The 72089-nt window shown below is 33.4% G+C and overlaps 1 protein-coding gene across 1 annotated transcript; it reads left to right on the top strand.

The window, feature by feature from the left end:
• The first annotated feature begins 43566 nt into the window (after positions 1-43566).
• LOC143922979 (uncharacterized protein CG1161) lies at positions 43567-49413 on the top strand. The gene is made up of 5 exons (XM_077446441.1): positions 43567-43735; positions 44538-44662; positions 44808-44922; positions 47507-47632; positions 47707-49413. The coding sequence occupies exons 1-5, from the start codon at positions 43676-43678 to the stop codon at positions 47857-47859; spliced, it is 579 nt and encodes a 192-aa protein (XP_077302567.1). The 5' UTR covers positions 43567-43675; the 3' UTR covers positions 47860-49413.
• Positions 49414-72089: the final 22676 nt, after the last annotated feature.

Raw genomic sequence — 72089 nt, 5'->3', positions numbered from 1 at the left:
TCAAAAAGTAGTGATTTTGTGTAAGTCAGCTATAGAAACAATGCTTCAAAGAAAACCATTCTTTATTAATGTAGTAATTGTTGTGATGAAATTTGTAAGATGCTCTTTCAAATTTCATCACATTCATCTTAGCTGTTCTAAGAAGACAATCGTATGAAGACTTTAAACTTTAGCTTCTTGAAAAAATACCCGATATATAGAATCCATAGTGAAGACTAAGAAATCATTAAAATTTACAAAATCGAAATCGAACAAACATACAACGAATCAGACTCAAACCAACAGCTAACTGATTGTGTCAATCATAGTACGTCATTAATACACTCTCGTATGACGTTGTCACATCAAATACGTGATCGACTATCAGTCGGAGGCTCGAGTCCGATTTAACATACATTTTCCCAACTGACAGCCAGGTTCGGGCTTTAGCTGTCAATGTCATTCTGTCGCAACTTATTATATGTGCTGGATTTGCTTAGCATACTCGATATATTATTCATGTGTAGTATATGCATGTACATATGTACGTCATTGAGTATCATTTTCGGAGATCTGTATACTATAGGTATATAGCGAAACAATGACGTTAATCAGTGTATATGAATGTAGTAATACACAGTTCAACCGAAAATCTTACCGAAGATAAAAATCTCTACCTCTTCGGTGCGAAACGAGAGAAAAATGTATCTCGTTTGTGTTCTATTGTTAACATAATTGTTGGTGTTTTATTCGTTCTTTTATTATCGCGCCAAACATTGACAAATGGAACGCCATAGGAAATTTATCGTTCGCGATTGCACGTCTGTGTAAAAGGGTTAAATTTCATTTATTTGTTAATATTGAAAAATAAATTACAAATAAAATACACCCATACGTGCTAACGTGTATTTAAAATTATATACTTATAATTTTCGAGAACATTATGGACCATTCAAATCTCGATGCGATATGTTTCATTGAGCATTGTGCATACGGATTTTTACTGTGCCTGTATTTTATATCGATAACTTTTGATCTATTCAATCAAAACTAATGTAAATTCTAAATCTATATAGGATAAAGCCTATATTGTTCATATATACATACATACATTTATGTAAAAAAATATCATCTGAATTGAAATTCAGTCTATAATATCTGACATTTGATTTTTCTAATAGAAAAAGTAATGAAAGTTAGTATTTATGAACATTGAAAAAAAATTTTAGTGGTCATAGTGTATATGTATGTATATCTACGTGTATATATGTATTTACATAAAAATGTAATAGTAGGATCTTATGTTTTGTAATTTAAATTAATTAATCACACTGAACATCATAAAAAATTCACGGTGCGGAGACTAGTTAATCTTTACTAAATTTAATTCGAATATGACAATGATTTTTGTTGCTTTCTTCTCGTTTATGCAATATGAGCGTTTAAAAAAATGCACAAAAATTATCGAAATAAGCTTATAATATTACGGAAAAAATGTACACTTTTGACTCTTAACATTCCGTTGATAATTAATTTTAAAGTATTTAAAAGCAATAAAATATTACAATCAATAGAAAAAATATCCGACTATGAATGTCAATATCTACATATAATATATATAATATTATATGTAGATATTGACTATAATATTCTAGATTTTGAGTTACTCACAGCAAATGCCCAAAATCGGATCTCCGCTCCGGTAAGTAAAAAACGTGGTTTTTGTTGCTCAGTGTCATTAATGGTTTAAAAATGTGTTATAAATTGATTAAAATTCACATATACATATATAAAAATGGATTACCTTTATTTTATGCTTATTTTTGTATCCACGGTGTGAGATTACATACATCAATCTTGTAACGATCGTTAGTATCAAATGAGAAGATTTTTACCTGAAAGAAATATAAAATCATTATAATTTATTAAATCTCATTTAATTTCAATTTCTAAACCTAATTTCAATGTTATAAATTTGTTACTATAACATACATACATACATACATATGCAGCATGCTTTATATTTTATGATATTCGTTTTTGAAGACCAATTTTTCAATCGATTGAAATTTTTGACAGACTATATACATATATGTATGTACATACACATATAAAAGTAATACAACAAAATCCTCTAGTTTTTTCAATGTAAAAATAACATAAAATACAATGGTATCATCTATCGTTGATTTAAATAAAACATTATATAATCAGGATCGTTAAAATTTTATATTATTATATTATGATATGTAAAATTCGTACTTAACATTGCATTAAAAATCATTTTAACGTATAACGCAATGTCTACGCACACTTACAATGAAGTTGCATTGAAAAAATCTAATCTACACACTCCAAATCTAAAGTAACAATCTAACGCTGTGTAGATTGCAACACATTAACGCCCAGCTTCGATTTATAATAATAATGCGATTTTACTGAATGAATGAGCGTCGAATGAAAGTCGTGTTTGGCACTAAACCACGATCGAGCGAACCGAACCGTACATAATAACAATTACACCGGCAAATGCTTTTATTTTCAATTGCCTAAGAATCGCTAGTAAAGAAAAAAAAACACTATATATTCATATAAAAGCGAAGGACCGTAGTAAGCCGTAGATATTTAGATACAAATCTAGCACTGGCATATTGCTAAATGGTGGCCATTGTTTTTGTTTAGAGAGCCGCTATAAAAGTGGAATCCTTGAAAGGATTCAAGCGAGAACCTATGTACGACTAATAAAAATAGCGATTATCGAAACTAGGATAACTTTTCGTATTTAAATGATAACAAATAAACAAACCTTCTATATATCCATGTATGTATGTATGTATTATTTTGGATAACATTCGTATGTGTATGTCTCTAATAGGAATTGTAAGTAATAAATCTCCTGATTACATTAGATTTTTTACTGCAAATCATCTTACAAAACTTTTTATTTATTTTAAAAAAGTTGAAAAGTGATTTTCAGTCTTTTATTAGCAGTTGTTAAATACTACAGTGGACGCTTGAACGTGTCGTTGTTTTACATAAAACTCATTGACTCTTTTATGAAATTTACCATTTCTATTTTGGCATTTAATACAAATTACATCAAAAGTAATTTTGTAATTTTGCGTACTTACATATATCTATACTGGTTTAAAATATATAGTTGAAGATATGTTACGCAAACTATGTATATATAATAATATTTTTATTATCAAAATGTGGTTAATGGACTTTCATTGTATGCTGACGATATGTCGTATCGTCCATTACTAGATTAAGGTATATCTATTAATTCCTGCTCCGAAATGTACACATATTCATTCATCTTCATATTTTTAGGTGCATTTTTATCCTACATTGCTTCTTTTTAAGTGTGTATATGTACGATATTGTCTTTGGTACCATTCGAATATATGTACATATGTCTAGTCAAAATTACGAGTAATAAATCTTCCATTACATTAGATTTGCCTTTACTCATCCCATTCATGTTTTGGTCACGTCTTCTTCTTATACATATTATTTACTATTTTCATTGGTTATTTTTAAAACGAATCAATGAATAAAAAATTATATATATATAGTAGTGATATATACATATATAATAGTAGTATAGTGGAAAAATCTTAGAATTCCAAAAATTGTGACTCATATTAGATGAGTTAGTGAGAACAAATTTCCAATGCTACTTTTGTCATTTTTTTGCCAAACTGCGTTTCTTCGGTCAATGATAATAATTTACCATCGTATTTGGAAGTGGACACGTTCGACCTCCCACGAAATTAATTTTGATTAGCAAAGAGATCTCTCGACGAAACAATTACCCTTGGCAATTGCCACATTTGCCGATTGAATAAAATTTCGAGTATTATTCATATTGAATGCATCCGGTGAGGTTTTTCAGGCGCAATTTCCGTTTAGTGGAAAAAAAACTCTTAGTTCCGGCGATGCCACGGCGGATGTTAGACCCAGTTATTATTCAGAGAGACAAATTAAAAGTAATGAGAGAGTATCTAGTGGGTTTCGTAATTGACTAAAAAAATTAACTGAAACGATATGGATCACTGTCACGATAATATTAAATGGCACGCTATGTATTTTCAATGGTAAGTGTATGTCAAGCGTACCGTACTTCGTATGAATAATGAGAAATATTGTTATTGACCGTAAAAATTTCACCATTCGACTTGAACTCTCAAAACAATTGCGAAATTACATGTCGTTCGGGTCACTGACGCGATCTTTTTCTATTTATTTATATATATGTATGTATATTTTTTATTCTTTAACAATGAGCAATAAACACAGTCGGAATCAGACAATTCGAAAAGTCAAAGTATGATATTTATTACTTGATCTCCGCCGCCGCAGATAGTTCAGTTCCATTGTTGATACAAATTCATTGTTGGAATTGTTCATGATAGTTGTTAGCGGTGGATTATTTCACATTTTTGTTTTTAGGAATTTTTTTCTCAGTTTCTAACTGAACTTTTGTGATGCAACCAATGTACGCGTTGTTTTTCGACAATTAAAAAGAATGGGACAATCGCACGATCAGCCATTAAAATCGGCCCGTTATCTACATAAATACGCAATAGGACATTTTTGAAACAATTTCCTAATATCTATTTATTTTTATTCTATAGCAGAAAAATCCAAGGCTTAATTTTTTGTCTATTGTACATAAATGATTTGATTATATGCAAATTATAATTACAATATTTTCATAATATTATAATTTAACTTGGCTTTTCCTAGCATTACATCAATGAAATTACTTTATTATATAATATTTAATTCAGTCTCAGAAAAGTCTTTTGTAACTAATAAAATATTTTTCATACATATATATATATCGTAATATCGACGAGTGGATAGGCTACAAACCCAACGGTCGATTTGATATCAAATCTAAATTCATATTTATATTTATGGAAACACTTCGATTTGAGTTTCGGTTATGACATAAAACATTATTAAACACGTAATTAAATATTAGAATACAGAAATTTTAAAAATATACAAATAAATATCTACGCGCATGTTTATGAAAAGAACTCTTTTGCAATTATCAAAAAATACAAATCAAACTAATACATGTATTTATTATATTGATTCAAAATATTACGTATAAAATGGATCGGTTCGGTTTTAATTTCCATTTCAATTTTGTTATTAACATAAATACACACAAACATATTATATTTGAGTATAATAAATATAATGTTAAATTTGATAGCAAGAAATCAAAAACCTTGAACTCTTAAGTAGTTTAATTTATTCCATTTTATGTGTTTTATATATTTAACCGTCTGAATATTTTGATTTATTTTTTATTTAAACCCCGATTTAGTTCATTTCAATATTAAATGCAATAATTGAATGCATAAATAGTATGCACATAAATACTGAAAATTTAAAACATATCAACATTACGTTTGTACATATGTATATGAGAAACAATTATATATTTTCCGACTTTTAATTGCCAATTAATTAAAATATTTCACTACGATAAAAGCTCCAGTATATGACACTAATGCTTATTTGCATATAAATTAATTTCGCTCGCCGGAAAAAAATTGATTTGCAACCAATCTTTTTTTCTCATCTGACTAACGTTATTCAACCGCAGAGAAAAAAAATCACTGTTTACAAATCTTATTCAACAAGTTCCCAAAACTTTTCTATGCATCAAAAGACGAAACTAAGGTCGCGATTCATTCAACGAGACGACAGTCGTTTAGTTATTACATTTAGAACTATTTTTTTTTTATTATTATATTTTACTTCAGACCTCGCAGGTGCCAAAGTAGTACAATACAACTGTTGTTATGATATAATAAGTCGTTGTGTAACAGCTTTTAACAAACGTACTCTAAATATTTTATGTACCTACCTAATATATAATATGTATGTAAGCTAGCGCACGTGCGATTAAGACATGTTTTTTACGTCTTTTGAAAACTGGATGATGGACCCGGAGCTGATGAATCATCCGGCCTACGCGATTATTATTTTCACTACATTGAGATTAACTATTTCGGTTTTTGGAGCGATAATTAAAACTAGAATCGACTATTTTTCACGTGCCTATCGGAACTACAGTTGGTATCAAAATTATACATACGAGTTTGAATGATTTAATGACTTATAATCCTTTTAAAAATGCTATTAATAAAAAGTATATTAATCTCTGTGTATGTACATACATACATATGTATATTCTATCAACAATATATGAAATTTCAAGTTTGGAAGTTTATATTATATTATCTTGCCAGTGATGACGAGAGAATGTAAAAGAATGAATGAAAATTGGCAAAGAAGATAGGTAGACGAAATTAGGAAAATTATGAAGTGAGATGAGTGAGAGTTACTCAAAACAGAGACGAATAGAATCATGTTGGAGAGGGTTTCATCCAGCATACGATAGCGCATGACCATGAATAATGATGATAATATAAGAAATAGCTCTAAACTAAACACGAATCTAACCCAACATAACTTGTTCTTAAATTAACATTACATAAATCCAAAACCAACCAGCAATAATAACCTTGTGTTTGTGTTTCTTTTTTTTTAATTTTCACAGAAGTTTTTCGGTAAATATTAGGAATTGCGAGCTAAACCTAATATTTGTCAATGGATTTGTCTCAAATATATACGCACTTCGGTTTCAAGACATATTTTTTCACATTTAAGTGTAATACTTTCATAATTAATAGTAAAGACTAGGTACACAGTTTATATCTAAATCATTTTCAATAATTTAAAATGTCCTCGCATACTTTTTAAATGTGAGTATACATTTTTGAGCCACTCTTTTCGCATAGATTTGCCAGCCTCCCACTCTTTTGAGCCCACAGTTCGCTAACCATAATCTGTCGAATCCAGGACTATTATTTGCGTGAAACAGTCCATTGACTGCAATTCAAATCGGCTAAGAGATCATTAGCGTGCTAAAAAAACACATCATTATCCCCAACATGCTTAAGACTCACTGATTTACAGATAATATATTTTTTTTAAATAAATAAAAAACAATATGCCGTGTTTTATGATAAATGTTAAAAACGTACATATATTCGATGTATTAAATCTTTTATTTCTTACATACATACAATTGGATCTTCTTCTCAAATCCATGATTATACATACATATATGTAAATACTTATATATAATATTAAAAAATTCCCATAATAAAATTGCATTATGAGCAATAATCTTTCTCGTTCCCCGACCATGAAAATGCCTAAAAAAAAGTTCTCAGCGGCAATTATTATCAAGACGATCAAATAGAATTTGACACTCGCACGAGAGTTGATAATGACCATACTTTCAATATCGCACGCTAATTGCATCAACAATGAAACGTTCGAGACTCGAACGTTGGCCTCAACCTCGTATATATAATTTGCAATCGCATTTCACTTACGCGTTTATTAAATATATATGTATATAATATAATATTATATATATGTAGGATGGGCTACGAATATCGGAGGAATTTGTTTCACCGGGAAATTTCACTGATGCAACCGACAAAATGTTCATCCGCTAAGCGCACCCCAGCCATCTCAAATGATGGATACGGGAAGATAATTTAACAGCTTTTTTTTGGACATCCTAAGACAGGGCTGTTGAACCATCAATAATTTATATAATATACAAATGTAAAGCGCAAAGTTGAAAGCTGAAGAATTTGGTTGAATTGAGTAATTAATACAACACCTAAATAAGTGTACTCGTTGACAAATTTGATCTTACAGTCTCCGAGTTTGATATTAGGGGCTCTAACAAGAGAACCCTTTAATAGTAAGCACTTGGACTTAGAGGGCGAGAAAGAAAGAGGAAAATAATATAGCATACATATACATATGTACATACATATATAGCCTACAGTCTGCAGTACAGCTCGATGTTAGCGTTAATGCTATCCGCCGATAGGTTCCCGGGTTCAGACCTGGTTGGATCTCGATTTTACAGAATTTATTTTGAGTATTTAATTTAATTGTAGCGCTGCTGGTCAAATTTTCATATGTGGGACACCAAATCGATCGTTTCCTATCAGAAATTGCTAATTTATCTGATTTCATTGTTGAAATGGTTTTTCATCAAATTGGCAAAACCATCCTACCCACTATGTTACCACTATTTGAATATAATTGAAAATTAATAATTTATAGATACGTGAAAGTAATACCATAGGTGTCGCTCAGGAGCATCAGAGTTGACCAATTTATCTGATTTCATTTTTGAAATGATTCCTTATAAAATTGGCAAGAACCGTCCTACTCAACATGTCACCATTATTCTAATATGATTTCAAAATTTTATGAACTATAAATTTATATATGGACATGTTTAATACCATAGACTTCGCTCAGAGACAACCCGTGATAGCAACTAAAAATATTATCAAAAAAAAAATCGAAACATAACACCGAAGATTTTTTATTTTACTATATGAATATATAATATTAAAAAATAAAATATTTAAGAACCATCCCAAAACCAAAACATATTTTTAAATAAAAATTGAATTCAAGTTTCATTGATTACGACCAAACTGATCCATTACTTACGGCCCAACTTAACCCTTTTAGATTATATAGGTATAATAATAACATCAGTTCTGGAGTGCTTTTTGACTAGTTGTTGACACTTTTGGGACGGTCTAAAGTGTCCAAAAAAGTCACTTATTTTAAAACCACTTAACTGTGTATTTTCGAAAAATAACCTTGATCGTTTTTAAAGGACATCGCGTTGTTTTTGTTTGTTGTCGATGTTGTGAAATGCAATAAAGATGCCTTTGAATTCTGTGGAACCAAAGTCGAGTAAATACTTAAACATTATATTCGTGCAATTCTTCAATTTAGTATTACGATCTCAAGTGATAATATGTACATACATGTGTACGGCGACCCTCGTTACAGTCCTCTTGGCACACGCAGCATACTTGGCTCTAATTAGTGTGCTTTAATTCTGCAAAATGTCTCTGAGATATCTCAACCTTGAATTTCGCGTCATAGATTTTTTTTTCTTTAATGGACGAATTAGATCAGGGGCGTGTAAATTGCGGCCTGACGAATAAATTTTGCGACCCACCTTGTACATATGTACGTTTAACAAGAGGTTTTAATTTAATTTCGTCTACTACTGATAAGTTAGACCAAAATTTAAGTCATTAAATAAAAACTTAAAACATAAAACGTTTTAAATTCATGCTTCATGCTTTCAATTCATGCTTGAAAAATTCCTTCATTTGCAAGCGTTCATCTCATCCAAACATTCTCCTCACTTAATCCACTCATTTCAATTGTGACATTCCTTTCGTCCTTTTACACTCTCTTGGGTAGCATTCTTCATTATCCAATCTCTTCACACCATTGTGCATCGGACTTTATGCGACATTTTGACATTAAATGCAAGCTTCACAGCTATTACTGGCAAATATATTGATCGAAAACTTTCTTCTTTCTCCGTTGCAAGTTCATTCTGCTCTGTTTATTGAATGAAATTTGAATGGATACAGAACATACATATTATATGTAGATAGTTAGCATCAGAAGATCTTTATATATAAATCCTGAAGATTTATAACCCTTAATTATGTATATATGTATGTGATGACCAACTTATGTTGTATGCGAATCATTTTTTTTCATTGCATATCCTATTTATAACAGAACTATATACGAGTAGATAAGATATTATGTAAATGTGATCCAATTAAAATTAATTGGTCCAGTTTTATCTAGAAGAAAAAAATGGTAATCAAAGTATCTTTAAAATTAAAATTATCAATATTGATTTTATATAAATCGATAAGATTTTATTGGCTTTATCTATTAAGTGAAAAATTGCTCCAATTCAGTTATATGTATATGAAAAATGTACAGTTACAACCAGCAACATTTTTTTAAAATTTCATTACGGGTTGCCCCCGAGTGATATTTGTATATGGTATTAAACTTGTACATATATATATATACATTTATAGATATTAAATCATATTCAAATAATGGTCACATAATGGGTAGGATGGTTTTAATCAATTTGTTGGAGGATCCGTTTCAACAATGAAATCGGATAAAAGGGAACGATCGACTTGAAGTTACAAATATCTAAATCTGACCAGCAATTCTACAGATTACACTCGGAATTAATTATTTTCAATCAATGTCACAGGATCGAACCCAGCAACTGTTGTGCTACTACCTCAATGGTCAGTGTATAGTACTTTCAACTGGGGGATCATGGGTTCATTTCCAGGCCAGGTGTAGCTGACCAGACCTTGGATATATGTATGTATGAAGATTTTGCCGATTTATCTGATTCCATTGTTGAAACTGTTCCCGTTTGAATTTTTTGATTATATACTATGCTACCCAACTACATATGTATGTACATTATAAAATATATGTATCTCTGGCAAAAATTTACTGTTTATCGAATTGTCTATATGTACATAGACGTCTCTATGATATTATACAAATATGTATAATTGTATCTGTAATGTCTATAATGTCAAAATGTAATAATAAAATAAGATAAAAAAAGTATTAACCATCATCAAAAATACACAGCCATCAGCTTGTTGGTTGCGTTAATGCTAACCACCGAGGGGTTGTCGGGATAGCGATCCCGTGGGTTGATCTTGAAAAAAAATTATTCCGAGTATTTATGTAGTGTTGCTGGTCTGGCTTGGTTATTTGCGAATCCAAGTCGATCGTTTCCCATCATAATTTGCCAATTTATCTGATTGCATTGGTGAAACGGTTCCTCTTCAAAATTGGCATATATCATTGTACCCACTATTTGAATAGGATTTCAAAAATTTATAATCTATAGATGTATATAAATGCATGTGCAAGTTTAATACAAATGATTTCGTCCAGGGTAAAGAACCGTTTTAACATCACGGGAAATAGTATATTTTGTTATTTAAATCTTAAAATTTATTCAAACTAAGCAAAAGAAATTGTACATACATATATAAAGATAATTCCAAAATAAATATAATCCAATGTATTTCTTACGGGCCTTTCTACATACATACATGCATATGTGTTATTAATATTTATTACATTCACATTATGCGTATGTGGCAAAGTGTGAAATGAAATGCTTTGCACAAATGTCGACTTCGTGACACGCGCTCGTCAATTGCTTCAAACGGGACCATTTCCTCGTTCTCGTTGTCTCAAAAGAGTATCCACATTTACCATAATAACATCAACGCCACTACTACATATGTATATCATAAACAGCCATTCTCCGAATTTCCAAAATGGGACCAACTTTGAAAATTTCATCATGAACGTATCTAAAAAGGGAGACGCAAAAAAATTTACAAACATATATATATATGTATGTGTCATCGTAGTTTTACGATTTGTGACGTTTTTGATACAATAACATTTTTATTTTACGCAATCGACTATTATTGTTGCGACGCTACCGGAATAGTAACACGATCGTGGAAGCAGATTAATGGAAGAAGATCGTGGCAGCAGATTCGGACGGGTTACGACATTGGCGTGTTGGATTTTTGCAAATCAAAATTGTGTCACGCACGCGAACGCTTACAATCGGGTAGTTTTGTTAAAATTCAAATTATATATATGTACATATATTAAACTTGCGTTTTATTATTAGACACTAAAAGTAATATAACATTAGAACAAAATCCCAATTGAAAATGCGTAGTTTTATCACAGCTTTTTTTTTATTTCTGATATACATATGTACATAAACTGTATTGAAGATGCTTACCCAACCGATGATAAACCCATAAAAGTTTTGTAGAATTCTGAAGTGTCTTGAGAGAAACCTATACTCATAATGTATATAGAAATCTATACTCATAGTTAGCTATGTATGTATATGAGTTTTGTACATAATACCATATATTTGAAATGAAATACCACGTCCACGTGTATGCTTCATCAAATACCACACCACAGGTAAATGTACGTATTCAAGATAAACAACAACAGACTTCATATTGACATAAAATATTACTATATTTCAATATGCATAACTGGTTTTCTTTGTAATTTTATCTTAAGCATTTTTTTATTTTGTTTAGGGGTTTGTCAATGGGGTGTCCACAGAGCAAGAAAGCTCCAGAATTAATTTTTCACTTATTTATTTAAAATTTGGACCATTGTGGCATTACAGGAATTCCTAATACGCCCCTAATAATGGTCGAAAATATAATAAAAAATATATGTAATTATGCAGAAAAAAAATATTTATCACAATATACATATATGTACATAAAAAAACAATAGAAACAAAAATTCAAATAATAATTAAAGTGTTCACAAAACATATAATAAGTGTTAAATATAATGAGAAATATCTTGCATCAACAGTCGGCACCAATACATGTACATATGTATGTATAAGAAATAGCCGTGAATAAAAAACATCCCCATGAGGCCCGAATGGAAAAGAGAAGATCAAAATTCACTCATAAATCACATATAATTATGAAAATAATGATGAGCGTAGGCTACCAGACATTATAGGTTAAAGTAATCAATAATAACAGCAAATAATCTCTGATAACCTTTACTTACTGAGATGGAAAATATAACAATCAGGCAACGTAATCAGTAACGATTTAATTAAGAAGTCGGATAGCTCTTGGAATATAAGCCATCTCATAAAGTAGTGTGCGGGGAGGAGGTACAACCATCAAATGATGAATAGACTTGTTTAAGCTGAACTAAACTATGTACTCCCAAATTTTATAGAAGACTCAAGGCAATGCAGAGAACGACGAAAAATTGAATTTTCCAGTTGTTTATTTATATCCATTCAATGGTTAGAAATTTTATTTGTTTTTATTTATTTTATAATAGTGTAACGTGGGAACATGGGATAGAGTATCCACTGTCTAACTGGATTTTAGAGTGAACAATGTTAACCCCAGATTAGGCTAACGGGACTCAATAAGTTCCCGAACAAAGGATGCGCTGAGGTTCTCACAGAACGGGGCGAGTGTGGGTAGACCTACGTGCCTATACAATAGATAATCCAACGGATCGGGGATGCTATGCTGGGCAACTTGTTCTTTATAAGTATACACACACGGTAGATCAAGTATTCTGGAGTGAGCAGTGATCTCCAATGGACCTCCTGAAGAGTTGAATTAAATCGCTGTGAAGCGATTTTGACCTTTCATTTGGATATTGAACCCACCCCTACGCAACAATAGTATATCACATACATACTTCTGTATTACGTAGAACATAAAGTACTTTTAGAATTTATATATATATACGTATATATATATATATATATATATATATATATATATATATATATATATATATATATATATATATATATATATATATATATATATTAAGATCGAATTGCTTTCATAGAATTATGCAGTTGAATATTTTCATTGCGAATCCAATGCAACCTGTTTGAATATGCAAATGTACCTTGAAAAAAAAGAGATCTGCACAATGAGCTCGTCTCGTGGCGAAATCCACATTAAAATTTAAATGCAAACCGAGTGGATGCGTTACTGACCTATTATTAGTATTAATATTAATATGATTTGTATTAATATTAACATTTTGAAACGCTTACATATATACATACATATATTCGTACATTTTTGAAAATATTGCATTTCAAAATATTACGAATCCGACGTCATCGATCAATATTGCTAATTATATACATATATAGTGTTTTTTTTTCTACACATGTTTATTAATTCAATTTAATACGTGCATGCAAATGCCGCTAGTTAGAATTGCATACTTTGACCTTGAGTTCGAGTTAATCGTTCTGATGAAACCGTGTCCGGTCAGTACCGTTCTAAATTTCAACGAACTGTTCTATTGAGACTATGTGTGATGGTTCATCTTCTTTTTTTATAACCTGTAATAAATTTAGTCTCGACGATGAAAGTGTGCAGACGTATTTATATTGAAATCGAAAGTGTATAAGATGCATCACAGTAGAATATTGATTTCTAAATAAAAGCAATGATATTTATACTACGTTTAGGTGGATTTGAGTCCAAACTTATCTTTAGATTACATAAAAATCTGCCGTGCAACCGTTTGTGCTATCTTAGATTTACCCGATAAGAAACATAATTATATAAAAATAAAATAAAAAACACGGAAATGAGGTCAGTGATCGATACTGAAAACAAAGTCAAAGTCGAATTCTCTCACGATCCACAAGACTTCCACCATTATATGTAGTTCGTATATACATATATACATATGTATATACGAACTATGATACATAGTGTTCCTTCTCGAGAGTTTCTCGAAAAAAAAGCCAAATTGAGAATTCTCATTTCTTGAGAAATTTTATAAAACATTTTTTATTGTACAAAAATATTTTTTTGTCGAATATTTTCAAAAAATGGGAATTCTCACTGCCCTTTCTAAAGCTGCATTTGAAAGGGTGGGTTTTTACTTAATATGCATACTTCTTAGAAGATTTTAATAAGGGGTCTGGGAATGATGAAATTTTTTTTACAAATTTCAAACTTTCGAACGTGCCTTATCTTATGTCCTTTTCTTATCTTATTTTTACTACTTTCTGAATTGATCTTTATCTCATTTTTACCTGGAAATTGCAAATGCGACAATATTTAGAAATACCCAAACAATATCTTCTGACTACCCTCAATTATCCTCTGAATGCATTTACTGTAATTTTTGACCTGACTTTTTTTCTATTATTCTATCCGGCTGGCGGTGTCATCTTTGCTTTGGTGATTATACATAGAAACCTCTCCGATAAGAAGAAATAAGTCGTGGGAATCAGCAGAATGCAATACAAAATTAATACAAAAATTACATTCGAATAATACGAAAACATATGTATATTTGTATTCTTGAATCCAATAATGTCGAATAAACAATACTTTACTGTGCTATATACATTTTTTCATTTATAAAAATTTCTTGAGAATTCTCGAGAAATTTAAGAAAATTGAGAATTTTTATTTCTCGAGAAATGAAAATCATAGAGAAATCAGAATCACTAGATACAAACATACATACATATGTATATATGCAGATTCACAATACGATGCAATATACAGCCATGGACAGATGTATCAGGCCATTTACAAAAAATGCTTCTGATCAAAAATACTATTATAGTCATTGATGTATAATACACAAGATGGGCTCTGGCGTGTGATTTTGGTCGGAGATCTTGTATTCACTAACTGAGGGGTGCGGGGGGTTTAACTAGCGGGGAACTTGGGTTTTTTTTCACTACGACGCAGCGGCACCTCACTACCTACTAAGAGAAACTGTGCATGCGTGTATTTTGTATGCATGTATTTTGCATGCGCCAAAAGGGAGACCAGTATAAGACGCGAGGGCAGATCTAGTGTATCATCAATGATTATAGTCAGTATATTATTATAGTACAGAGTATTTGAAACAGCCACTACCTGTATTGCATCTTACTAAAAATTCCTCTATTATTTAACCCTAATTTCTCTTCCTTGGGTTGCGAAGATTCGAGAGAAGTATTTTCGTGCGTTGTTTTTATTATTCCTATTTCTGTTTTTTTTTAATGAAGTGTATCTTCTTTTATTTAAAAATGCCAAAAATATGGAAAACGAGTGAGGGGAACAGGGCTCGGATTATTTTAATACATTTTTGAGGGTCAAAATACAATAGATAAAAATTCCCAAACAACTTGTGTAAATTACCGGGTGTGCAATCCAAATGACTATAAAATGATACACTGTGATTGGTTCTATAAAAAATCGATCAAAAACGGGAAGAATAAGAAAGAGAACACCGTTTTAAGATCTGATTTACGAATGTGTCTTTTAAAATCCCAAAAACGAACCTTTTGAGCTAGATTAAAAGGAGAAGGGAAAAGGGAATGAAATTTAAAATTTTCTTCGCAAACCGTAATAAAACGTCTACAAACAGTAAGAAATTCGAAAGATGAAAGTTAAGAAAAGCACAATACCTATATAATATTTTCTGATTATTATATTAGGAAACGGAATACACGGGTACGATGTATTTAGAACAAGGGTAGTGGAAATAGTGGAGAGAGTGGAGATTGAAATGAGAATAGACGGGCTAGAAGAATTGACGAAATAAGTGCAGAAATAAGGTACCCGAGAGAATGTCAAAGGGCGAAGAGAAGGCCATAAGGAAGATGAGTGGATGAAATAAGAAAAATATGCGGGGTGAGACGGATGAGAATTGTGGAAAATATAGACGAATGGAAGCATGTTAGAGAGGCCTTCATCCAGCAATGGATGCCAAATTTTTATAAACGATGAAGAAATAGATTATGTTGACTATTTAGGATTCATGAAGGTATATTATTGTAACAAACGGAGCATATTTTCATGCTTCAAAAAATACTCCAAAAATGAAAAGACAAATACTGATACGGTTTCAATTACATATGTATGTATTGAATTTGTTCACTACTCATTTAAAACCTGTCTAATACGTCAAAATAAGTCTTAAAATACGTCATTGTGAGATGAAAACACTACGTATATTGTATATCGATAACTGCGGACTTCATTTGCTTTGTGAAATTTGGAAACTTTGAAAAAAATGTGATCGATTTACTGATGCCAACAATAATAGAAAATTAAAACTTTTTATAAAGGCAGTGCCTTCCTGCAACACATAATTCGTACAAAAAAAAAGGGATTAAATATTTGTAATCGTTTCCATTATTGCGTTCATATCTAGCGAAATGCCTTTTTTGCTTATTTCGGCATTGTTTTCGATTTTTACGTAAATACGCAATGAACAAGGAAGTGGAAAAAATGTTATTGCCGTTAGCTCGTCGTATTCTTTTGATTTGTCTTTTTTTCCGTCATTGTAAACGTCAGTCTATAAACAAAACGTCGTTTGTTCACCTTTTTATTCCATCGTCATTATTATCATTATATTTTCCATACTTTTTACGAGCGATTCGGCAAGTCGTTAAGTAAAAAGAGGCAATTTCCATAACGACGCCGAATTTCGACATCCAAAATTGTTCGAAAAAACGTCACCCAACTCGATACAATAATCTCGACGAAATACTGCTTAAATGGTCATGTTTTCGGGAATCGGATATTTGGATAACTTGAAAACGATGTCGGTGCTTAGACATCGTTTTAGCATAAATTCCTTGCACACGTTGATTATATTGATATATTCACATTATAAATTTTCATAATATGTTGTTGACCACTCAATGCAAAAATTGAACGCCAAAAAATAATCACCGATGTATGCAGATTTCATTATTATGAATTATTTATTAATTGAATTACAAAGATACAGTCTTTTGAATGGTTCGAGTATTACGAATAATTCAATGGTTAATTTAAAAACAAACGATTTCGCCTGACACGTAAAAGTCGTATCCCATTAGAAACATTTGATTGTTTTAAATTATCATTTATATATAAAAACTTTTTTCAAATGTAAGTATTTCGTTTGTCACCTCCTTATTATTGGGAAAATTATATGCATACAATATGGTAGTCAAGTAAACAATTACCATTTATCCAATATACAGTGTTATGAAGCTAAATGCAAAGTCTTAAAGGGTTGATAGCTCATATCATTTAGAACATTTTAAGCCACACCATACCTCAGAACAAAGTCGTATGGTTTTTTTTTTAATTTAATTTTTAAAGATATTTAATAAAAACATCAAAATCTCACAGTTAATTTCTAATACTGCTCAAAGTAAAAAGTGGTATGTTAGTCAATTATTATATTTTTGTTTTTCTTATGTTTATCCAATCAAATAAATACATATACAATCATCTGTATCAACAGAAAAAAATAAGTACAATAAGTACAAAAATAAGTACATTCAAAAAGTTGTCAAGTAAAAAAAACTGATATTTTTTTGTATTAAAAAAATTACTAAATTTTCTTTAAGACCTTTAACCTTTTTAAAAACATGCCTGCTTATTGCCCTTTCTTTTAAGATACAGGTTTTTCATTCCAAATTGACACTTTTTCATTTAAAATTGACCATTTTTCATTTCAAGTTAAACCTTTTTCATTTCAAATTGACCCCTTTTCAATGTCAATTTGAAATGAAACGGTGGTTATGATTTTTGTTTAAGCTTTTGAATTGTATAATTTATTTATTAAATATGATTAGTATAGGATAGTCCTCATTTATTAATTAAGATGATTAAATAAATCCTATTGAATTATCTAAACAGACATTAATCTTATTTTATTTTATTAAATGTTAATCTAAAATTGATTTAATCTTATTTTATTTTATTACATTTTTAAGGCGATTGTTTTTCTCAATACACTGATTACAAATAAGTATGGAACGCTATATGCTATACATAACGAGGAGAGATAGAAAACGGAACATTTGGGTGATAATATAATAAAGTTCGTTGAATTATATCTATGAAATGCCAATGTACAGGTCACGTGTCTAGAATAATGAACGAAAGAAGTACTGGCATGGTACCCGAGAGAATGTAAAAAAGTAAAAGGAAGGCCGCAGGGGAGATGGTTGGTGAAATTAAATAGAAAAGTGTGTACAGTGAGATGGATGAGAGTTGCGTACAACAGAGACGAATGGAGGCGTAATGGAGAGGCCTCCATCCAGCAGTGGATGGTGAATGGCTGTAAATGATGATGATGATGATGACACTGACTAGGATTTCATTATGATCATAATATTTTTCTACAGTCATAATATTTCATCAATTATACACGTATTTACAAATATCCTTTTATTCTAATTCATTTGAAAAGTTGGATCAAATTTGTCTCAAGAAATTTTTATCATGTTATTCAACCTGTTTATTATTCGAATTGAATGATACATCAAATTTTAATCTTGTATATTTTAATTAATTTAGATTCTTTACACTGTTCATCATGGTGTACGAACTGTATCTTATCTCAATACTATTGTACAATTTTAAATTTTCGCTTAAAAGCGTTCATTTAAGTACGAAAGAAAAGCCAATTTCCGGCTTTGATGTGCCGTTAACACATTCGCCGCCGGTCGCCCAATTGAGTCATCAATTTTACCATCTTTACAATAGATTTTAACGAAATAATTCCAATTAATAGCATCGATAAAATAGAAAGTAAACGATTGTTAACAATGGCCCAAATGCACACTGCGGAAATGATGATGATGATAGTGCACCGTTTGTTTTCTTTCGCGTACACGTACAGCGGGGAAAATTATGCGCATAATGATTACCCACGAATGATATTGAATGTAAATGCGATTATAATGTGTGATTCATAGCACGCTCGGTATCGATCGAGATTTTGTCTTAGATTTGTTGTATTATAATTTTTTTTTGGGACTCGCCAAGTGATTATTATAACCCTTTCTCTGCGAGACACCGCTGGCTGTGTATGTATGTTATAAATATTCAAATTGGGCACGTTGGGCAAGTGGTCCAGCGGCCACAGGTCAAATTGTCTGCCTTACTGTTTTTGCGCAAGAAAAATTAGTTGCCGGAGACATCGTGGTGTTACGTGGCAGTTTACCAATGGCCATTAGGTGACGATCATATTAAAAAAATATAAAATGACGTTTCATCTAAATTTTTTATTTGATTTCAAACAAATTCGGCTATTCCGAGATACAAAGAACATTTACTAATAATATGAACAATTAGTTAAATATATGTACATACACATATTTATATAATATTTCCATTGTTTTGACTTTACATGACAACATATAAATAAATGGTAGCCGCGACACAAAAATATGTTGTTTTTAAAATATGAGATTGTCTTTTACTAATATACAAAAATGTATAAAATTGATTGGAAATGACCGTGTCAAAAAATTGCTAATTCCAATGATATCCACAATTGTATACGAACATTTTGAAATAAAACAACAACTCTACTATTAACTTTAAACAAAGCGTAGGTTTAAAGCAGCGTAGAAAATGCAATATACATATGTGTGTATGTATATGTTTTGTTATACAAACGGTGCAAAAGATACGTACAAATCAAAAAATTACGGCTATTATTTATCTTCACCTCTTTGCCAAAAGTTGCATGTGACCACTTTAAATACTTATACTTGTACTTATTTTATGACAAATCCATTGCAGGTATTTATATTATTTACTTTTTATTTCAAAATGAGTCACCACTATTTGAATATTATTTCAAATTAATAATTATAAATACGTAAACGTTTAATACCATAGGTTTCGCTCACGGGCAGGGCCAACGAGAGGGTATGCAAATAATCCGGGCCCGGCATTCGAAGCTAATTAATTAATTTTAAACAAAAACAACTATTTAAAACACAAATTAAAAAAAAAGCATTAATTTTTAAGAAATTATCAAGTTTATTTTCAAAAAAAGGTTCAGGTTACTAGAAGTTGCTTATTCATTACTATTACCAGTGGACATGATGCTCGACGGCTAAAAAAATTGTTCACTATTGTCATTTTTTTTTTGCTCTCCTACTTTCTCTGACAATGGCGAGGTCTATTGTTATTTTATTATTATAAAAGCTGGGCCACACCGGGCATTTTGCGAGTGACTTGGTTGAGGGCGACCAGACCAATGGTTAAATAGGCGACCAGACCAAAGTTAGATAGGTCATGCCACACCCGTCAACTTCTTTGTCGCTCACATTTCCATACATTTTTTTTTTTTTGGTCACGCAACTAGTCGGTTGACAAAGTTGCACGGTGTGGCCCGAGACTGACTATTCCAAATTTTAACCAATCTACATATTTGAAAAGGATTCTCTATTTTTTTTGTTAAAAATATATTTTTTGAGTCTGGCAGTCTGACCGCACTAGGCATTATATCGGAATATGAATGGTATGAGATAGAAAGCACTACGATTGGCGCGACACTGCGCGCCAGAGTTGCCTTTTGTGTCGCGCAGTTCTGCTGCAGTGCAGTATCGCCTAATGCGGTCAGGCCTTGAGAGTATGACCTCTCAGATGAGTGTTTTTTAAACGTTAGGAGGTGAATCTTAGGAAAATTGCAATGGTCATTCACAATTTTGTTATGGTTTTTCATATCCAATGTGAAGAGATTCATTATTTTCAATCTCATATCGTAACATCAACGACTAATTGAATTACATTTATTTTTTCTAACATGAGAGGTATAATTTAAGTTTAACAATTGTTTATATACAGGCTGTTAAGGGGGGGACGTGATTCGAAAGAGGTTGGGAGCCACTGCCACGGAGAAAGAACGATGACCTTATGAGCACGTTCGAGCATGGTATCATATGTTTATTTATCGAATATATAATATTATAATATATGTATGTGTGTTGAGATGGTATGAAATTCGACACACGTACAGAGAAAATATGAAACGATTAACGATAGGCATTATATGTATAGAAATACATACATATGTATGTACGTATGTATATAGAAGCAAGAATCATCAAACACAATAACGGCCGCCGCAAATGAAAAGTGAAAATTTGGCATTGTGAAAGTAAAAACAAGAGCGACATTGTGAATCTGCCGGTTTCGGCTTCGGTTTTAGAACAAATAAAGCGGTAATTACTTTCTAATCTGATCCGAACTACTGACTCCTATGCTAATAAATATCGTGATCGACCGGCCGGCCGTTCCAAATCGATCGGAAACGTCGATTTCTCGACTAAATTGTCGTGAAATATGCCATTAAGGCAAGACAGCTGCTCTCAATCGATGGCTCGAGAAAACTTGATGATACAAATTAGCGTGAGTGATTAAGGGCAAAAGCGCACTGAATGGTATGGGACGTCACGTGTCCTTGGCTTCCCACTGTGGATGTTCCCCAAACTGAGTTTGGGTGTAGTTGCACGTGCAGAGTGCATACGTTTGGGGGGTCACACGTGCATGCATAACCACATAGCCAGCATTATAGCTCAGTAGCCAGCAGTATAGCTCAATGATTGCGTTTATGTTTAGAACCAAGAGATTATTTGGTTCGATCCTGGGACAACCTTAAATATACTACTGGTTAGACTTGGATGTTTGTGAGTACAAGTCGATCGTTTCTTATCAGATTTTGTGTCAATTTTATCTGATCATTGTTGAAACGGTTCCTTAAAATTGGCAAAAAAATCATCCTACCTGCTGTCACAAATGTTCTGTATTAATATATGTACGCGCCCCCGGAGCCTTCACCCTATATATGCGAAGTCTCTTTGGAAATTATATATTAGATTATAATTAAAGGAAATATTATACAGGTATAAAAAAAATATAAACTAATATTTCAGATAATTATACATGTATAGTAAATGATGTGATATGATACAAATCGCTCACTTATTATTAAAATCAACTAGAAAGCCGTCATTGAATTTTAAATCCGCTAGGTCATAAGTTGAGAGCCTCTGAATTAAAGATGCGAATCTAAAAGTATTCGCACTTAAGACAATGTAATGAATTCGAATTGCGGAACAGAAATCGGTGAAATTATTTATTACGGTGGTAAACGTTCAATTATACGGCTTTAACCCATCGCCGACCCGAGTGCGCTTTCACCGATTTTGTTATCACTTTTTTTTCCCATTTTCAATTTTTTTCCCCCGCTCGATTTTGAAACATGCCTAATACGATGGTCTGAAGGGCTCGTCGTGTGTTGCGAGATGCGATTGTCGAGATGTCTCGTGAAATCTGCATGTCCTCAGAGAAGCGGGCGCTCGTTACCGTTATTGGGCAACAGAATGCAACCAACTACAAGTTAGTTGCCGAGAAATTGATAAGTATAGACTCGGTCGTGCCGTGGCTATAATTTCGCGATACGGTTTGTCAGTCGGTGTGCTTTTTCAATGACTATTGTATGACGCAAATTTGTATTGATTTTTCTGCGACAAACTAGACCAGGATCAATTGTCATTTTTTTGAAATTTAAAATTTCACATAAAACACTATGTTTATGTATATTGTAGATACTTAATGTAGGTATTCGCGTTGTGATTTTTCAATAGATGCGTATTCTACACTAATTACACGTGTTTTCGGACAATTATATACAACTGTTTGCGCCGAACCTGGTGCGTCAATGATCTATGTATTTCGAATGTGTGTTTTCTTTTGCGCTCAACTGTCATACAAAAACCAATGATAGAGAAAGGGAAGACTCAAGTATTTTTGACACGTGAAACAAATATGTGTATTTCCATACAAAAAAGACGTTTTTACGATCGGTTCTGAAGGTCACCGATACCTTAATCCCTTTAACTGTTCTTTGGTAGTTTGTTATCGCCTTTGGATGCGAAAGGATCGTTTTTTACAAGTCTTATATATGTTTTTTCGCCTCTGGTCACGAAATTTGCCGTCGTTAGATACACTACGACAGCTTCTACGAGAAACGTATCGAGAGAAAAATTTCCTGTTTTAATTTTGGACAATCTAAAAAAATATTTATTTAATAATAATTTTCACTTTTAAAATACAACGACCGTTGCAACAAAGATCGATTTTAAATGAAAGTATTATCTATTGAGAGACAAGTTGCCAGTTGACATAAAAGTTGTTGCAGACTAGTATGACAATTATATATGTACATACAAACATACACATGTGCATATTTACATATGTATACCTACATATATGTAGTTCGAATTTAGTAACTTGAGAATAGACAAATTACAATAGAGAACAGGCGTCTTCTAATTCAAAATGTTTATTATTTGAATTCGAATCATATAATATATAACATTCTAAATCAGTTAACATAAAACTATAAAGCTTTAAAATTCTTATAAAAACCTTAGTTGATGATATATTGAAGACATATTTCAAATACATATCACGTTACATAATAAATGCATGGATAAATCACGACCCTAGAAAGGTTTAAAACATAAAATAAGCACCAACCTATACCCGGCGTCGCCCAACTTCAAAAATTGTTATACGATTTGATTCTGAACTCGTGACTAGGGTAGGTACATAAATTTGATTCTGCTCGATCGTATGGGGTCAAATGTGAGACCACAGAAGTCCAAAGGAACAGAAATCCGTATATTTGTGTGCATATGATAATAGAAACAATCCTCGACAGTCGATTGTGACACGAGCCGGTTGCCGTAACCACCATTGCCGAAATGGCTACCCAACTTTGCATATAATAAACGCATAATATTAGATAATGATTGTGCTGTCAGCCGATAGTTTAGATAATAATCGAGAATTGTTCCAATGGGTCATCTTGGAAGGTTACAATTGTGACCAATTTAGATTTTTTTTTAATCTTATATATGTAGATTTCTTCAATTCAATTAATCTTTAGAAATCTACTCTTCACATTGATTTGGTGAAGACTTTGGATTAACTTGATCTTAATGCAATCATGTATTTAATTTTATAAAAATTTGTACCTCATAACTAACTACATTTAGACATGCTTCTAAATTGGACCAAACTTTGCATAGTTACAGTACCTAAATCAACCATTAGATGATTATCAATTCCATTGCATAATGTTTAACATCTCCATTTATATTGATGTCATTGATTAGCTCACAATAGATTCCCGAGCAAGGCCATGAACTGGAAATTAGTAATAAATAAAGATTGAGGCTAGGTCTCTCATGTCAAACGCGATTCAGATGAAAAGGATTATATTGAAAAATGGAATGTGCCATTTTTTTATTATGTATATTCCGATGACATATTATTATTTTTCTTTGTCTTACTTGGGTTAAATTCATTATCAGCTATAAATGACGAATTATATATGATGCACAAGTACAAATAAAAGACGAATCATCTTAAAAAGGTCAAAAAATCCTGTCACATTCCATATAAAGCTATGTAAATACACGTGAAATTTAAATTAACAACTATAATACCCATATACATACATATATGTATGTATGGCCAGACCTTGGATATTTATTTTATTTTTTATTTTACAGGAAGATCCCAATGCGCCTTCCTGGACAATAAATTACAAACAATGCAGCATTTTTATTACATAAATCACTGTATTTCCAAAGGCTAAAGATCATTAAATTAACAATTAATTAATTTTCCATTGAGACATCTATGTAATTTTTTACAAATTGTACATACAATAAACACAGAAGATTTGTGACAGCAGGTAGGATGATTTTGTTTTTGCTAATTTTTAGGAACCGTTTCAACAATGATCAGATAAAATTGACAAACTTTAATAAGAAACGATCGACTTGGAGTCACAAATATCTAAGTCTAACCAGCAGTATAAAAGATTAGCCCATCTATCTACTTATTATATTATATCCGGGGTCTACTAACGGAGTTTGCAAATTCATCTGATTTCATTGAAACGGTTCCAACAAATTGGCAATCCTGTCATATTTATCGCAAAATTCGAGTTTACAGCATATCTAATTCACTGATTTATAAAATTCTGAAAATATATATCCATAGATGTCTTCTTTTCGAGATTTCGAGTTTTTCTTAAATAAAATAAAAAAATGCAAATTTATCTATATATGTCTCCATGATGCTCCGTAAAATTACCCTATAATTTTTTTGTCAAGGAGACGCATTGGGGTTTACCTGTTAGGCCTTCCTGTTATATACAGATATATGTATGCAAATAAATAAATACATAAATATGTATATAGTGGTATCCAATAGTGTTTTAAAAACATTCGCGCTGCAAACTTAGACTGTTTTACGATCCGTTGCATTGCTAATTTTAATTGCGATAAAATCGCCAATTACAGCCGTGGTGTAGTACTTGGAATTTTTTTCCGTGATACTAAAACGTCGAATATTTCCGTTTTACGAACCGAATTTACAACTTTCACAAGGCGAAAGGGATTGCCGTTTTGATAACTACCGCGAGATCGAACGGCCCGACCATTGAATAAGAAAGATACGATTGCCATCAATAAATATACAAAGTCGTTAAAATCGGCAACTATACAATGGCTTGTATGTCCATATGTATGTATGTATGTATCTATGTGTATTCGGGTATGTAGTCAATATAGTCATATAAAAAAAAATAATTCTCGTTTGGCTCGTAATAAAGTTTATTAGCATAACACTTACGCTCCAATTGCAGACACTCACTTGGGCAACTGATATAATTGTGCCGTCGATTAAAACATTAAAATTAGCTACTTACGTATTATATCGTCGGCATACAATGAAAACCCATTAACTTTATGTATGTATGTGCCCTCGTTTCTAATAAATGAAAACAGCCTCTTGGGAATGAAAATATATTTTTAAGTTTTTGATTTGTTTGTTTTACAAGTCTTTGTGTAATTTATTTAAGTTTGTGACATTACAGGAATCCCTAATGCGTCACGCCACATTGCTTAAAATTATAACACACCCGTGCCCGTTGATTTTAACCGGTTGTTTCGGAAAAGAACTAAAATAAAGTTACATGTTATATATATAATATAAATATAATATAACGTAATTTATAGGCCCGCGGTGTGTTTTAATGCGCCGTTCGCCCAAGTCGAAATGATGAATGAATAAATGAGTGTCTTCGTGGATGTGTGCAGGGCCGTAGAGAGAAAAAATGAAAATCCGGGCCCCCCCTTGACCCATTTGAGTAAAAAAAATTTTTTCAAAATATTTAAAAATAAGATATGTGGGTATTTCCATTAATATCGTTGCTAATTAATAAAAATATATTTCATATTAATCCAAATACATAAATATAATACAGTGAAACAAATGAAATTAATTAAATACAACAATAATCTATAACAACACATAAAATGAAAAATTTAATAATTAAAACATATGTATACACACGTTAAAAAATAGTTTCATTTAAAAAACAAAAATGCTGTCATACATGAAATAAAAACGTATAACATTATATAACATAAAAAACCGTAAAATATCAAAATAATATATTGAATTTGGGATGATTTTTTCTGTGAGAGCTTTTTAAAATGTCTCTATATACATATATGTACATACTTCAGATTGATACATGTTCATTATGGGTTAAAATAATCAACATAAAAAACAGTTGAATAATAAAAATGAATTTGTAAACGACAGATATTATTTATTTAAAAACTAACTTTGATTTGAAATAGTCAATAAATAATAATATAGTATATATAAATAATGGAGTATTTTCTAATATTTTAATACTATAGTTTAATTATGCAATGTTCTACATATTTTGTCATGTTATAGCCTTTATTCTTTTCTTTTTCATTTGTTTTCCTTATATTTATCTTTTTCATTTTTTTTTATAATCTTTGTAAAAATCTGTTATTGGACTCGGATGTTACATATATTATATATTTACTATTTGTTTTTTATACATATCTATGTACATCCTGTTGTCTGTTGATTTTTCAATAAATAAAATAAAATAAATAAAAATAGTCTAAATCCAGTCTACCGTTCGCAATTATACAGCAAAATTTTAACGTGTTTGAATTCGTACTCACTCAAGACGACAAAAACATCATAAAACCTTTCGTTTCGACCTTAATCACATTTTCCTTACTTCTTCCACCAATCCCACTCTTACTTGCACATTTCTACACTCAAGTACATATGTATGTACATACCATTCGAGCACTCATCTTCATCCATTCACATATCGATATTTAAATATTTTCCTCTCGTAATTTCAATATGTTTCGTTTCCTATCTCACCGTGTTGTATCAAACGTAGAACATTGCACACTCATTTATGTAAATGCATTGGACTTTGTACAATAAATTGTTGGCAATAAATGCCCAGGACCTGGACCCCAAAATTGACCAAGTGCAAAACCCGAAACTCGCCTTTTCCCCTTTCACGCTTCATTATTGATCAAAAACTTTCGTCTTTAGACAAAGCAACGTTTTTTTATTTAAAATAAACAAAATTATTCTACGCAAAATTTCCAATGTGAATTTAAGCATAAGCAATACTTACCAATTTAAGACGAAAAAAAATCGAATTCGAAGTATTATTATCTTGCATTCTTATTCTTTTTTTTTACATTATATGCATATATTAACAATTCGGTCGAAACAATGTACATACATACATATAAACAAAACAAAAAAATAAACACTATAAATAATTAGTGATTGTGAACTTTCTACGATACGTACAATGTATTTCTTATATACATACATTCAATATTATGAAGTCGAAACGACCTTTTCAAGGATTACCTCTTTTCAATAGATTTTTTTGAACGAACGAGTCGTTGCTCCGAGGCGAATGCTATTATAGAGGTCGTCACGAAACTCGCAGTCCCACTTCGTATAAATAAATAAATAAATAAATATAAGAACACAGCCTCAATCGACATCGACTCATCTTCACATTTCATTAACATCTCGATACACTTAATGCAATGTCGCATTTTGAACTTCGCTCTGTCGACATATTACTCATAACGCACGCACGCTGACAGGCGCCTTTGGAAAAAAATAATCTTCGACTGCATTTCTCAACGTTCTAATAATTCAATAAATTTCCATATCGATTTTAATTATACGTCAATATGTAAATATCGGCTGTGATCGATGTTTTTTAAATCGATTTCGCAAAAAGAACGACACATTGTTTGAAAATTTTTCGTCCGATATCAAAACGAGAAATTTATCGCTGTCGAATTTGAGGAATTTGTCGGAAAAAATTCGGTTCGTAAAAAATGGTGAGATTTTATATGTGAAAAAAGTCTTCGGTCGACGAACTTTTTTCCCGTTTAATTAAATTGATGGCTTTCGAGACAGGTTCTAATTTATTTTTACTACTCATTACGTAGTGGATTTTATTTATTTGTTGAGAATTTGCGTACAGTTGTAAAGTTCTTCGTTTTTTTTTTTTATTACTTTAGAATATAATCCGAATCGTTTCGAAAATCGGCAGATCAAAACGTAAGTCATTTTTTGTTTTGCCCATTTTGAAACATCGCAAAATAGCACCGAAGAAAATTGCAATTTGCCGTGTTTTTTTTCTTTCACTTCGTCTCTGTATAACTGATTTAGTAACCATGTGCGAGTTTCATTGAAATCAGTTCAACCATTTCTTTGGAACATATTTTTTTATTGAGATCAGTTTTTGTGACCGTTCGAAACATGTGTACAGTACTTTAAGAAATTAAACAAACACTCCTGATATTCAATCAATTTGCATCGTTTTATTTTTTCAATTTCTTTTGATGATTTCCGAAATCACTTGATAATATGAGAAGTACTTTTTAAATATAAATTATATTTATATTAATATAAATAAAATAATTCCACATTTCACATTTTTAAACCTGCAAAACTATACTTTTAAATTAGAATTCAGTTTTAACATAATACAAAACATATTTAATTAAATGTTAATTATTTTAAAAGAAGAATCAAATGAAAAACTGCAATAAAAAATATAATTACTGTCAAATGTTATTAGTTTGGATTTATATTGTACAAAAAAAGGTCATAAACTAGCAATAATCGAAACGTTAGATCCTTTTTACAAAAATACATTAATATATGTCAAAATTTCCAACATAAAATGAAACTGTGTAAATGCAAAGACCCATGTCATTTCTTTTGATGGTTTTGATTTAGGATTTTCGCGAATTTTAATGCGCTCATGTGGTTCAAAACCAGTTTTAATCTCATTAATGGTAGCCATTCACATAGGGATTTTTCCAGATTAAACTAAGACATTTTTCTTCGCTTTATATAGAGATAAATCACTCGAATTTTCTGAGAAATTTTCTGAGAAACTTTGTCAATACATATTATAGATATTTAAAAATATATATATTACATTTAAACGAAGTATTGTGATTATATCCAGCCTATTATTTCATAATATTTTGACTCCACGAAAAGCAGCGGCGAGTGAAACTAAGATCACCCGACAGATTATATTGCGTTGTGAACAAAATATTGTAGATTTTTAAGAGACCGTTACGACAGACGAATCTCCACGTGAAAGTCCACCTTAAGCCACACACTTGTCGATTAAAACATATATTATGGCAAATTGTGACAAACTGAACCAATCCGAATAAAATGAAAAAAGGATAGCATCGATCATAGGACCTAATTTTAGATTTTTTTCATTCGTGACTCGTTTTTTTTCATTCGATATTAAAATTTTGCCAAAATGTAGGTTACGCGGTGCGCATGAACCGCACGAAGCGTCTGCATAATATCACTTAATAATTTGTACACATAAATTATTCAACAATGTGTGTTTACAGTATCAAATTTCGAGATGTTATATTATTATAATTTAAACGACTTTTCGAAAGTTTTCGTTCGATTCTTCTCCATATCGCGAGAGAATCGTTCATATTGTATTTAAACGGGGCGAGAATTGCATATGTAATTTTATTCACACACACACACACACATACGATTATATATTTTTAATTTACACCGTTCGTTAATTTAAGAGTATATAATATATAAATTATATGATTTATTCAACTAATGCGCATAGCTTCAAAAACATCCGTTTTGCGCATTTGCGTCACAGTTCGCAGTTTTTCCACGACATTTTTAATTTATTTGAACATAACACCGTATATTATTTTGATATATAATCTCTTTAATGAGAATATTGGATGAAATCATCCAAAGTATTGGATTACATACAAGAAAAACTGTGTTCCACCAAATGCTCAAAGTGGATTTGGTTCCTTTTAATAGTTATTTTGTTGGACAGTTAGCTTGATTGCATCTAAAAGTTTATTTATATCATTATTAAATTAACAAAATAATCTGATAATAATAAATCAATTTCAAAACTTTATAATTTGTATAAAAAATAAATTAAAAAAACAATATTTTACATGTAGAATCTTCATTCTGATTTTTTTGATCAGTAGCATTTACAAAACTATTTTATTTCAAAATATCACATTCATTCACGAAAAAATATATATTTCATCTACCGTATTATAATTTATATACCGATTTGATTTATTTAAATTAAATGTTGAAAATGTATTGTACAATAAGAAAACAAAAATCAACAGTACATAAGTAAAAATTTCAAGACGTAATATTACTCACTCAATTAATGTATGATTGATGTCAATATGATATAAAACATATTATAAAATAAACGCCATCAAGATGTAGACAATTTTCACCTTCTAAATGAAATATTTTCCAGATTGTTGAAAATCACGTGTAAACCCACACTAATTATATTTTTGATTTTTAAATGCTTTTTATTATTACGAAATTATGTTCACAATACATCTTATATCTATTTTAATAGCTACTGATCTACTGATCATTTTCTATTTTACAATTTTAATTTAATTTGGTTAGTAATCACAGTATTATATTATTCTAATGTTAATCTAAAGCATAATAGGAAAAAGAGCTCAAAAACCTATTTACAATCCTTATAAATGTTATAATTACACTAATTATATAATTTCGTCGCAACTTATCTATAATACATACAATTCTTAATATTTCAATTCAAACGAGTAGAATAAAACTACTTACACAGATTAGCCATATTATTATTACAATAGAAATATTATAAGACGAATTTTATACTTCATTTGCATACATTCAAGAAATACAAATCTCTCTCCGCTTGAATGCTTAAACGATCATCATCAGCTTCGTTCCGAATTTTCCATCGCAGATGATCTACAACAACGCTCTCATGATCTTGCTTTAAATATTACTACATGCTTGTATTTTCTCAATAATTTCAATATGCTAAAAGCGATTCAACGTTGTCGTATTTAACATTGAACATTTTACTACAAAATACATAGCTAATTCGCTCGTTTTAAAACAGAAATGAAAATATCAAAGCTGTCTTTCTACGTATGTACATTGGAATTGACAATAGTCACACATTCTAGCATAGCTTTGACACAACACTTAAGTCTGGCAGCAAATCACCAGGTCAATTAATTACTATTAGAAAGCGTCATCCCAGCTCTATTCAACGGATAAGCATTATTGATATGCAAAATATAATCTCGGATTTAAAAGGCGACATGCCGCTTAGTAGAAACATCAATCATATGTACGTATATATGTATGTATGTATGTATGTACATCTTTAAACCAACTTCCAACCGTCAAAAAAAATCATACAGCAATCAAAATCGTACCTGTTTCTAGCGCCACTCCTGCCGGCCAAAGCAGTCAGATTTCTGGTGATGGCTGGAGACAGGGCTGGAGTGGTCCTCGGAGGGCGAGCTGATGCCCTCTGGGTGCCTGCAGAGTCGGCTACCCCAACCACCGCCACCACGAGCACCAAAACAGTCCAAGTCGAAAGCATCAAGCCAGATTTCGCACAAATGTCACCGGTGCGTACACTACACATACGTATATATGTATCGGATTTATCTATATTTTTCTTAAAAAATTATTTGTACGCTAAGGGGACAGTCCGTAAATTACGCGTAGACTGTCATCGCCGACACATACACATGTATTATATATATATAAATAAAATATATATATATATATATATAATATTGGTTATATTTAAAACACGCACGCCGGTTTTGGCCTCGTCGGTGTGTTCGCGTTGACACCTCGTCAGTGAGTGAGCTCGGTCTGATGCTGCCGCAACCGTGGAAACTTTCACCGAAGCGAGGAGGGACATTCAATAACATTATCGTTCATTGTTACGTGTTTGCCGAGAGGTGGATGTGGTGGGAGGGTCGTGGAGGTGGTGGATGAAGAGGAGGAGGCAGCTGGAGGGAGACTTCGCAGCCTCCGTAGAAGACGACGATGGTCAAGTCGACGCGGTGACCGAATTTAGAATGAAAATGTTATTATACATATACATAATACAAAATATATGCATTCGTTTTGGCAAAATCTTCGACACTCTCGGATGGTTTGTCGATAATAGTTTGAGTGTACCCTATGTATGTACATATATATGTATGTACGGTCTCCGTGACGAGACAGAATGTTAAACGATAGAGAACGCAAATATCGGAAGGCAAAGATCGAAAATCGAAAGATCTTAAGTCGAAAGATCAAAAAAAAAGGGTGCATGGTAAACGGTACATACTCACGTACATATTCACTTAATTTGCGCGAGCAGGATACAACAGGAACAAGAGGAACAGGCTTTTCCTCCCGTATGCTGCGCGCGTACTCTCGCTGGCTTTCCCTCCAGCGTTTCGGTGACTATCAGCCTCTCCAGACTCTCCACATTCTTCCTGGCCATATGGCCAAAATAGTAAAGAACATTTTCCTACATGTTGTGGAGACTCTCTGAGATTGCCAGCTCTTTGAGAATGAAAATATTCGTGGTACAATTTCAATATTCGTACATAAGCACCAACATAATATGTAGTACATATACATATGTATATTTTTATTTTATTTTATTTTATTTTTTTATTCATATACATATATTTACAGGATATAATATGTTATATGTACATAAAATGACTGTTGTGCATTTAAAATACAAATCATAGTTCTAATAGTCAATAGGTTATGTTAATGTCACTAAATTATTAATAATCTGCTCGATTTTTAAATATAAGGTCTCAGAAATACAGAATGTTAAATTTTCCTCCCCCATATGTACCTATGTATATGTATTTTCAATTGTATTTCAAGTGTTTGTTAAATTATGTGCATCTTTTAAAATTGAGGAAGATGATCGGCATAGGCGCAAAGGAGACAACATACAGCTGGTGAATTTCACTTTGCTTTATATTGCAAAATACAGTGAAAACTGCATGAGCATTCTGGATCACCTGGAATGTAAGCGAGTTTGATTGAGCAAAAATATAATTTTACTATTGAAAATGTGTATATTTCCACTGGTGGAAACAGATTCACCATAACTTGGAACTCGACAGTACCCTGTTTAGATATTGTCGGAATATCTATGTACGTGTATGGGAGTATGTACATACATACATACATACATATGCACGTACAGATGTGTCGAAAAAAGTGGAAAGGGTGGATGGTCCAATTAAAAAATTGATCTTTTAAATTTTTCACAAATTTATTGGGCCTCTAAAAATCTTATGAATTTATGTGCAAATATATCATTAAAATGAAGAATGTATCTTTGAACATTAGGCTCCATATCTCCATGTCTACTATGCAGCAGGAGGAGTTATAGATGAATTTTCAAAGGGTGGTGTTGGAAGGCGAGGTGGTCTGGGTGGACATGGCCTTGCAAGAAAAGTAACAGTGGTTGATTCTTCAGGTGAAAATCTGGTCTTCGTACATAGTATCTCCATATTGCAGGTAGAGAAGAACACGGCCGAATCTAAAAGTAAATACAATAAAATATATCATTATATGTATGTACATACATATTTATTTGTAGTACAAATTTATTTCAATTACGAAAGGTATAAGAAATCTATTCACTTTTTAATTTGCTTGCAGACGAAATATGAAATAGTACACGCATAGTATATTTACGAAACGATGCATTGACTCATTATCAGACTTTGGCGGCCAGGATACTTAAACTCACAAATAAATATATATCGTTGACCAAACCGCAAAAGATGGCAAAGTTTCATAACGATCAGAAGAATGTAGGATATACATATTGTCAGACCAATGAGCGAAGTGCAATATAGAAATGGTTCACTATTGTCCTACAAAGCAATAGAGCAAAAAAAGAAGGTTGACAATAGTAATTGACAATAAAGAACCATTTGTTGTGAGTTAAATAAAGCATGCTGGCCGCCGAAGCCTGCTCATTCTTATAATATTAAAATAATAAAATTAATTAATTATATTGCCCTTCATCGATGTCACTAAAATGTTAATATGATATCATAAATTTATACAACAATTTTTATTATTTTTGCTGCCTTTCATAGATGTCACTTTAATATTTAATGAAATATATTAATAATATATTTTTCGTAAGCTGAGTTTGTCAACTATGTATGTACATATGTACATTAGGGTTGTCAGATTTCATACAAGTCAAACCGGGGCACCCCCCCTCCCCCCCAAAAAAATCAAATCTTTGACTTTTCTATAGATATATTTTCAATCGAAGTGATAATATTTAGAATATCTATAATTGATTTTTTTCCTTCTATTTTTAAAATAAATATGTAAATGAAAAGTCCTACAATTACAATGAAGAAACCAAATATAGACTTCAGAGAGGATTAGTGAAAATATCTAATAAGGCTTTTGGTGCTTTTTCTTCAGCTAAAAAAATCTTTTAAAGCTTCAAATAGCTTTAGAGTGCGTTCTATTGCAGGAAATAGTGATAGCCACCTAGTTTTTGAATGTGAGAGTAGATTTTTATATTCAATATTAGCAAAATCACAAAAATCTTTTAGTCCTTCTATTCTGACGGTGTCTGTTCCGCGTCTGCGTGATATGAATCATTCTGAGTGTGAGAAAATTATCGATTCAAGATAAATTTGATTAATGGCTGATTTTTTGTCTTCCTTCTACACATAGTTCTCCAGAAAGTATAAGACAAAGACAAATAGTTCATTGTTAAATATTGCTGCAGTGTTCACCAGACTGTCTGGTCCAGATATCGACTTTAAATTCCTATAGAAGTTAAAAACTTCTGTAGGAATTTAAAAAGTAGTAAGCCGGGACATTTGTGCGTCTCGAGAGGTTTTTTCGGGACACCGGGACACGAGACTTAAAACTGGTGACAGTCCCGATTAATCGGCACGCCTGACAACCATAATGTACATACGTATGTACATATGTATATATGTAGAAATTTATAGTTTACACAAAATGCATATTCATGTATTGTTTAGGTCAAAACATCACGACATTGCATACATGCATATATCGATAGTTCACTATATATGTGAAAATTGCAACAATCGACGTTCTTAACCTATATATTTCATATGACATGTCATATCAATTTCATTATCGTGTCGTCTCTAGGGAAATCAAAAGTGAGTAAGTTTCTCATATCTTATATCTTATAATGTCTTTTATTTTATTTGCTTTACTCTACATGAAAGATGGAGTATACCAAGACAAGATTTGGCCTTAAAAAGTCAAAAAATGGTATTTATCGTATGAGGGAAGCGTCTCCGTCTAGACTTCCAACACCCCCAAGCTGTCCACCACCATTTACGCTTGAAATTCCACCCACTATTCCCCCTGCTGCATAGTATGGGGAGGAGACATGGAGCCTGATGTTCGAAAATACCTAATATATTTTCAAATGAGATTTTTCAATGCTCAATAAATATTTTTATAATTTTTAAAGGTCTTTTTTATCAGTTAGACCATTCCCTTTCCCCAATTGTATACACGTCTGTATTTACATACATGTTCATGTAAATATAAAGTATAAACATTCATATTTAATTTCATCACAGTCAAAAAAAGTACAGCTTTACAAAAGTGAAGACTGTTCATCAATCGATGATCAATGTTCAATGTTTGTGTTTTTGCAAGCTTTTAATTATTTAAGTTTAAGATTGGACTATTGTGGCACTACAGGAGTCCCTGAAGCGTCACAGTGGTCGAAAAATACAGAGATATGAGAAAAATAAAAATATATACATATGTATATATGATATTGTTTTGGGTAATTGGATTATTAGTCACATTGCGGTGGTCACAAACACAATGTTTGCCATTAAAATAGCGAATACGCAATGTTTGGCACTCAAGTTCTCGTTAGTATGATAAGTTATCGTTATTATGATGGACTTTTCGGCTGCCAGATGTTCCGTTATAGAGATTTTAGTAACTTTGTGACCAGTGCTTTGTGACCAGTAGTGAATAGTATTGGAAAGGTGGCAGCACTGCTCCCAGATGTTTGTCAAAAGTTATAAAATCACCAATGCTGCATTCACACGAGGCCAATTGGTCGAGACATTCCAGTAAGCCAAGCCAATATTGGCTTCGTGTAAATGCAGCGTAATACATTCCACTATGGCTAGAAAGAGTTGAATCAGAAAGAGCCTTATCAACAGTTAGGTCATTTTTGTATAAAAATTAGATCACAACTACATATGTACATATCGGAAAATATTCTGAACACATTATATTTTCTTCTCTGTTATTTTCTTAAACGGCGAATATTTTTTTTTTCAGTCCTTTATAAAATAGGGTTAGTATAGAGCTAACCCTTTTGGGTGTTACAATGTTTTTCAAAATCCTGGCGCGAAATGCTAACATTTTTGAAGAAATATAAATTATTATTAATTAACTTACTTTTTTTAAAGATAAGTATTTCATTTGTCATCTCCTGACTATTGGGAAAAATACGATAAATTCACACATTCATATAATATGGTAGTAAAATAAACAATTACCATTTATTCAATATACATATGTATGTATAGAGTGTTATGAAGTCTTAAAGGGTTTATAGCTCATATCATTTAGATTATTTAAAACATTTTGAGCCACATATACCTCAGTACAAAATCTTACGGTTTTTTTTAATTTCATTTTAAAAAAATTTTTAGTTAAAACACCAAAATTTCAGTTAATTGCTAATACTGCCCCAGTTAAAAGTGGTATGTTAGACAATTATTGTTTTTATAATGTTTATTCAATCAAATAAAAACAAATACGACCAACTGTGTCAACAGAAAAAAATATGAGAGGCACAAGTACGGTATTTTCTTTTTTAATACCGGTATTACCAAAGGCTTACTTTCGGTCAAATACTAATAAACGCAGTTTCCAACGATATATGTAAGGTATAATTGTTTAGCATTCAAAGGGTTCATTTATAAATAATTCATTACCATTCATACCTTTTTTCTATGCAATACATCTTATGTACATAATAAAAAATGTTTATTAGCGCTTGGTTAAATACATTTTATACAAAAGCTTATTTTTGATATAGAAAAATCCAATAAAAAAACGCATTACCGATAAAGGAAAATGTCTTCAGATAAATCTTCAACATTTTTTCCGTTGTTGCAATTTCTCAGATTAGATATAACCAAAAAACAGATAAAGTTATTACTAGTCTTCGGCGGTCGATGGATGCTTTTCAAATAACAATAGACCGCTCCCTTAGTAATCAAAGTAAGATAACAAAAAAAGCATGGTTTTTCTAAGAAATTGACAATAATGAATCATTTTTTATGCGAAAAGCATATATCGAGCGCCGATCTTTGGTTACTACAATACAATAGAATCCATTGCTCTCTTTCATAGACTCAAAATATTAAATAATATATACGTAGGACATAATCGTGATACAAAAGATTCTCCGAAACAAAAAAGAAGGATTTTTTTTTCGTAGATTTCGTTTCTAACTAATATATACATATGTACATATGTATATGTATATAAATGTAATAAATATCGTAGTCAGAGACCCTACGATTTTTATCTGGCTACAAATCTACACCTTTAAAGCAATCATATATGTATGTATGTACATAATATTTCTATTGTTCATTTAGAATACAGTTCCAAGTGGTAATAACTCCCTGATCTAGAATTTAATGGCAAAGTCGACCATCAAGGACATGCAAAAATAGTTACAACGAATTTACATGTAAATGTGCAATCAGCTTTTGCTATGACCGCTTTCAGATGAAGGTGAGCTGATATCTCTCGACCTGACGAATTAATTAAGCATACAATAAACCATGACGATGAAGGTGTGTAGTAACGAGCTGAAAATATTGCCGATGATGTCAAGACTCCTTCTTTCATGATCCTGCGATGATGGACCGCTTCAGGTGAATGTAAAACTAACAATGGCGATCGTCAATGATAACGATTCGATGGTCTCTTTTTTTATTTTCCCTTGCTTCTATGTAAATTCGTTCATTGTTCGAGCGACGGAGTGCGCAATTAAAAACAATTAAATAAAAAGCGTGATTGATGACCTCTTGTTCGGCCAAAAATACTTAGGTTCGAAATCATTCACGGGGCTTTCAGGTGATGACAGGGTTAATGGGTTGATATTTATTGCATTTTCAAGGCGATTAAATAATATTTACATGGTATTCAAAGGTACGTAATTCACCGTATATACCAAATTATCATATTTATTAAATTTTCGATTTGACAATGGATGTGAATGTGAAACAAATAGGAGATTCAGAATTGATAAGATTGATATAATAGAATATCTTTACAAAAAAATTATTAGTCTTGTGAAATCATTAATATTTTTGATATTCGTGTATGCCGCCAAAACATAAAGATGGCCGAAAAAAGAAAACTCGAAATGTTAAAAATGTGGTGCTGTAGACAAATGTCCACTGGATCAACAAATCTATTTTGGAGAAGTTAGATATAAAAGAGAAATTTCCCCTTTCTGTCTTCGGATACATGGCAAAAAGAGAAGATAACAGCCTGTAAGGCTCGAAAGAGTGTTAAGTCTCAGGGATTCTAAAACTCACCAAGGATTCTATTGTAGGTATGTCCTGCAGTATACGAAGCTCATGTACATACATAGAAAGATTAGCAGAATAGAGAATTTTAAGCACAAACAAACTGAATCGTACGGCATGCACGTGCTTGTGGTTTCCAGCTGGGAAGGGCGTTTCTTGAGTTCATTGTAAATTCATACGATCTTATTATTTCTACAAGTTTCTCCTTCATTTCATATAATATGGGAATCACCGTTATAGATCACTGTCAAACGTATGTCAGTACAAGGCTAAAATATCAGCGAAAACAAGGCTAAAATATCACCGGGTGATTTCTGGCCTGGGTGCCATAGCATAGTTCAGGAATGCTAGTGTTTTTTTTATTACATGTGCAAGACTATCTAAAAAAAATAAACATGTACCACGTACCTCTCTATATGTTAAAAAGAAATAATAACAAGACTATTTTTCGCTCGTAAGCAGAGAAATTATAATATTTCTCTGGTTGTAAATACGTATCGTCGTAATTGAAAACATTGTTGTAATTCAAAACATCAACGATGATCTAATTTTAGCTCAATCTCGCTGTTTAGCTTAATTTTGATATTTTAATTTAATTTTTATTTCGATATTTTGTATCCTTCTGGTTTAAAAAGTTGGCCTGTTGGCCGTTCGTTGGTTAGGTGCGTACGCAGTATTAGCTGCATGATAAATATCTCGAGATAATCAGATATCGGTTTCCAAGTATTCTATTGTATTTCCGAAAAGGGAGTCGAAAGATCGAAAAGATGGGTGGAGTCCATCCATCTTTTCCATCTTTCGACTTTCCGTCAAGTCACTTTCTTTGTAATGACGGCTACCGCCAAAAAAGCATTCCGCAGCAATTTGTTGCGCTGCATCACAAATAAATTAAAAAAGGGACCAGCTCGCTAGCCGCTTGCAGAATAAATAAAGAAAGATTGTTTTTAGAATTTTTTGGCCTTCTTTGTATTTCGCATTTACAAATAATATTCAGAATTACTTCAACAGTCGTTCAAAATTGAAACTCAAAAATTATTATTTTGATACATAAATTTTTGCATTCATTTTTTTTTTCATTTACATATTTCCTTTAAAACCTATAAATAAATATTACTTACTAGTTCTTTTACTCGGCTTCGCTCAGTATTTGTAATATAAACAGCTTAAACATGGCGAATGTAATAATAAATATTCATTTGTTTTTTATTACGTTTATTTGAATCGAAAAAAAAAAATATTGATACATATCGACTCGTCGTCATAGAAACTTTGATTTGTTTTCGATGTTACCAACCAACATTACATACTTACATAGTTACAAAGTCTCTTTAGAAATTATATATTAGATTATACTATAAAACTATACATCATGGAAATGACATTAAAAAAAATAATCCCGAGAATTGAATATTAACTGAGATAACTGATAAAATAAAAATTTGCGTTTTTTACGAAAAAAATCCTTGGGATTCTTTGGATGTATAATACTTTACAAAATAGCTTGATGTTTAAAGGGAAAGCCCGGCTTTACAAGTGCAGGATGGATTAGTGCTGAGTTGTATGAGTGGGTATGCAATATTTCAGACGGGCCAGATGAATCCACCGGTTAGGATTAAGAAGTAACGAAGGGGCAACACATCAGTCGGGTCAAATTAAGACGACCTTGGTTTATTCTCCAATGACAAACCCTTGCAAAAATTCTCAGGATTTAATAAATAAAAATAAAGTAAAAAAAGATTCAATCGAAAGGGGCAGAGAGGCAAGGGAAATTGATTTATATTTTATTATACACTAGCTGTATTACCCGGCTTCGCTCAGTGTTTATAATATAAACCGCTTAAACATGACTAAGCTAATTTAATTAAAAAAAAAAAAAAATTAAAAAAAAATTTAAAAATTAAAAAAAAAAATAAAAAAAAAAATAAAAAAAAAATCAAAAAAAAAAATTAAAAAAAAAATAAAAAAAAAATAAAAAAAAAATTAAAAAAAATTTTTTTAAAAAATCAAAATTTTTTTTTGCCTTCTAGGGCTTCGCCCTCGGCGCCCCCCTGAGCCTTTGCCTTCTAGGGCTTCGCCCCTCCACGCCCCATGAGCAATTGCCGTTTAGGGCTTCGCCCCCCTTAGTTAATGCCTTTTAGGGCTTCGCCCCTCCGCACCCCCATGATTAAATGCCGTCTAGGGCTTCGCCCCCCTTAGTTAATGCCTTTTAGGGCTTCGCCCCCCGCGCCCCCAAGATTAATTGCCGTTTAGGGCTTCGCCCCCCTTAGTTAATGCCTTTTAGGGCTTCGCCCCTCCGCGCCCCCATGATTAAATGCCGTCTAAGGCTTCGCCCCCATGATCAGTTGCCTTTTAGGGCTTCGCCCCCCACGCCCCCAAGATTAATTGCCGTTTAGGGCTTCGCCCCCCTTAGTTAATGCCTTTTAGGGCTTCGCCCCTCCGCGCCCCCATGATTAAATGCCGTCTAAGGCTTCGCCCCCATGATCAGTTGCCTTTTAGGGCTTCGCCCCCCGCGCCCCCAAGATTAATTGCCGTTTAGGGCTTCGCCCCCCTTAGTTAATGCCTTTTAGGGCTTCGCCCCTCCGCGCCCCCATGATTAAATGCCGTCTAAGGCTTCGCCCCCATGATCAGTTGCCTTTTAGGGCTTCGCCCCCCGCGCCCCCAAGATTAATTGCCGTTTAGGGCTTCGCCCCCCTTAGTTAATGCCTTTTAGGGCTTCGCCCCTCCGCGCCCCCATGATTAAATGCCGTCTAAGGCTTCGCTCCCATGATCAGTTGCCTTTTAGGGCTTCGCCCCCCACGCCCCCAAGATTAATTGCCGTTTAGGGCTTCGCCCCCCTTAGTTAATGCCTTTTAGGGCTTCGCCCCTCCGCACCCCCATGATTAAATGCCGTCTAGGGCTTCGCCCCCCTTAGTTAATGCCTTTTAGGGCTTCGCCCCCCGCGCCCCCAAGATTAATTGCCGTTTAGGGCTTCGCCCCCCTTAGTTAATGCCTTTTAGGGCTTCGCCCCTCCGCGCCCCCATGATTAAATGCCGTCTAAGGCTTCGCCCCCATGATCAGTTGCCTTTTAGGGCTTCGCCCCTCCGCGCCCCCATGATTAATTGCCGTCTAGGGCTTCGCCCCCCTTAGTTAATGCCTATTAGGGCTTGCGCCCCTTGTGGCGCCCCCTTTTGAGCCCCATGGGGCTGCGCCCCATGAGGCTGGGCCCCCCGGGCCCCCTTCGGGGCCCCACGGGGCTGCGCCCCTTGTGGCGCCCCCTTTTGAGCCCCATGGGGCTGCGCCCCATGAGGCTGGGCCCCACGGGGCTGCGCCCCTTGTGGCGCCCCCTTTTGAGCCTCATGGGGCTGCGCCCCATGAGGCTGGGCCCCCCGGGCCCCCTTCGGGGCCCCACGGGGCTGCGCCCCTTGTGGCGCCCCCTTTTGAGCCCCATGGGGCTGCGCCCCATGAGGCTGGGCCCCCCGCGCCCCCTTCGGGGCTTCACGGGGCTGCGCCCCTTGTGGCACCCCCTTTTGAGCCCCATGGGGCTGCGCCCCATGAGGCTGGGCCCCACGGGGCTGCGCCCCTTGTGGCGCCCCCTTTTGAGCCCCATGGGGCTGCGCCCCATGGGGCTGGGCCCCCCGGGCCCCCTTCGGGGCCCCACGGGGCTGCGCCCCTTGTGGCGCCCCCTTTTGAGCCCCATGGGGCTGCGCCCCATGAGGCTGGGCCCCCCGGGCCCCCTTCGGGGCCCCACGGGGCTGCGCCCCTTGTGGCGCCCCCTTTTGAGCCCCATGGGGCTGCGCCCCATGAGGCTGGGCCCCCCGCGCCCCCTTCGGGGCTTCACGGGGCTGCGCCCCTTGTGGCACCCCCTTTTGAGCCCCATGGGGCTGCGCCCCATGAGGCTGGGCCCCCCGGGCCCCCTTCGGGGCCCCACGGGGCTGCGCCCCTTGTGGCGCCCCCTTTTGAGCCCCACGGGGCTGCGCCCCTTGTGGCGCCCCTGGCGGGGCCCCATGAAACTACTCGCCTTGCGCCCCCGCGGGGGTGAATCCATTGAATCGAAAAAAACAAATCGGCGCCCATGGATCGAAAAAAAAAAAATCGAATCACGTGTTCGATGACGTCACCGATCTACGGACGACGACGACGAAGACGACGAAAACGACGACCAAGGATACATACAAAGTCTCTTTCCAAATTATAGATTAGATTTCGGTAATAATCACTTATGAAGCTGTTTCAAATTATCAATTTCGAAGCAATACTTTACTGATTTTTAAGATAATTGATTTTTTTTTTGAATTTCGAATAAACGGAGTTATTTACATAAAAATATCACACAAAAATATCTTATGGCCAATCTGATCACTAATTGACAGGTGCCAGCTAGTGCGACGCTTCATATTCTAGCATCCTTGGACAGTCTCCTGTACAATATTCCCAGCCATGACATCCAAAGGGCTTGTCCTGATCAGTCTGCTGCTGATTTGCGTCCTGGGAGCAACGGTAATATGACCCAATTGCAAAAATGCAAATTCACCTTCACAGTCTTCATTGTCGCTGATCATAACCTCAAAATAAACACAACACAATATAAATCAACGAGTCCAATAGACAAACTAAAAATATCGCAAACAACATATCAATAATGATCCAGAAAACACTAACATATGTTGTACTTATGTATGCAATGTTTCAATGCAAATCTCCCCCGTCTATACATTATAATATATCAACATACGTATTTTTGATAATACAGACAACTATCGACCACATAAGAAAGACATAGCGTATCACCATACGATTATATCATGTTTTGCAATTGTAAAGCGAATAATGTCCTATTATTTTTAAGCATCCGTTATAATATAATCAAAATCTATACAAATAAACAGCAACTGCACATGGTATTAAATTTATCATTGAATTAGCCGACCGTTTATTTTATGCAAACTGGAATAATAGCAACTGATAATTAAACTGATAAGTGTAGATAAAAAGTTTGTTGAGTTTGCGAAATGCTAGAATGCGATAGAGATAAATTGTATGAATGTGAAACTCTTCTAGCGTCAATAAAAGCAAGGAGATAACACAACAGCTCCTCGTCAATTGTGCATAACATTTTTAATCAGATCATATTACCCGATAGATGTCGTTGTAAAACCAAATCGACTGAAAATCAATTATATTGATATATTTTACTATGCATTTGAAATATTTTAAGCCTTAAATCGAATCCGAGTTCAATAAAAAGGGCTATCCTAATAAGTTAGCCTTTTAATACATATATGTATGTTTTAAATTACAGGCCCAATCGTACGACGATAGACGTTGCAAATGCGTCTGCCCGAGTCCATCTGCCGTAATCAACAGCACCCAAGGATCTCACTCCGATCGTAAACTATACATTGCAAATGTGCCACCGAATAAATGGTATACGCTTTTATCTCCTGTTAAATTATTTGCGAACTGCTTTATTTTGCGAAATTGTATTGCACGGACGACTTATTTGCGCGACTAATCCTGTTTGACGTGTATCTGTATTATTTTTTATTTAAAAAAAAAAATTATATTACAGCAATTGCGATGGTGTGATATTACCACGCGTAGGAGAGGACATCAAAGGTAAAGAACAAGAATTCTGTCCCCGCTGTGAATGCATTTACGAAAACCGCAACACAACTATCATTATGGTAATAGCTTTAACATATGCAGGTGTATCCGGAAAGTATCCGATCTTATTTAAGAGATATATTGGTATTAAGATGCAACCTTTTTGTCCAACTCTCACGCTAACGTTTTGTTTGCCGATGCATTTTGAAGCTCCCTGTACAAGCATTTCTTCTTAAAAGGTAATCCTTTACACTAGTGTTCACCAAGTGGGCTCTTTTTGGGCGTAGTTCACTTTTCCAATATCATCCTATTGGCCTATTTTAACTATTCTATCATGGGTTTTCAATATAAAATATAATATATATTTTAATTAAATAAATAAACAAGTACTATGTATTGTAATAAAATAAATCAATAACAATGTATTAGGTGTACCCGTAAGTAAGTCTTTACCGATTGGATAACAATGAAAGAATTTAATTTTTTTTATACATTTTTATTTAAAATTTTTTACAAAATATAGTTTCCTTCATTACTACCTACCATATTCCACAGGTTTTCGAGTTTTTCAATTCCTTTTTTTATAGAATTCGTTTGGTTTTGAATCGAAATATGTAAGAACATGATTTTCGACTTCTGTTGCGTTTCGAAAGCGTTTATCTTTTAAAAAATATTCTAAAAATCGAAACAGATGGTAATCGGTCGGAGCTAGGTCTGGTGAATATGGGGGATGTGAAAGTTCTTCCCATTTTAACTGCCTGATTTTTTCAGTCGTCTTCTTCGCCTTATGGAGTCGTGCATTGTCGTGTTGCAGAATCACTAAGTTGTTTCTGACTAATTCTCTACGTTTGACTTTTAGTTTTTCATTAACTCTTTCTAATCACTTTCCACCACGGCTCTCAGCACGTCTTCATCAAAATTTGAAATCGGCAAAGACTTACGGGTACCCCTAATAAATATTTTCGTCTTTAAAATTGTACATAAGATCCGTCGTTTCCTTTTTCGCATTGTCGAGGAGGTTTACACCTACTTTTGTATTTAGACTTGCCCTTACATTTAACGACATCGGTTCGTCCGTCTGTAGTTAACATTACTTCCTGTTGTTAACTATTCAGCTCCTTTGAGAGTATTATTTTGAAATAAAATGAACATTCCTGCTGGCAGATAAATAATGTCTTGCTTACAGAGAAAAGTATTTCGTTGACAATAATTTCATACAAAGATAGTCTCAATGAATGGGTATAGCAGGTACTAATATGTATTAGCAGGTACTAATATGTATTAGCAGGTACTAATATGTATTAGTACCTGCTATGCCCATACGTATTCATTGAAGTTATTTCTTTTCAAAGGATGCGCGAACAATATTAATTTGTTGACTGGTATTCGTCCTTTATTAATTGAAAAATAAGGTTCACAGCCAACTTCAAGGTATCAACTACACTCAAAAAGAGCCCACTCGGCGAAAACTGCTTTACACTATAATACCAGGTTAACAGGATGCGAGTAGTGTTTCTTAGTTCTTCAGTCACAGCACCGAGAGGAGAGAAAAGCCTGGTTTTTAGTGAGTTTTGAGTAATTTCGATACACAGTCGGCCAAACATCCGTCTTGTTGTATCGGACGGCCCGACAATATACATACCTAAAGGTAGAGGAGATTTAATTGGTAATATTATTAATCTATTTCTAGTGATTAAAGTTAAAATAATTAAACGCTTGGTCGAATGGACATGAGGCCGATGGACTTTTAGCCAAAAATCCATCAGCCTAATGTCCATTGAACAAACATTGTTAACTTAATTCCAAACGTCCCCTCTAATTACTTATTACATTATGGAGATGAAAGGAATGAAAAGATGATGTGATAAGTATAATATGATGGCAGGGTGGGAAGTAAAGTGGAAGACAACAACATGCTCGAATCGGTCCCAGCTCGCAGGATGATCACCCAAACTTAACCTTGAACATTATTCTTTAACCCTTTGCCTGTGGCAATAAATATAGCGAACAAGCCCTGTACGCGGCACCTTTTTCGAGAATTTGGCATATCGAGTTTTCGACCTTAAATACAGATTTTAATATTTACTCAAGTAACCAGATATTTTAATTAACACATAAAGTATTATTTTAAACAATAAAATACATAATATATCTCGTAGTTTTGGATTAATTGTCAAATAATCATTTTTCATAATTGTATGAAGACGTGACGTCTCATAAACGAAGTTTCAGTATGGTTCCACAAAAAACTAATTTTTGACTGGTATATATTCATTTTAAGCAAATTGAATAGATGTCATTCAACTCAGTAATATATTCAACCAATTTTGAACCTTAAAACTGTTGAAATAGGCGCATATAAGCCTGAAAATCCCGTGCAAAGTTCAGAAATTCTATGGAAGACAGCCGCACTACTGACTTGTCGCCCAAAGCTTCCATAGAAGACGACCGCGGGCAAACCGTTAATTTGTATATTCCACATACCTATATACTTACCTACTGGATTCGACTAAAGATTTATTTAAAATAAATATCTCCCCTGAAACGCCTATGTATTTTTCACAATAGCACAAATCAGATACTTTCCGGGCACACATATGTTTTTTATTATATGTACGTGTGTAATGAAGAGGTTTTCAAATACATTTGTTATGTATTTTTCAGGTCGTCGTCATTATCGTGATATGGGTGATCATGCTTTTGGTCGTGTATATGGGATTCTTGATATGTTTGGACCCGTTGTTGAACAAACGGACGAAGGCGTCCTATCAAGAGCACACCAACGAAGACGTAAGTCCACACGCGACGTTGTCCCCGCAAATTAAATCGATTCTCAGTGTGTAATTGCAATGTGACGGTTGCAGGACGACGGATTTATCAGTCCCGGCGGATCGGCTCATCCGATGGGCGTAAGAGGGAACGTACTTAACAGGGTCGGCCACCAGCAGGACAAGTGGAAACAGCAAGTCCGCGAGCAACGAAGAAACATATACGACAGACACACGATGCTGAATTAATCACTTCTGTATGTGTGTTTATGTATGACATTGGTTTTATTCAATATAACTGATAATTCATAGCGATTCCTCATTGTTTGTTGGCGAAAATCCGTTAACTGCAGTTTTGTTTGAAGATTTTAGCATTCAAATTTTTTTTTATTCAGTCAAGCATCTTTGAATAGTCAATGTATTGTTTTATAATATGTATGTTTGTTTGAAATTATTATATATAAAAAAAAAGGAAAACATATTTTTCTTTTACCGTACTGAAATACAAAATCAATTTTATATTATAAAATGTCAGTTAATGGATTTTCATTGTATGTATATATGTATGTCAATAATTTAAAAACTTATTTTTAGGATATATGTATTTTCGAATGCCAGCAATTAGTTTTTTGATTCGTATTTATTTCTTACCATAATGCATAAAATTTTATTTAAAATAACCATTTTTGGCATTAGTGGAAAATGTCAGTCTGGCAAATAGTGGGTTATTATTGTATTTTTTCTTATATAATAATTTAATATTGAAGGGAATTATATGTTGAAAATTTGTAAATATTTATATATACGTTCATATATTGTCACATTTTAAGTTATCTCATTGAAATATTATTCTGTATATATCGAATGTCGACTAATTATAATTGAATGAAATGTTAAAATATGTAGAATATCATTGTACATGCTCGATCAGACTTATTTGATATTAAATTAAATTTTTATGGAGTAATACTTGCATTATATAAAGAACAAAGTGAAGTGATTTTTTGTCTTTTTTATTATATAATATAATCCTTATAAATCTTTAAATATAATGCATATGTTAATTGTATGTATTAAATATTTGAATTGAAAAAAGCGTGTTTTTTATAAATTATATAGTTCTATTTAAACGTTTTCTAATAAGTATTCATACATACATATTAGGTAAGCTAAGTTTGGCTCTTGCCGTTAATTTTCTACCTGAAAGACTTGAATATATGTATGTAGATAAGTTCAATACTAGTGCGTGTATAAATGCAGAAACTGATCTTAATGTTGAGTTGTAAAATTTAGAAAAAATTGGCTTAATGCTGTATTCCTATCAAGTATTAAAAGAGTGCTTATGAATTACTGCAAGAAATATTTTCAGAAATCTATTATTAATTATTATATTAACAGATCAATCATAATACATGGTTCGGTGATTATTGGTCACAAAGCGCTCGCCCAAAAGTCTTTATCCAAAAGTCTTAATATAAAGTTTTTATCGGACATACTTCGAGCACTAAGCGTCAAATACGACTGATACTAAAATTATTTAGGATTGTCTGTGGATAACCGTCACCTGACAACAATATAACACCTAAAGCCACTTCTATTAATATTATTACATTTCTCTGATTGTAAGTATGTATTAAAAACACAACGCCTATAAAACAAACCATGGTTACATTTTCTGTTAAGTAAAAAAATTGTTTAAATTAATTTTTAAGAACCTTTTAAAAAATATTTCAAGAAAACATAAAAAAATAACTTCGAAGAGATACTGAATTTATACAATTATAAATAAATCGTTAAACATGTAAAATATTGAATTTATTCTTTCTTTAATATTTTTCATTTCGTATAATATGTACATACAAATCAAAGTAAATATTTTAAATATAAAAAAAAAACTAAGAAATGGAAATAATATTCACTTGTTTTTATATTATTATTATTCCGTAGATGAAGCCTTATGAAGGATATGCGAAAGGTATCGATATTTTACATTCAAATCTTACTGAATTAATTATATTTATATACCTATTTTGTTTATCGAAGGCGTATTTTATACAATACGTAGATATTAAGACAAAGGCTTACTTTCTTCCTCTTAAAAAAAGTCTCAAAGAAAAATCTAGAATTATTTTTCATTTATGTACAGTTCATACGTACACGAGTGTATTCGTAGCCTGTACATTTAAAACCTATCTAGTATTATCATTAAAATACATATTCGTGAGGTGGAAATAATTTATATGAAATTGCTATAATTCAGTGGTTGAAATAAAATAATAATTAATAAAAATTATATTGAATTCATTTAAAGTTTAGTTTTTTGTTCATAGATGCCTCTTTTTTTTGACAAAATTTAATTTAATAATTCCGATGTACGTCTTGGAGATAAAATAGTTTTACAATTTTCCGATAGATGTCACCGCTCTGAACGGCGTCGGAAAATGACAGAAAATCAATTTTGAAAAATGTTGTGTATACGATATTAGTCAGCGTGAGATTCCGCAAGCCGGCCGGCCGTCACTTCCGCTCTTCCGGTTACTTCCGGTATACCGGCTCTCTCTCTCGTCCGGATGCTCGCAGACCAGACCAACTTCAACGATACGACCCTGCGGCGGGTGGAGTGAGCTGGAAACATCCGGAAGCTTTCCATTCAAGTGAGTGAAATTCACGGAAAACGCTACCATGCATTCCCCAATCGATAATTCCACTATCATTCGCATACATGTGTCACGCACTTTTGACTTATTTTCGCACTGTTATTTTTCATCCCTAGCCCATACATACAATTAAATTTATTTTCCTCATCCAACATGCTTTGCTTAAAATTTCTATTCCGCACACATTATATATAAATTCGCTACATTTTATACGGTTTATTTACAAACAGTGACATGAAATATCGCAAAACAAAATATTTAAGTATATTAAAATTATATCAACTAATCCCTATATATTACTAGTGGTTTTACCCGGCTTCGCTCGGTATTTGTAATAACGACCGCTTAAGCATGGTTAATCTAATAGTAAACATTTGATTCAATTTATTTGAATAGTTTTATTTTATATAAATTTATTTGAATATTCATTTGTTTTTTTTATTTAATTGAACATCACGGATTCTTCGAACCAAACAAACAAACATACATACAAACAAAGTATCTTTCGAAATTATATTATACTAGTGTTTTTACCCGGCTTCGCTCGGTATTTGTAATATAAACCGCTTAAACATGGCCAATCTAATAGTAAACATTTGATTAAATTTATTTGAATATTCATTTGTTTTTTTATTAAATTGAACATCACGGAATCTACGACCCAAACAAACATACATACATACAAAGTCTCTCTCGAAATATTATATATGTATTAGATATTAGATATACACATGAATTGAAAAACTTTATTGAAAAAATACACAAGTAAGCGTGTTCAAATAGTTGATATGTTATAGGACAAGACTCAACTACATATATACATATTCATGTATAACAATTTCGTATTATTATTGTTGAGTTACAATTTTGCTAAATGTCGATTGTTGAGCAGCAATGATGCCGCTGACGGTTCAGTTATACATATTTCAAATGTTGTGTTTTAGCATCACCTTTCGTCTTATGTATGTATGTACTTTTAAATGGTTCGGTGATTATTCCGCACAAAACGATTTCGCGCACGTTACTAAAATCTCGATCGCGGAACATCTGGCACCCGAAAATTCCATCCATCTCGAGATTTACCCACGTGAAATATCATACTAACGACAACTCGAGTGCCAGATAATCCGTATTCGCGATTTTCGTGGCAAAGATTGCCGTTTGCGCGATCGCTATGTGCGAAATAATCCATTCACCCTTTTAAATGCATATTTATGCGCGTCGCTGGATATTTCGTTGTGATTTAATTTGAAATTCAAATTTTTGCCAAATTCGGAGAGGCGTGATAGTTTCCGATTTTTCCTGAGATGGAATTTTCTCGTTTTCCTAAAGCGTGCGGGTAATTTAAGCAAAATTCGAAGGCGACCAAACGGCGGACAATTCGCCTCCGGAATGCGGCCAGCAAACATCTCGTCCGGAATAAATTAAATGAGTCCCTTAACACTTTTGCATTGCCGCATTCGCGACTGCGTTCTTTTACCAATTAAGTCATATGAAAATTTAAGCGTCGCTTGGAGTTATAATGTATGTAAAACATACTAATTTTAATTGTTTAATTTGCTTTAGAGATGTTCCTCTGAACGATTGAATAGGAAAGGGAGGAATATTGCGCAAGAGGCGCAATACTCCCAAGATGTTTTACATTATTTCTATATATCAATATTGAGTTTAAGGATTGAAATTTACCGTCAATTTCCATTTTTCGGTAAATGGTAAATGGTTTATTTTTTTCCGGTTTTTACCGATAAATGAAAAAAAACATGAATTAGATATATGTATAATATTGTAACGTACGCCGCGGATTAAGCGAATAGAATCCCAGAGACTGCGTGACCGTTCAAAGATTATCTGTAACGGATATCTGTTAACGGATTAACTAAATGCATACCGTGCGACTGGTATAAGTGGGTTTTAAGGATTAGCGACAAGCTAAGTGCATGAAACATTGATTGTACTTCTCATACCGCGGGAATACATATCCGAATACGTGACTATACAGTAGGTAAACAGATTAGACGTCCTGAGAGATCTACCCCTTATAAGGCGGTACGTAAGCGATCTCAGGTCATTCTGGACTTAGCCGTGACACTGCGTGTATCTCCTTAATCATCAATAAATGCTGTGAAACGACTGTTGGCCTTTTACTTGGATCCTCTACCCACCCCTACGCAACAATATTATATGTATAGCTGTATGTGGTTACTTTTCTTAAAAGCATTATTCTAGACATATTGAACCGTAAATAATTAAAACTAAATCTCAGGTGAATAATATCATATAAAAACGCAAAGTCCATTCGTAATAACTAATAATCATAATTTAGGGGAGCTGAATATAGTTGATCTAGTTGGCATTTCGGTAAAAGTCGGGTTTATAGACGAGAGCGAACCCCTTTTCTTGCTGTGATTGGCTGCTTTGTGTATTGCCGTGCCGTGAATTAACTCGACTTTTACCAGATGAAATACTCCGACATATACTGCCGGGTTCGCATATAATTTCGGACGGTTGGGCAGCGTACGGAAATATTACACATATTGCGAATGGAATATACACGCATTCGTTTGTGGTTCATAATTTGGTGGATCCAAATAATAGTGAAATACATACGCAAAATGTGGAAAATATGTGGATGCGTGTGAAAAGAAAAATGAAGCGTCAATTTGGCACAACGCGTGCCCGTTTTGATTCATTTTTAGATGAATTCGTATTGAACATATTGTTTATGTATATCTTTATTCCGATCTATAATAATAATACCAATTACTTGCGATCTATATTAATACCAATTACTCGTAACACGGCCCCGCACCACATATATGTACATATGTATCTTTATTCCACTGAGAAATTCATTACAAATCACGAAGTATTTTGAACCCCTTCCACTAGAGGATGATACTTGTATTATTAATTAATAAAAAAAAGCTCTAACATATATCTTTATTCGGCCGCACGCTTCAGTTATTATTTATTACTATTCAGAATTAGTTGGATAAAATTATATTCTCAGTTCTTCTAAATGTTTATTTTTTACCTATAGGTACATATTATATATACAGATGTACATATTATGTATTACGTATTGGCTATTGTAAAAATTATCAATTTGAAGAATAATTTCGACAAAAAAGGGTTGTTGCTTAATGTTGTATTGTAAATTAATTTGTTTAATATATTTTACTTGAGAGAGGCGGCATAATTTGTTAACGACCCTTGGGATTTGTCTGCATTGAAAGCGTGTACATACATAATTAATAATGAAGTATAATAACAAGTGATGGAAAATAAAGAAGATAAAACCCGTAATAGGATTATGGCAAAATATATTTTTTTAAGAAAAAAGTAGTATTCTGTAACTTTAGAACGATTTCACATAAAAAGGTTGTTGAGCTCTTTTTCCTATTATGCTGTACATTAACATTATAATTATATAATACTATGATTACTAACAAAATTAAATTAAAATTGTAAAATAGAAAATGATCAGTAGATCAGTAGCTATTAAAATAGATATAAGATGTATTGAGAACATAATTTAGTAATAATAAAAAGCATTTAAAAAAAAAAAAATCAAACATAAATTATCAATAACAACAATATCAACCTCAAATGTCTTTGCACAAACCCGTTAGTTAACCTTGTAAATTGTTTTTATTATTATTTTTAATATTATTATTCGACCCGAAACCGAAACCCAGATATTCATTAAAATGTGATAGACAATTTGGGGAAGCAAGTCCATGGGGTGACACAGAGGAGGGTGCATCCCGCGAACATGACTAATCCAACCTCCCTAAACCGAAACGCAAAAGTCGATCGGTTTTCGTGGAATATGAATGCGAAGGTCAAAAATCGCGAAGCCATACGAAAGCAAGGTCGAAACTGTAACTACATATTTTTTTATATGTCACAGTGAAATTATAACAGCCGTGAAATTATAATTCCACTAAAGTTTCAGTAAAATCATAACCAGTTACATTTTTACTGGCTATATTTTACATTTTTACTGGCCCTCTATTAGTGAAATTATAATTTTTGACAGTTGGATGACAGTGCATCACCGATACGAATCGCGCCACTCCATGTCACAACGCCGCTCCTGTCCATTCCCACTCTCCTCATGGTCCACTATCTACTTCGATTTGGCTTTTTTGATGCCGCATGTGTGGGACTGGATGCGGAAGCAAACACATCATAATATCTTAGTAGTCAACACTTATTTATTTAAGGTTAGGTTAAGGTAGGGTTGGTTTTATTTAGATTAGGTTAGGGTACGTTAAGGCAGGTTTTATTTATTTAAGATTAAGGTTACAGTACGTTGTAATTCGAATTACAAATTCACTGATATTGAGAAGTGAATTTGTTATATTTATGTATTGTTATATCCGTACTCACTGCTTGATTTAGTGAAATTATGATCTCACTAATGAAAATATAATCTCACTAGTGAAAATACAAATAATTGAACTGAAAATAAAAGTTTCACCGTAACATATATATTTAAAATATGTATATGGACTTCGCGGCTGGTAAATACATATTAACAAGTCGGAAGCTTTGAGAATTGTTGTTTTTGTTTCTTCTTTTTGTCACATTTTGATATTAATGGACTTTCTCTACGTACTACACTGCGGTGTAGTTTGTATATGGTCAAACTCCCGATGCGTGCGTTGAACCAAAACCGAAATAGATTGAGATTTCGAGACATTGAACTTGTGCGAGACGCACATCTCCCGAACGCAGTGCTTCCAAAACTCGCTTGAAGATGATGGACATTGTATCTGAAGGTGTCCTAATCATATACATTGTATGTCCTGAGCCTTGATCGCCATTGAAGTAGTTGATCGCACAACCTAATGTGTTGTGATTATATGAAGCTAAAACCAATAGAGCGTTAGTTGAATGGCGTTCGATTTACGTAATTCAATCCAATTCGAATTTGACAACGTATGGTTATTAATGAGCAGGAAGTGGAACTTCTTTTTCGTAATATGTACCTTTTGTGTGTGCAAGTGTGGTCTAACTCAAGCTCTCTGCAAACTGTGGTACGCAAACTTTGACTATGATAATAAGTTGACCAGCAGCAGTGACGTCCAGAGACTACTTGCCGCCCCTAGGCAGAGCCTAGAAAAATGCCCCCCTCTCAAGGGATATGGCTGAAACGGATTTTTTTTTCATAATTATAATACAATTGAATATTTAATATTCATCATTCATATTCGAATACAATTCAATTAGAAAATTATATATCTACAAGCGCAAATACACTTTCAGCAATGTGCGCCAGTTGTAATATAGCAGTTGAGTTTTGACAGCTCTGATGTTTTTATGAATGCTTTAGAATTCAATAATGCGTTAATATTTCCGAGGTATTACTGATTATGGTGATGGGTACCGTATTACGATAACTCTAAGAATGTGTCGCAAAACAAATATGCGACTTTCCAACTCAATTTACTACTCGATAGATGTTTTCACGAAAACTTAACCTTTCCATCTAACCTGGTACCAACTTATAGTTGAATTGTAATTTCAGTTGTTATATTTTGACTAGTTGGAATGTAATTCGCCATATGAATCAACTTACGTGGGTTAGATGGAATATATTTCAACTAGTCAAAATATATTATAACTGGAAGATACTCTTCAACTGTAAAATATATAATATCTAAAATATGACATAGTAAACATGTTTTAAGATTAGAATATCAAAAATAAACTAGTCTGCCACTAACTGATAATATCTTTTGTTCGCAATACAATGCAATCAGTGGGTTATCGGGATGAAATATGTATTCACAAAAGAGTATACATATGTATATGTATATGTACATACTATATACTGTTTTTCAAGAACTCAAAGTATTTAAAATAATGGACTGGTCGTTTTAACTTTATTATTGTGCAAAATCGTCTTTGACAAAAAAAGTTTCGCCTGGCCAAAGGTTCTTAGAAACTCAAGTCGGGAGGTTTCTCTCGATTTGTTACTCAAAGGATCTGTTGCAGTATTTATTTTTACGGAAAATTTCGTAGGCTATGATTTAGCTTCTTAATTGATGCAATCAGCTTTTATGTGACGTCACGCATCACGAATCATTGCTGGAAAATCGTTCGCAGCGCTACCTTGAGAATCGCCTAACAAGTCTAAGCCGTTTTAGACGACTTTTAAATATTTAAAATGTTTAAATAAGAATCTATACATTTTTTATCATAAATAAGCATTTATTAAAGTGTTTAATTTGGAACGTTTGGATTGCGTAGATCTAGGATTATTGAAAATCAACGAGCGCGTTATTTAAATATCTATTAAGAGGGCTGTACACCCGAAACCTTAATTTTGTTGCCGTTCCTTTCTTCGATGTATATATTGAGTGAATGCGACAATATATATATATATATATATATATATATATATATATATATATATATATATATATATATATATATATATATATATATATATATAGATATATATATATATATATATATATATATATATATATATATATAGATATATATATATATATATATATATATATATATATATATATATATATATATATATATATATATATATATATATATATATCAATATATATATTGAGTCAATGCGACAGTTGCGCTTAGACCAGATAAAACGTATTTTAAATTGACAAAATCAAGGTTTCGTATTCTCCTATTTTCTCCTCCGAAACTCGACCAATTTTTAAAAAAATTTCATCATCGGCATGAGAAAGATATGTTCTGTGCAACTATATGCGTATTTTTTTTTAAATCGACCGTTAAATAAGCACGCTGGACTCTTTTCGTGGGTGTAAAAAAGAGGCGATTTTATTGATGTTTGGCGGCTCCTAGTTCCTATAAAAAATAACTAATCAAAAAAAATAGATGCAACCCAATGGTGAATATCCATAGCATATTAAAAAATAATTTCTCTAGTGCCATAATTGAGGAAGGGAGAGGTCTAATATGTTTGTATGGACAAGGCGCTGGTATCCAGCCCTCTTAAGGATATTATAATAAAATTTAAAAAATTAAAATTCGACCTAACCAATTATTTTTATTTTTGCTTTTAATTTATGAATGCTAACTATATAATTCACGTATCACAATTTTGTTAAACAAAACGCTTCTCAGTAGATAACATTTTTCTATTGTTAAAGTGAATTCACCAGCAAATATGCAATGAAACTTTAAGAATTTGTAAAATAAAAATTTAACCAGTATTAAATTAAACCCGCACTTATTTTTACTCATACTTGAATTTAAAAATTTTTGAGGTTTTAATATTTTTGAATTGTTCTTTTTTTACCTTCCCAGTTGGCAATCTATGTAAGTGCATGTAGTTTTACTTTTTTACTGAAACATACATACATACATATTGTAGAACAAACGGTTGATGTTTTTTTAAATAAAATTAAAATTATCGAAACTAAGAAAAACCTCGCAAAAAAAAATGGTTTGCATGCCCTCGAGTCCATTTGCAATTTCGTCAATTTACCCTCCTCGTCCGCTGTCTAATCATCATCAGTCATCGAACGCGGACACTGTCGTCTAGCTTCTCAATAAATCAATATAACAGACTGACTGAGATGATGTAATTTTTTTATTTTTACTCATATTTTTTTGATTCGGTTTTGAAATTTTGACCTCGAAGCTAGTTAACGGCATTGATTGGTTAGATTTAAAAATGGACTATGAAACTCCTTTTTAGTGTCGCATTGCATTCGTTCCCTTTTACGACCTCTGAATACAATAAGAAACGAACAACGAACCAATCTCATACTCAAAGTTCTGCCGAATTTTTTTCTTCTTATTTATACATTTAATATCGTCGATGCTTTGATAGTGCCTGGTTTGAAAACTTCGCCGGAAGTTGGGCTATCGGAAGTAACCAAAGCAATTAAACTCTTGGAGACGTCCATAAGCGATCGACGACAACGACGTGGGAGACATTTTTTGCCAAATTTGAGAAATGTGATGTAATTGTAAAGTTTCGTACCATTTGTGGCACATGTTCGTCGTCCATCGATGCGTGTGGCTGATTTCCCTCTTCCTCGTCTACTGTAAGTAAATGTACATACGTACGTACATTTTGTCATTTTTATATGTAAGTTCAAACAACATCTATATACATATGTATATGTATTATTGTTGTGTGATATGAATACTTGTGTTCTACAATCTAAATCTAAAATTGCATTTTGTTTATAACGTCCGAGTGACCAAACTAGTATTACAAATTTATCAGTGTACAAAGTCAATTTATTTCTTTTAATACTAAGGGAAAGGCGACATATGTAGCTGATAGACCCAATTTTATATTTTCCCATGATGCCATTTCGGGTTGCCTCTTATGGTATTAAACTTATACACACGTATATATAGATATATAAATTTTGGAAATCATATTCAAATAGTGGTGACAGTGGGCAGGGTGGTTTTTCACAATTTGATGAGGAACCGTTTCAACAATGATATCAGATGAATTGGCAAACTCTGATTGGAAACGATCGATTTGCAGTCGTAAATAATCAAGTCTGACCAGCAGCACTGCCGAAAAAAAGATTATACGTTCAACTATGAAAACAGTGTAAAATCAACTATAGTCGATCCGATGTTGCGTGGGACTTACGAGAACCGAGCACGCTGTCGCATTCGTGCAATGTGGTGTAACATTGTAAGGATGAAATTTTTATTTAACTATATAATATTATTACAAAATAATTCAATGCAAGGTCTTTAATAATATTACTGTAAGTTTTGCTGTCCATAACATGGTGATGACAATTACATGCATACTTTTATCGTCTAAAAAATTTAAATTTCCGCTAATATAAAATACTAGTTGTTTTACCCGGCTTCGCTCAGTATTTGTAATATGTAATATTCATTTGTTTTTTTTATTAAATTTATTTGAATCGAAAAAAAAGTCGACTCGTCGTCATAGAAATTTTGACTTGTTTAGGAAATTTCCAACCAAATATATATACATACTTAAATACAAAGTCTCTTTCGAAATTATATATTAGATATACATACATATATGTACGTATTCCATAAATAAAATAATAATATCAACAATTTACGTATTTTATATTAAAATTGTGTAAATGTAAATATTTCAAAATACGAAACACGAACTCAAGACTAGCATAAAATAAAAGCGAAATATTTTAAATATTATTTTCTTTTATCAATTTATGTAATTTAATAAATTTTCCAAACAAAATAAATAAATAAATAAAATCTACTGACCGCTATGCGCACGAACAATGTTGTATTACTTGACCAAAATGCAATGCGAAACTGAAACGAAATGTAATTGGCCATCACGGGTCGAGTGGGGGGTGAATGCGATAGCATGTTCATTTTACATAAGTCTCATGTTATATATACATATATATCGTTTCGACTATAAGAAATTTACTAGGTGCATTTCGGGGAAGATGTAAATGTACAAAAATATAAATGTACATATCATTAATCGGGACACGTATAAATATACCCACCCACGTAAAACACATAAACACACTGGAACGTGTTAACAAACTTTGTACCGTGAAGTGCATACTTCAAGCTGCTACTAAAGTGCTTAAATGGATCGAATGTATTTACGCAGCTATTATACATATGCACATGTATTATTATGTAAATGTAAACGTTGATTTTGCAAAAGCTGCAGTCGATGCATAACCGCATCACATGAGAGACTAAACACAAATGTTGGGCGTGATCAGAAATGAAACGTTTATTACATTACATAAAAGCTGTTTTGTTTTCAAAAAAAGTCCCATTACTTGATTTCTATATTTATATATTTTAATAATGCATGTATTTTTAATTTGGTTGAAAAATGCAACATGTAATTGAAACGATATTGTCGTAACTATCTAATCTATAATTTGGAAAGAGACTTTGTATGTATGTAAATATGTAAATATCCTTGGTCGTCGTCGTCTTCGTCGTCCGTAGATCGGTGACGTCATCGAACACGTGATTCGATTTTTTTTTTTCGATCCATGGGCGCCGATTTGTTTTTTTCGTTTCAATGGATTCACCCCCGCGGGGGCGCAAGGCGAGTAGCTTCATGGGGCCCCGCCAGGGGCGCCACAAGGGGCGCAGCCCCGAAGGGGGCCCGGGGGGCGCAGCCCCGTGGGGCCCCAGCCTCATGGGGCGCAGCCCCATGGGGCTCAAAAGGGGGCGCCACAAGGGGCGCAGCCCCGTGGGGCCCCGAAGGGGGCCCGGGAGGCCCAGCCTCATGGGGCGCAGCCCCATGGGGCTCAAAAGGGGGCGCCACAAGGGGCACAGCCCCGTGGGGCCCCAGCCTCATGGGGCGCAGCCCCATGGGGCTCAAAAGGGGGCGCCACAAGGGGCACAGCCCCGTGGGGCCCCAGCCTCATGGGGCGCAGCCCCATGGGGCTCAAAAGGGGGCGCCAACAGGGGCACAGCCCCGTGGGGCCCCGAAGGGGGCCCGGGGGGCCGAGCCTCATGGGGCGCAGCCCCATGGGGCTCAAAAGGGGGCGCCACAAGGGGCGCAGCCCCGTGGGGCCCCGAAGGGGGCCCGGGGGGCCCAGCCTCATGGGGCGCAGCCCCATGGGGCTCAAAAGGGGGCGCCACAAGGGGCGCAGCCCCGTGGGGCCCCAGCCTCATGGGGCGCAGCCCCATGGGGCTCAAAAGGGGGCGCCACAAGGGGCGCAGCCCCGTGGGGCCCCGAAGGGGGCCCGGGGGGCCCAGCCTCATGGGGCGCAAGCCCTAATAGGCATTAACTAAGGGGGGCGAAGCCCTAGACGGCAATTAATCATGGGGGCGCGGAGGGGCGAAGCCCTAAAAGGCAACTGATCATGGGGGCGAAGCCTTAGACGGCATTTAATCATGGGGGCGCGGAGGGGCGAAGCCCTAAAAGGCATTAACTAAGGGGGGCGAAGCCCTAAACGGCAATTAATCTTGGGGGCGCGGGGGGCGAAGCCCTAAAAGGCATTAACTAAGGGGGGCGAAGCCCTAGACGGCATTTAATCATGGGGGTGCGGAGGGGCGAAGCCCTAAAAGGCATTAACTAAGGGGGGCGAAGCCCTAAACGGCAATTGCTCATGGGGCGTGGAGGGGCGAAGCCCTAGAAGGCAAAGGCTCAGGGGGGCGCCGAGGGCGAAGCCCTAGAAGGCAAAAAAAAATTTTGATTTTTTTTTTTGATTTTTTAAAAAAAATTTTTTTAATTTTTTTTTTAATTTTTTTTTTATTTTTTTTTTAATTTTTTTTTTTGATTTTTTTTTTATTTTTTTTTTATTTTTTTTTTTAATTTTTAAATTTTTTTTTAATTTTTTTTTTTTTTTAATTAAATTAGCTTAGTCATGTTTAAGCGGTTTATATTATAAACACTGAGCGAAGCCGGGTAATACAGCTAGTATTTTATAATTTGGTTGGAAGTCCGTTTTGTTTTGGAAATACATATGTATAAATGTTTTACGTTCCTTTCGAGGTTCATTATTTTATTTTGACCTTTTAAATGATTTCAATGTTCTTGATATTTTTTGATTATAATCTGTATAGTCATAGTAATAGAAAATTTTTGAACAAAATCTGACGACCGGAAGTAAGTAGAATGTTTATATTATCGAAAATCAAAAATATGTGAAATCCCTACATAGCGCACAAACGCGAAGCGAGAGCGTGCTTAATTGACATTGTATTCCGGTTTTCCGATTTACCGGTAAATCGCCAAATTTTCGCCCTCGGTAATTGGCATATAATCCACCTCACAGAGTACAGCGGTCGGACTACATGCCATTTCGCTTGCCCTAACATATTACGCGATACAACCATATATACAACGAAAGCATTTAAATTGCAATTACCGCTTTAGTTAGTACGTTTAGATAAAAAAAAAAATATTGAGATAGAAAACCAATCCTTATAAACGTGGTGAAATAAAAAATTTGCCAAATAAATGAAAAATAGCACGGAAAAAAAATCCGTAAAAAAAAATATATTTTTGACTTTTAAAATTCGCTAGACAATTAATTAGAAGTATTTTAAAGCAATGAAATATAACAATTAATAGGAAAAATATCTGACTATTGATTAAAATACTCACTTTGAGCGTAACAATCCTAAATTTTGAGTTAAAGACCGCAAAAGCCAAAAAACTGTAAAAATCGCGGATTTTTTTAAACGCTTATATCTCGTAAACGATCACCCACCAACAAAAATCAATATCATATTCGAATTCAGTGGGTCAAACTTAGTAAAGATTGGCTAGTCTCCGCTCTGGTAACTCAAAAACGTGATTTTTTGTTGCTCAGTGTAATTGGTATGTTTATTAAAAAATGCAACATAACTTTTCTGTTCATGAATTGATAATAATGAAAAGAGCAGTTTCGCGAATTGCGTGTGACATATTCTCGACCGCAATTCAAAAATTTAATTAATTAAAAATAACTAAATTATAAGGAAAGGCATTTTCCACGCCCCGTACAAGCAACGAAAAAATTGGTTCATTGATATGTATATGTATTGTATAAATAAAAAGTTCCACTCGCATTTACCGGTGTTGATTTTGAATTCAATGCGGACCTGCTATTGTTGACTTCCAGGTTTATTTTTAATTTTCGAAATTTATAATTTTAGAGCCGTTTAATTCGAGAGCACGCGCCAACGGTTGACTCACCGGAAGGAAGCTCGCTTCCATTTAGATTTTTGGCCACGACTTCCGGTTGCTATATTGGCTTCAGATGACGTTCGTTCCACCTCCACACGATGCTGCCGATCGTCCTTATGCAGTTCAAGTGCCAATTTTTTTTCTGCGCCAACCCTTTAAGTCCCCAAAGACGTACCTACATATGTACATGTTTTGTAGTAGGCTATACGACATACGACACTGACAAAATATTTTTTGAATCTAAATATAATATGTATTTCGTCACTATATACATATACATATGTATGTATGTATATATTGACATTTTTCTTTTGCAATGACTTGAAGTTTTTCTAATATTTATCGTACTGCATTATATATTACGAGGCATTGTCAAAGAATTATGAAAACATGTGCATGTATACTCTGGGATAATTTAAGTCTCGGATTTTTACGTTCGCAAGAACAATAAGGCGCAGACCCCACTCGATGTTTTCGAAACGTGACTTGCGGTTTTCTTTTATGGTTGGTAAATGTTAATATAACCTTAAAGACCGGAGTTAAATTATATTCGCAAGATGTGAATTTGTTATTTACGCGACCCGACCCGTTTTGAATGAAAATGGATTAGTGTTTAATTTTCCGGGAAAATTCGAGGCGGTCCTGCCACGCTGGAAATAGTTTTTCGCAGTGCTATTTATAATTTACTTAGCATATGTATGTATGTATTTGTTTATTTATTCAACAACAAGTTTATTGTTTATTCTTTAAGCTACATGAAAGATGTTAAATTTTAAAATGCCTACATTTTCGTTTCATTGGTTTCTACGGAGTGAAATTGGTCGTGAATGTTTGTAAATGTTATTTTTTTAGAAAAATTTGAGTCGTGAATGTTATTTTTTAGAAAAATTTGTGGTTCACGATCTAGGATATAATAATATGAGATTACAAAAAATAAATGAACACGTTCTAAAAATGTGAGAGCCCTTCATCCAGCAATGGATGATGAATGGCTGTATATGACCAGGAAGTCCCAATGCGTTTTTCCTGGCCAATTACAAACATCGATAAACAATTATATTTTTACAGTATCATAGAGAAAAATTCGTATTTCGAGAAATACAAACGTTTTAATCAACAAATTCAAGATGCTATAAACTAAAATTTGCGGGAGACAGGATAGGTTGCAATGAACAATGAAATTAGATAAATTGACAAACTCTGATAGGAAACGATCGACCTGGAGTCAAATATATCCAAAGTCTGGCTAGCAATACCGGGCCAGCGAATGAACCCATGACCCACCCCTTAGTTGAAAGCATTATGTACACGCTAATATCTGAGCTATGTTGCTGGTTAAACATATACATACATATATATTTTAATAGTATTGTAAATTGTGTTGAATGAATTTTTAGGCGTGTATATTTATAATAATTTTTATTTAAGTAGTCGCTACCTAATAATTCTAAAAAATAATTAAAAATGTGATACTGGGAAATTTTCATTTATTTCAAATTCAATTTCAAGCCGAGAGATAACTTGTCTCATCTCATTGTACTTTATGAGTATCTTATCTTGCAGTTCAAGGTATAGATTATTCAGTTTAATTTCCAAGAGAGATAACTTGATGAACCATTTCATTTATTTACAATACTATTATTAGAATTGTTATTAATCGTTTTTAATAATATCATATCCTGTTGCAGTTCTTATCACTATTTCGACTTGAGAGGTTTTCATTTACTTCGAACACAATCAATTTGATTTTCATAACACCACCTGTTGGTTTTGTTGAAACTCAAAATCAGCTAGAAAATACCAACAACAAAAAAAACAATCATTAATCTATCGATACTTCACAAAGTTACTTACATATTTTTAGATAAATTTATTAATGATCAACAAGTTCAGTAGCCCTGACATAAAACCGATATGTAATCGAATATATCTATATGTACATATGTACATATTATAATATGGGTATGTATAAACTTGAACGCACTAATACTACATGTATGTATGTACATATGTACATATATTGTACATATTTTAATAATATTTATTGTACCTACGTACATATATAATACACTAGTGGTTTTACCCGGCTTTGCTCGGTATTTGTAATATAAACAGCTTAAACATGGCAAAACAATCCAATGGTAAACATTCATTTGTTTTTGTATTAAATTAATTTGATATCCATATCGTCGTCATAGAAATTTTGATTTGTTTTCGATGTTCCCAATAAACCTTACATACCAAGTCTCTTTCAAAATTGTGTATTAGTAGCACGTCGAGTTTTTTTTTTTTCAGCAATGGTTTATTAAATGTAAATATGTATATTGTATATAGGCGTATTTATAATTTAAAACACTCTTCTCGGAGCACAAAGGTTGTTTATGAAAATGAATTCAGAATCGTAATAATAAATACATTTCGAAATATGTAGGTACGTATGTACGTACATACGTTTACTCTGCACTGAAAACCAAGTAACGTTGACCCCTAACAATACATGCTTGGGAGAATGGGTTTCTTATATATTTTGTTATTATTACGCATACTATATATAATACATATGTACGTGATGTTGTAATAAATATTTAAGATGAAAATATGTATGCACATTGTGTGGAATACATATGTAGCTCACCGTCAACATCTTAGAAATTTTCCGAATGTACATGTGTATGTATGTATATATGTATCAGTGGCGTGCCGTGACTCTTAAAACAGAGGACTAGATATGGAAAAAAATATATATTATATATATAAAATTATTTTTGATTTTAAAATTATAATAGTTTGTCTTGGAGTACAAGTTGTAAACAGAAATATCCTAACAGATATATGTATCTTCTGAATGATTTATGTTATCTTAAGAAATTGAAACTCGACTAAAAATAAAGTTAAAGATATTGAATCGACTGGTTTCGGAAAGAAATTGATGCACGAATTAGAAATTACGAATGCCAAATTACGAAGTGAATACGAATTACGAATTACGTTTTGTGCATCGCCGACGCCCCGACGCCTCCGGCGCCCCCAGCGCCCCCGATGCCTTCAGCACCCCGGGGCCTTCGCCCCCCCGCGCCCCCGATGCCTTCGGCACCGGGGCCTTCGCCCCCAGTGGCGCTGACGCCTCCAGCGCCCCCAGCGCCCCCAGCGCCCCCAGCGCCCCCAGCGCCCCCAGCGCCCCCAGCACCCCCAGCGCCCCCAGCGCCCCCAGGGCCCCCAGCGCCCCCAGCGCCCCCGATGCCTTCGGCATCTCGGAGCCTTCGCCCCCAGCGCCACCAATGCCTCCGGCGCCCCCAGTAACACAAAAATGAAAAATATGAAAAAAAATGAAAAATACTGAAAAATACTGAAAAATATGAAAAAAAAGAAAAAAAAAAATTGGTTCCCCTACTGGTTGACGATTGATCGTCCGTCACATATATACAAATATATTTAGCGACAGTCCGTTTTTATATATAGTATTGATTATAAAATTATTATACGTACGTATGCCTTAATTAGATAAATCAGTGCACATATGTATATCGAGTGTTAAAAACAATCTATTTGAGATATCTAAGCTATTTACCATTATTGGTCACTAATGCAGTTCCTAGCTATATTGCTTCTAATAGTTTAATTTATGAATCAACTCTCTCATTGAAATTGATTTTCAAGACATTTCCACGTCTGCTAATGTCATCATCATCATTTCATTGTAATGCACTGTAAAAATTTGTACGTACATATGTACGTACGTACATATTAAGGACGTGTGACACAATTGCAAATAAGAAAATTGGGATATTATGTATCTAGGTACGGGAACGTTTGAAGATGCCCCCTACAATATTACAATAAATATACATAATTGTCTAAACGGAGATAAAATTCACACCCCATTTGCAGTAATTTGATCTGTCATATTAGAAAATTGTTTGTGATTTAATAATGCAGTTCATTGTCGGAACGATTTAACTAACAAATTGGTCGATTATTTGAGCAATTTGATGGTTGCATATTTTCTGAAGCGGTGAACAACGTTTTTGCCGAATTTTTTCGCAAAATATAATATTATATGTATTTGTGGCATTCACGGTCTCAAAATATTATTAAATAACGTACCGAACGTTTAGCTTCATGACGATTGTCTAAACATATTGTTAATGTGATACCAATATTTTTCTTCGATAAAACTTTAAAAAACGAATTGAAGCCCCTACACTAGCATAGCACAGACCGGCAACTGTGCGTAAACAGCAGTTGGAAAATTTTTTTTTCATATAATTTTTCATATGGATATATCCATATATTATGTTATATGTATGTACATATGTACGTGACTTAGACGTAACAGAAATAACCAACAGGATCTATTCATATTAAGGTCTATTCATAATATCCAACACTGCACAGCAGTGCACGGAAAAAACTTCATATACATATGTATTCTATACAGCAACGTACGTTCAAATTGTTTTGGCCGAGTGCAAGACAAAATCGGCTTACATATACGTATGCACATTAAAAATGAAAGTGCGCATGCGCAAATGAATGCTTTTGGAAACGTCATAATGTGACAATGTTTCCTGGACGATACGACGCAAGCAATATTGAGCCGTATCGTCGCGCCCTGTAACGTACAGTGGCGTAGCGAAGGGGGGGGGGTCCGGGGGGTCTGGACCCCCCCCCCCCCTTGGCGGAGCGCAGTCGGCGGCAAAATATCCCACTCCTGTTGCAATTGATCGGTTGATTGCATCATACACTTCAGTTAGCAGTTAGCTTTACTTTATGTTTATATGTTGTGATTTTATATTAATTAAATATAAATTATCTTGCCTTTTTTCCTGTCAAAACCCCCCCCCCCTTGACAAAATCCTGGCTACGCCACTGGTAACGTATATATGTATAGGCCGATGTTGCCTTGCACTCGGTCAAAACAAGTCTGAACGTGTCGAAACGTGCGCTGCTATATAGTATGATTAGGAGTAGTCTTTTCCGTGCACTGCTGTGACTAGCTGTTGCTTAGCAGTGCTGGATAATATAAACAGATCTTTAGTCGTAACGGAGAATTTCTGAAAAGTTGTAAGGGGTCCCTTACAACATTTGGCAATTGCCGATACAATTTTTTTCCGCATACCCTTAAATTACCCTTCATGCACTTGACGTATAACATCAAAAATAAGTATACATACATGGTTATGGTTTTTCATAAATACCTGTGCTAATATAAAGTATGGGTCAAAAAAGAAATCTAATTTAAAATATTCAAGGGTTGTCCAAACGATCTATGAATGCATATATGTATATATGTATGTATGTATGTAGTATTTTTATTCGTAGATCGTTTGGACAACCCTGCTCTAATATCGAATGCTTACCAACTAGCACATTATTGTTTTATTGCCATGTTTTATTCGCACCCAAGTGATTGATCAATTTATTGAATTGAGTATCATTGTTGGAAGGAGCTTTCGGGAGGGGATTCGACTGGCATGAACAATTTGTTCAACACCTGAAACAGAATCAAAATAACGCAGGCTTTGTTTGATCTCTGGAAAATAGGTAGTAGGTACTGGGACCAAAGAGAATTCGTTCGTTATGTTTAAATATATAAAGACAGATTTGCTGTTTTATAAAATTCGTTCATTTCAATGTTGTCACCATTTACTTTGTGAGCTTCATACATTTTTGATACTGACTCTACATAAATCACTAATTATTTATTCATGTTACTCTTGCTCTATTTGACGATATATGTATGTACATAAGTGTTTATGTCAAAAATCAAGACCGTCTTACTGTCATCGCGACAGTTTCGACGATACGTAAATATTGACGTAGAACTACACACGTTTTCTTATGAGGATACATACATATGTACATACATGTTAGCAGTAACTGCGACAGGAAAATATTATATGGCATTTTTATGTATGTATATTTAAGGCGAATTATCTTTTAAAATATATTTTAAAGGTGTGTTAATAGCTTAAAAATCTATGAATGATCACAACATGTTTCGTATATTAAATATATTGCATACATTAAAACAAAAAATTCGGGTGTGACCAACCCATGACTTTATCTATGTATTTGAGGAATTTAAGAAGGTTACAAAACAAAATTCGATATTGAACTGATGACTATGATAGCGATACAAATTGAGCGCAAATGTATGGAAACTTGCACAAAACAAAAGTTCTACTTTTGTTTCTAAAAGTTGTCAGATTTTGTTCAAATTGTTTTTATTACTAAAAATCACTATCAGTATAATACTCATTAAATATCAAGAAAATAAAAATAATTTTACAGGTCAAAATAAAATAATGAAATATTGTTTTAAAAAAAAATACTACTTCCGGTTTACAAATTCTGACGAAAACTCTACCAGCTCTAAGTTAGAATACATAAAAGATAGAAATATAAATTTTCAGCTTAATACGTTCAGGGGTGTGGACAGAGTAGTGGGCACAACATTTTCAACCTTTCTAAGAGAAAATAATCCCACTTCCGGTTTATAAAATTTAATAATTTTTTTTATTTTAATCACATTGCTATGCTTGAATTTTTTTGTGACGAACACACATGTTTAAGGGGTCGAAAAAAATTGTGGAAGAAAAATCGAACAAGAGTAAACTGCCACTTTCGGTTGACAGATGCTTACTTAATTTTATAAATAACTTGGTGTTAAGTTTAAACTTCTAGATATGAAATTTCAGTTCAATAAACCAAAAAGTTTTTGAGAAAAACATAAAAAACCTCGATTCTCTAGAGTAAAAGTACTACTTCCGGTTCAGATAGAAATATTTAAAAAATATAAGGTTTTAAAAATTATTATTTATATCATATTTAAAAAAAATTCAGTCTGATTCAGTTGGTGGTTTGGGAGATAATTGAATTCAAAAACTTAATAAAAAGAGGACACCTATAAGAGGAGGTACCATTTCCGGTCAACTTAAAAATTTGAAAAAAATTTACGTCATGTCGATAAGAGTTTCAGTAACCGATACTAAGTTTCAGTTCGATAGAACTAACGGTGTTAAAAATATCCCCAAAATACACACACACACATTTTTTCTAGATCATGAAAACGTGATCAGTGATCGATTCTGAGTTCGGATCAGTCAAAATCTCGAGTTCGAATTTTCGCATGATCACAAAACTTCATCTATTGTTACTACGTACATAGATAAAGTAAAAACATTTTGGAATACAATGTACAAACTCCTGTTTAAAAAGACAAAAAGTTGCCCATCTCATTCTTTTATCGAACGTTACTCCTAAATATTTTATTACTGACTGCCATTTCACACTTTTTCTCCAGAGGGGATTTTCAGATCTGAACTTGGCTTATGCTTTCTAACACTAAAGAATATTGCGTCTGTATTGGTTTGATTAATTTGAATTTTCCACTTAGTGAAGTGTTCCGTCATTGTTTTAATTGCAAATTCAAGATTTTTAAGAATAGTGTCCGGTCTTTGCTACTTGTGAAGCAAGCGGTATCATCTGCATATAGGGCTATGTGACAGTTTTTGTTGGGAAGGGTATAGACATTTTGTTCTAATCACCGAGACTCTTCACAAGTGTGTTAGTATGGTTATCAGTGATTCTGTCATAGAATCGATTGGTTAGTTTGTTAGTAATGTCTGTAAACAAATGGAATATTATTTATGGCATGCAGTTTTTTCAAGTTAGCATATATGGGTGTATTATAAATTAGTTTTAGGGATTTATTTTTTCATGTATCTATGTAAGTACATATGTATGCCCTGTAATTTAAGTGGAACTACATATTGTCAATTTTAATGATGGATGTAAAGCAAATCTACATACAACAATGATTTTTATTTCCACAAAAAATTCAAACTTTTGATTCTAATATTTTTCAATATCATGATCAGAACTCTACTGGCCTACCATATATAGTCATATATATGTAGGTATATCATACATATATGCACAATGTACGTATGTATGTATGTACATTCATACACATCTCGATCGGTGACTAGTACCAAAGGCATCCGGCTCTGTTCACCGCGCTGCTTCTGATGCTTCTGGCAATGGTCTACCATCACTCTTCCGAGAGTGAAGAAGTCAAATGGGGGGGAGGAGCGGGAGGGAGGAGGAATAGAAACCGAATGTAGCATCAGTCGACAGTGGGAGGCTGGGCGCGACAAACTCGCTTTCAGTTCCTCGCTCGCGTTCATATCTGTTTATGTTTGTATACATATTTATTTACAAAGTCGCGTGTGCGCGTATTTTATCATTTGACCGGTTCGTCCCGTCGTCATGTCATGTCATGTGCTCGAACTAATGCAGTGCTCCGAACTCGGGTCCCTGCTGTGGTGAATTCGATCTTGGGACATTTGATCGTCGTCTCGGAATCGTCGGATAAAACGTGAGTCTTTCGCATTTTTGCATCTTGAAAATTCCGGTAATTCGAATCGGCGATCTGATTCGATTTTTTCAACAGAATGTTGAAATCGAAGAGATTTTGTCCAATGCTTTTGGACAAAAATATTGTTGCAATGTATGCAACAATATTTTTTTAGTAATAGTAAGTAATTTTCGTCTCTCGAATATATGTATGTATGTATGTATATTACGTTATTAATACGCCTTCATGAGATAAAAACAATGTTCGTTGAGACTGTATCAATTATTGTAAAAATTTTATTTAGAGTATATTTACATATAAATACGTTTTAATATAAAATAGTTGCTTTATGTCAGAAATGTATAAATCGGTCGTTTGGTTGTTATTTGGTCAGTAAATATGTATAATGCATATATCAGTCACTTATCAAAAAATGCAGTTTACTAACTTACTGCATAAGTTACTGACCATTTCTTGTAAAACAAACTAATCTAATTTGTTGCTTCTTATTAAATCATTGTTATACATATGTATGTATATTGAAAAAAAATGGTTTTTATTTGTGTATAATATTTAATACGATTTTAAGCAATGGAAAGGTTGTTTATACGAAATATGTTTACACGGTATTTATATCACGGTAATTGATTGTTTTTGATATAAGTAAGTTAAGTGATATTTTTTAGAAAGATTTTTAAGACGATGACGTCCATAAATATCAAATGTTTGTTTTGATCAAGATGTTATCCAAATTCTGAAGCACGCGTCGTATCATTGTTGATATGCTAAATATTTATGTGCATAT

The sequence above is a fragment of the Arctopsyche grandis genome, chromosome 2 (genome assembly GCF_051622035.1).
Source record: "Arctopsyche grandis isolate Sample6627 chromosome 2, ASM5162203v2, whole genome shotgun sequence".
NCBI classification, from domain to species: domain Eukaryota; kingdom Metazoa; phylum Arthropoda; class Insecta; order Trichoptera; family Hydropsychidae; genus Arctopsyche; species Arctopsyche grandis.
This window is presented reverse-complemented; position numbering and strand designations above follow the sequence as displayed.

What these genes read in the sequence shown, in the direction of transcription:
- LOC143922979 (XM_077446441.1), top strand. Translation starts at nt 43,676, where the DNA reads ATGACATCCAAAGGGCTTGTCCTGATCAGTCTGCTGCTGATTTGCGTC. An exon ending in TTTGCGTCCTGGGAGCAACG is followed by an intron (nt 43,736 to 44,537) that starts GTAATATGACCC and finishes TTTAAATTACAG; the next exon opens with GCCCAATCGTACGACGATAG. An exon ending in AAGAGCACACCAACGAAGAC is followed by an intron (nt 47,633 to 47,706) that starts GTAAGTCCACAC and finishes TGACGGTTGCAG; the next exon opens with GACGACGGATTTATCAGTCC.